This window comes from Leopardus geoffroyi, chromosome D1, assembly GCF_018350155.1.
Source record: "Leopardus geoffroyi isolate Oge1 chromosome D1, O.geoffroyi_Oge1_pat1.0, whole genome shotgun sequence".
Lineage (NCBI taxonomy): Eukaryota > Metazoa > Chordata > Mammalia > Carnivora > Felidae > Leopardus > Leopardus geoffroyi.
The window spans coordinates 95,748,233-95,820,321 of NC_059329.1; positions in this window are offsets into that span (position 1 = coordinate 95,748,233).

Sequence of the window (72,089 nt, forward strand, 5' to 3'; positions counted from 1 at the left end):
ATTAAGAAACACCTGCAGGCCTAAAGGGACAAGAAAGGAAGTAGTTACCTGGGCCCAAAAAAAGAGAGTCGCAGCAAGACGGACACTTTGAAAGGAGTTGCGGCCCGGCCAAAGGATGTAGTCAGCCCATAGTGACCCAGCGTAAAAGGTCCTCAGCAAAGGCAACCTCCCGCCTCCCCTCCTTTGATTTCTGGTCAGGGCTCCCCATCAGCAAAATCCAGCTGAAAGTCAAATGGCAAGGGGAACCACTGATGTGGTCCACACAGGTCTGCCTGCCCAGGCAGAGTGCAGGATGGAGAAGGGAGGGGGGAGTGAAACTGGAGGGGGAAAGAGCAGACATCACATGGTAAGAACACATCCACATCAAGACTGGAACCACAGCAGAAAAACCTGGAGCTGTTTCTGCTTCAGGGAGAATCTGCAAATGTCCTGCTAATAACAAAACAAAACCCTAGGTTGAGGGCTGCCTAGAGATAGAACATCCACAGATGAAAGAAGGAATTTATTTCTTCATTCCAACCCTTGGCCTCTTCCTTCTTCTCACTACAACTGTGGAATGCCATGGGGAGAGACAGGTATGATTTCGTTCATCTCCTCCAGATAGGAACCTTCCGTGAGTGCATTCTCCAGGCACTCCATGATATTTAAAAGCCTATTGTGTTCCAAGACATGCTGACCTCACCTCTGTTGCCAGGAAACCTGCTGCAGACTCTAGTGCCTGAGTACCCTTGTCACTGCTGTCCCCAGATGATGCAGGAAGAAGCAATCGACTGATGCTGATGCTTATGGTTGGAGCAGAGTGAACAGCACTCACCTGCCATTAAGAAAGCCAGATCTGCTCCAGCAGCTTAGATCCATGCCTGCAGGACACACCCACTGCAGGCTACTGAAGAAAAGTGAATAGTACTGTGCAATCATCAAGTGAGGGGTGCCTGGGTGGCCCAGTTGGTTAAGCATCTGACTTCAGCTCAGGTCATGATCTCACAGTTCGGGAGTTCGAGCCCTGCGTCAGGCTCTGTGCTGACAGCTCGGAGTCTGGAGCCTGCTTCAGATCCCGTGGTTCCTTCTTTCTCTGCCCCTCTCCCGCTCACTCTCTCGGTCTCTCAAAAATAAATAAATGTTAAAAAAAAATTTTTTTTAACTCATTAAGTGAGCCTACTCTGTGCTTCGTTCTGGGATGTGAGGCTGAAACACACAGAGCTCCTGCCCTTCAAGGATTAGCAAAATATTAAAAGGAGACAGAAATAAACCACTGATAATGATGCAGTGCATAAAATTAATCATAGAACTCTATGCCGGGCCTCTGCTGTGGATGAGGGAAGGCAGCAAGGGGCAGATCAGCCTAGACGATAGAGTAAAAGTTTTTTCTTGGGAGGAGGCAAAAACATCTTACCCTTTTTATGTAGAAAGTTCAGAAAGACATACAAGATATAAACAGATACACATTTCTGTGGAAATAAAATCTCTTAGGAAGTGAGACAATTAGGAGAGAAAAGACCTAAAAAGGATTCGTTAAGCAGGTGATAATGACAAAAAGGTTCAGAAACATTGAGCTCAGTGGATAGAACAGGTCCTTGCAGTGTCTGGGTGGCTCAGTAAGTTAAGCATCTGAATCTTGATTTCAGCTCAGGTCTTGATTTCAGCTCAGGTCATGATCCCAGGGTCATGGTGACAGGGTCAAGCTCTGTGATGACGGTGTAGAGCCTGTTTAGGATTTTCCCTTTTCCAATCTTTCTCTGCCCCTCCCCCGCTCGTGCGCGCGCGCACACACACAGTCTCTAAATAAATAAATAAATAAATAAATAAATAAATAAATAAATTTTTAAAAAGAACAGCTTGTTTTTTTTAAATATGAAATTATTGTCAAATTGGTTTCCACACAACACCCAGTACTCATCCCAACAGGTGCCCTCCTCAGTACCCATCACCCACCCCCATCAACCCTCAGTTTATTCTCACTTTTCAAGAGTCTCTTATGTTTTGGCTCCCTCCCTCTCTAACCTCTTTTTTTTTTCTCTCTTCCCCTTCCCCATGGTCTTCTGTTAAATTTCTCAGGATCCATATAAGAGTGAAAACATATGGCATCTGTCTTTCTCTGTATGACTTATTTCACTTAGCATAACACTCTCCAGTTCCATCCATGTTGCTACAAAAGGCCATATTTCATTCTTCCTCATTGCCACGTAGTACTCCATTGTGTATATAAACCACAATTTCTTTATCCATTCATCAGTTGATGGACATTTAGGCTCTTTCCATAATTTGGCTATTGTTGAAAGTGCTGCTATAAACATTGGGGTACAAGTGCCCCTATGCATCAGTCCTCCTCTACCCTTTGGGTAAATTCCCAGCAGTGCTATTGCTGGGTCATAGGGTAGATCTGTTTTTAATTTTTTGAGGAACCTCCACACTGTTTTCCAGAGAGGCTGTACCAGTTTGCATTCCCACCAACAGTGCAAGAGGGTTCCCATTTCTCCATACCCTCATCAGCATCTATAGTCTCCTGATTTGTTCATTTTAGCCACTCTGATTGGTGGGAGGTGATATCTGAGTGTGGTTTTGAATTGTATTTCCCTGATGAGGAGCGATGTTCAGCATCTTTTCATGCGCCTGTTGGCCATCTGGATGTGTTCTTTAGAAAAGTGTCTATTCATGTTTTCTGCCCATTTCTTCACTGGATTATTTGCTTTTCAGGTATGGAGTTTGGTGAGCTCTTTATAGATTTTGGATACTAGCCCTTTGTCCGATATGTCATTTGCAAATATCTTTTCCCATTCCATCAGTTGCCTTTTAGTTTTGTTGATTGTTTCCTTTGCAGTGCAGAAGCTTTTTCTCTTCATGAGGTACCAATAGTTCATTTTTGCTTTTAATTCCCTTGCCTTTGGGGATGTGTCAAATAAGAAATTGCTGCGGCTGAGGTCAGAGAGGTTTTTTCCCGCTTTCTCCTCTAGGGTTTTGATGGTTTCCTGTCTCACATTCAGGTCCTTCATCCATCTTGAGTTGTTTTTGTGAATGGTGTAACAAAGTGGTCTAGTTTCCTTCTTCTGCATGTTGCTGTCCAGTTCTCTCAGCACCATTTGTTAAAGAGACTGTCTTTTTTCCATTGGATATTCTTTCCTGCTTTGTCAAAGATTAGTTGGCCATACTTTTGTGGGTCTAGTTCTGGGGTTTCTATTCTATTCTATCCTATTCCATTGGTCTCTGTGTCTGTTTTTGTGTCAATACCATGCTGTCTTGATGATTACAGCTTTGTAGTAGAGGCTAAAGTCTGGGATTGTGATGCCTCCTGCTTTGGTCTTCTTCTTCAAAATTACTTTGGCTATTCGGGGTCTTTTGTGGTTCCATGCAAATTCTAGGATTGCTTGCTCTAGCTTCGAGAAGAATGCTGGTGCAATTTTGATTGGGATTGCATTGCATGTGTAAACTGCTTTGGGTAGTATTGACATTTTAACAGTATTTATTCTTCTAATCCATGAGCACGGAATGTTTTTCCATTTCTTTGTGTCTTCTTCAATTTCCTTCATGAGCTTTCTATAGTTTTCAGCATACAGATCTTTTACACCTTTGGTTGGGTTTATTCCTAGGTATTTTATGCTTCTTGGTGCAATTGTGAATGAGATCAGTTTCTTTATTTGTCTTTCTGTTGCTTCATTATTAGCGTATAAGAATGCAGCTGATTTCTGTACATTAATTTTGTATCCTGCGACTTTGCTGAATTCATGTATCAGTTCTAGCAGACTTTTGGTGGAGTCCATCAGGTTTTCCATGTATAGTATCATGCCATCTGTACAAAGTGAAAGCCAGACTTCATCTTTGCCAATTTTGATGCCTTTGATTTCCTTTTGTTGTCTGATTGCTGATGCTAGAACTTCCAGCACTATGTTAAACAACAGCGGTGAGAGTGGACATCCCTGTCATGTTCCTGATCTCAGGGGGAAAGCTCTCAGTTTTTCCCCATTGAGGATGATATTAGCTGTGGGCTTTTCATAAGTGGCTTTTATGATGTTTAAGTATGTTCCTTCTATCCTGACTTTCTTGAGGGTTTTTATTAAGAAAGGATGCTGAATTTTGTGAAATGCTTTTTCTGCATCGATTGACAGGATCATATGGTTCTTATCTTTTCTTTTGTTAATGTGATGTATCACGTTGATTGATTTGTGAATGTTGAACCAGCCCTGCAGCCCAGGAGTGAATCCTACTTGGTCTTGATGAATAATTCTTTTTATATGCTGTTGAATTCGATTTGCTAGTATCTTGTTGAGAATTTTTGCATCCATATTCATCAGGGATATTGGCCTATAGTTCTCTTTTTTTGTTGGGTCTCTGGTTTAGGAATCAAAGTAATGCTGGCTTCATACAATGAGTCTGGAAGTTTTCCTTCTTTTTCTGTTTTTTTGGAACAGCTTGAGAAGGATGGGTATTATCTCTATTTTGAATTTCTGGTAGAATTCCCCAGGAAAGCCGTCTGATCCTGGACTCCTGTTTGTTGGGAGATTTTTGGTAACTGATTCAATTTCTTCACCGGTTATGGGTCTGTTCAAATTTTCTATTTCTTCCTGTTTGAGTTTTGGAAGTGTGTGGGTGCTGAGAATTTGTCCATTTCTTCTAGGTTGTCCAGTTTGTTGGCAGATCATTTTTCATAGTATTCCCTGATAATTGCTTGTATTTCTGAGGGATTGGTTGTAATAATTCCATTTTCATTCATGATTTATCTATTTGGATCATCTCCGTTTTCTTTTTGAGAAGCCTGGCTAGAGATTTATCAATTTTGTTTATTTTTTCAAAAAACCAACTCTTGGTTTCATTGATCTGCTCTACAGTTTTTGTAGATTCTAAATTGTTTATTTCTGCTCTGATCTTTATTATTTCTCTTCTTCTGCTGGGTTTGGGGTGTCTTTGCTGTTCTGCTTCTATTTCCTTTAGGTGTGCTGTTAGATTTTGTATTTGGGATTTTTCTTGTTTCTTGAGATAGGCCTGGATTGCAATGTATTTTCCTCTCGGGACTGCCTTTGCTGCATCCCAAAGCGTTTGGATTGTTGTATTTTTATTTTCATTTGTTTCCATATATTTTTTAATTTCTTCTCTAATTGCCTGGTTGACCCATTCATTCTTTAGTAGGGTGTTCTTTAACCTCCATCCTTTTGGAGGCTTTCCAGACTTTTTCCTGTGGTTGATTTCAAGCTTCATAGCATTGTGGTCTCAAAGTATGCATGGTATGATCTCAATTCTTGTATACTTATGAAGGGCTGTTTTGTGACCCAGTATGTGATCTATCTTGGAGAATGTTCCACGTGTACTCAAGAAGAAAGTACATTCTGTTGCTTTGCAATGCAGAGTTCTAAATATATCTGTCAAGTCCATCTGATCCAATATATCATTCAGGGCCCTTGTTTCTTTATTGACCATGTGTCTAGATGATCTATCTATTGTTGTAAGTGGGGTACTAAAGTCCCCTGTAATTACCACAATCTTATCAATAAGGTGGCTTATGTTTGTGATTAATTGTTTTATATATTTGGGGGCTCCCATATTCGGCACATAGACATTTATAATTGTTAGCTCTTCCTGATGGATAGACCCTGTAATTATTATATAATGCCCTTCTTCATCTCTTGTTACAGCCTTTAATTTAAGTCTAGTTTGTCTGATATAAGTATGGCTACTCCAGCTTTCTTTTGACTTCCAGCAGCATGATAGATAGTTCTCCATTCCCTCACTTTCCATCTGAAGGTGTCCTCAGGTCTAAAATGAGTCTCTTGTAGACAGCAAATCGCTAGGTCTTGTTTTTTTATCCATTCTGATACCCTATGTCTTTTGGTTGGCGCATTTAGTCCATTTACAGTCAGTGTTATTATAGAAAGATATGGGTTTAGAGTCATTGTGATGCCTGTAGGTTTCATGCTTGTAGTATGTCTCTGGTACTTTGTGGTTTGTAACACTGCACTCACAAAACCCCCTTAGGATCTCTTGTAGGGCTGGTTTAGTGGTGATAACTACCTTCAGTTTTTGTTTGTTTGGGAAGACCTTTATCTCTCCTTCTTTTCTGAATGACAGACTTGCTGGATAAAGGATTCTCGGCTGCATATTTTTTCTGTTCATCACATTGAAGATTTCCTGCCATTCCTTTCTGGCCTGCCAAGTTTCAGTAGATAGGTCTGCTACTGCTGTTAAGAGTCTACCTTTGTATGTTAGGGCCTGTTTATTCATAGCTGCTTTCAGAATTTTCTCTTTATCCTTCTTTTTTGCCAGTTTCACTATGAAATGTTGTGCAGAAGATCGATTCAAGTTACGTCTGAAGGGAATTCTCTGTGCCTCTTGGATTTCAGTGCCTTCTGCCTTCCCCAGATCAGGGAAGTTCTCAGCTATGATTTGTTCAAGTACACCTTCAGCCCCTTTCTCTCTCTCTTCCTCTTCTGGAATTCTTATTATACAGATATTGTTGCATTTCATCGTATCACTTAGTTCTCTAATTCTCCCCTCATATTCCTGGATTTTTTTATCTTTCTTTTTCTCAGCTTCCTCTTTTTCCATAATTTTATCTTCTAATTCACCGATTTTCTCCTCTGCCTCTTCAATCCGAGCTGTGGTCGCCTCCATTTTATTTTGCACCTCATTTATAGCATTTTTAGCTCCTCATGACTGTTTCTTAGTCCCTTGATCCCTGTAGCAATAGATTCTCTGCTGTCCTCTATACTTTTTTCAAGCCTAGTGATTAATTTTATGACTATTATTTTAAATTCATGTTCCGTTATATTGGTTAAATCGTTTTTGATCAATTCGTTAGCTGTTGCCACTTCCTGGAGTTTCTTCTGAGGAGAATTCTTCCATTTCATCATTTCAGATAGTCCCTGGAGTGGTGCAGAACTGCAGGGCACTTCCCCTGTGCTGTCTGGAGTAACCTGTGTTGGTGAGCAGGGCTGCAGTGAGACCTGATGTCTGCCCCCAGCCCACCGCTGGGTCCACAGTCAGACTGGTGTGTACCTTATCTTCCCCTCTCCCAGAGGCAGGACTCACTGTGGAGTGGTGTGGCCCCTGTCTGGGCTACTTGCACACTGCCAGGCTTGTGGTGCTGCTTCTATGGGATCTGGTGTATTAGCCGGGGTGGATCCGCAAGGTGCACAGGGGTAGGGGGGGCAGGCTTAGCTTGTTTTGCCATGGGTGGTCCCCTGTGGAAAGGGCCCTGCAGCACCAGGAGGGAGGCAGGCAGACCCATCAGAGGGATGGATCCACAGAAGCACAGCACTGGGTGTTTGCACAGTGCAAGCAAGTTCTGTGATGGGAACTGGTTCCCTTTGGGATTTTGGCTGGGGTATGGGTGAGGGAGATGGCATTGGCCAGCACCTTTGTTCCCCACCAAGCTGAGCTCTGTCCTCCGGGGCTCAACAACTCTCCCTCCCGTTGTCCTCTATCCCTCCCACTCTCCGAGCAGAGCTATTGACTTATAACATTCCAGATGTTAAGTCCTGCTGGCTGTCAGAACACACTCCGTCTGGCCCCTCCGCTTCTGCAAGCGAGATTCAGGGGCTCTGCCTTGCCGGGTGGGCTGGCTGCCCCTCCACCGCCCCGGCTCCCTCCCTCCAGTCCGTGTAGCACACACCACCTCTCCGCCCTTCCTACCCTCTTCCATGGGCCTCTTGTCTATGCTTGGCTTCTGAGAATCCATTCTGCTAGTCTTCTGGCAGTTTTCTGGTTATTTAGGCAGATGTGGGTGGAATCTAAGTGATCAGCAGGACGCGGTGAGCCCAACGTCCTCCTACACCGCCATCTTCTCGATCCTCCAAGAACAGCTTGTTTCTTACACATATGTGAGTTTATAGTTAGGTTACTCAGCCTTTCTGTGCCTAAGTTTTGTCATCCACAAATTAAAGATAATAATTGTACCATCTCTTACATACTGTGATTAAATCAGATACTACATATAAAGTGTCTAATAGATATCTGACACATAATAAATGCCCAACAAATATATGCTACTGTCACTAATCCATTCAGCAAATAATGTTCATCTATCAATCCAAGAAAATGTAAAACCTTGCTGGCGTCCTTAAGGAGTGTTAAAAGAAGTGGCCTGGCACAAAAGATAAAAGCTTCAACTTTGCAGATAGACTGGAGTTTTAAGTCAGGATTCACACTGTGCCAGCAAATCGGTTAGCTTCACCCAACCTCAAGTTTGCTTCTGTAAAGTGGACAGCATAACACCCACAACACGGATTTAGTGCCTAGTGTGGGCCACAGAGGAAGGGCTGGGAACAGAAGAGTGAAGGAAACAGCCTCACTCCTTTTGGAGTTCCCCTCTGAACAGAGTAGACAGACAATAAACACATCAATGAGTAATTATGTCACAGAATGCCAGGGAGTGATCAGCATCAAAAAGAAAGATAAAGCAGACTAGGTTTTAGAATGAAGAGTGATAAAGAGTGCTATTAGAGTTTCCTGGGAAGTACCCTTGGGGAGGTGACATTTGAGCACAGACATGAATGAAGTGAAGGAGTGAACCCCGTAATTATCTGGGGAAATGGTGTTCCAGGAAAAGCGAACACTAAATGCAAATATCCTGAGACAGGAATATGTTAGGTGTTTTTGAGGCTAGACTTGCTGGAAAACAATGAACAAAGGGGCACATGGCGGGAGAAGAGGCCAGAAAGTGAGCCAAGGAGCAGGATTTTATTTTAAGTCTGGCCAAGGATAAGAACAGGAAAACAACATGATCTGATTTATGTTTTAGGAGGATGTCTCTGGCTGCTGTGGACAGAGCAGCAGGAAGGAGAGCAGAGCAAGTAGCTTGGACGCTACTGATATAGGTAAAGCAGTTAACACTTTGGCCAACACAACAAATATTCAATCAAAAGGACATTAGAAGAAAAAAAAACCACTTCAAGGCAAACAACATAAAGAATTTCCATATGCCTCCCCTGTCATTTCTTGGTGCTCTTGTCTGAGATGAATGTGGGGCCAAATAAAAGCACTGGTCTCATCCAATTAGGTGTCTCCTAAGGAACATTATACTCAATATTGAAAAGCGGTAAAAGTCCATCCATATCTGTATATTAAAATGGTATCAACTTAAAATGACTCTAGTAAATGAAGGAGTTCCTGAGTGGCTCAGTCAGTTGAGCAACCGACTTCGGCTCAAGTCATGATCTCACAGCTCGTGAGTTTGAGCCCCACGTCAGGCTCTGTACTGACAGCTCGGAGCCTGGAGCCTGCTTCAGATTCTGTGTCTCCCTCTCTCTCTGCCCCTAATCCACTTGCATTCTGTCTCTGTCTCTCTCAAAAATAAATAAACATTAAAAATTTTTTAATGAAAAAAATGACTCTAGTAAATGAAGAAAATATCTGAGAATTTCAAAAGTTGTGATTGTTACCAAATTTTAAGCATAAACCAGATTCATATCTCAGTGGCTGGAATACATGGTAGGTAATCAGCAATTATCTGTTGAAGAATGAATAAATTTAAAAAATCCCAAAGAAACTGCACTGTGGAGACAAGGAGTCTAAAGGAAGATATAAAAACCCCTCGGGGCTGTTTATCTTATAATTAGTATAAGTATAGAATCTCTTCTTTTTTTTTTTTTTTTTTTTTTTTTTTTCAGCCTTTATTTATTTTGGGGACAGAGAGAGACAGAGCATGAACGGGGGAGGGGCAGAGAGAGAGGGAGACACAGAATCGGAAACAGGCTCCAGGCTCTGAGCCATCAGCCCAGAGCCGGACGCGGGGCTCGAACTCACGGACCGCGAGATCGTGACCTGGCTGAAGTCGGACGCTTAACCGACTGCGCCACCCAGGCGCCCCTAGAATCTCTTCTTGATAGTTTATTTCTAGAATTCAGGAAATCCAAGTGACATAAGTGGGTATAAGACCAACACTTGGCTATACATCTTTAAAATGAATTTTGATCAGGGCATCTGGGTGGCTCAGTTGGTTAAGAGTCTGACTCTGGATTTTGGCTCAGGTCATGTTATCACAGTTGTGAGATCGAGCCCCATGTCTGACTCCACACTAGGATTCTCTCTCCCTCTCCTTCTGCTCCCCCCGCCCCCATGCATGTGGCGCTCTCTCTCTCTCTCTCTCTCTCTCTCAAATAAATAAATAAATAAATAAATAAATAAATAAATAAAATTATTTCTGATCAATCGTAGTTTCCTAGGTGGGTAAAATTATCCAGTAGGAATAGTACCTACAATAGGTACAATAATACCTACAAAAGGTCGATGTCTAGACTATATTAGGTGCCCAATAAATATTTTTGCAATTTAGTTGAAAAGCATATGAATAGAACTCTGTTTAAAAGGATGCTTACATCCTTTTCCTCAAGTTCCAATAAATTAAATTCCTTTCCAATTCCCTACATACAGAAAAGTCACTGACTTCTGCTTCACTTAAAACCATTTTAGGAATGTGATAGGAAAATAAAGCAAGGTTACTTATCCACCATGACCACACTTTGTTCATCAGGATTCAATTCCAAAAGGTTAATCTTGAGTATATCAGCAAGCCAAGAGATGCAACAATGCTCGATGGAAAAGCTTACAGGAGTCATACCTATTACTCTTAATTTCAACCATCTATTTCCATCACACAGGAAAGAACAAGGATTGATGAGAGAGTACTTCAGTGGAACTCTTATCCATAAAGTCACTGGCAAGAATGGAAGAGGTCTTTTTAGATACATCGGTCTTTGAAAGACACAGCATTTCACACCTTTTTCATCTGGAATCAGATTAATCCCCTGGGATTAGACAATTGAGGAACTTCTGGACATCAAGGCAGTTTCAATTTACATACCCTTCCTTGACCCCCTGGCTCTGCCCTCCACTGTCACCCATCTGAGGCAACGAACAGAATGCCTTCCCCAGTCCCCAACCAGTGGAAAATGAAAAAACATCTGACTTTCACCCCATATCATTTTCATCTTTCATCTTAATTATCACCACCAAAAGTACAGAAATCATTATCTTTACGATGATGAACGTCCAATTAGCATTTCCCATATAAATTTCATATTATAAAAGAGGTTGTAATGGATAATGCAAATTGCTAATGGCCTTTTTTTCCTGGACTGAAAAATTGAGGTGCTTAACAAAATGAAATTAAATCTGAGCTATTTTCAAACAAGTCAAGAACTTTAATTATTTGGATGGTAAAAAAGAAGGAGAGATAAACTAAATTTTTTAAATGGTCATATTTTTAAATAGTTTCTCTTTCCACTACACTGCTCAAGCTTTCTCTCTAGAAAGCTCAATGCTTGTCTTGTTGTACTCAGTAGGTTTTAAACTACTGTGAAAATTGTTCATTGTGATTTTTTCATTAGCAGTACTCTTTAGTAAGTTCGAAGTTTATTCCAAATAAACATTCTCTTTGCTCTATGGCATTTTAATTGGTTCCCATCCACCACAGCTCCTCACAAAGACAGATGTTGTTGGTGATACCATCTCCTCTCTAATTAGAACACGTTGATTTGAGCAACAACATTAGAGATTGTGATTTACTAAAGAAGAATCCTACAACTGTCCAGTCAGATCAAGCTATCTGAGGTGTTAGCCAGCATAATAGTGGCTGAACTATTATGTTCGGAAGTCACAACAGACCTAGGTTCAAAGCCACTTACCATCTCTGTCAGTTAATCTCCATGAAGTGTGATGAAGGCAACCTGTGAGAGTTATTGAGGATTAAATGATAGAATACAGAAAAGACGCCTAGAACAATGGCTGAAAAATAGTTAGTATTTGATACACAGTAGAGAAAAAAGTAACTTCAACTATGACTTTAAAACTTGTAAATGAATTATTATTTATTCAATAAATATGCATTGACCACTCAATATATACCAGACACTGTTCTACACATGGGATATATCAAAGAACACAGACTTCCCTGGAAAAAGAAACAATAAATAATAAATGTCATAAACAGGTATGTAGTAAGTGCCCCCCAAAGGTAAGAGAATAGAGCTGGATGCAGGAGATGGGAAAAGGGGATTGGGTGGAGACAGAGTTTGCTGGTTGCAATTTTAAGTAGGGTAACCAATATGGATTCTACATTTTGAAGGCAGAACCAAAAAGGTTTACTGCAGGACTGGATGTGGGACATGAGAGAAAGGAGAGGAATTCAGGTTGATTGCAAAGTTTCTGGCTTGAGTAACTGCAAGGATAGAATTGCCACCCAAAGAGATGGGAAAGACTGGAAGTGGTGCGAATTGTGTGGCGAATGCCTGTGCATGTATGGATATGGGATGTGAGTGAAAGGAAGGAGTTAAGGATGACTCCAAGCCTTTTGACAAGGATAGAGTTGCTGTCAGTTGGGTGTTGAGTGTCTGTGTGTGCTACACCACTTTCTATCCACCAGTGTCTAGACATGGTGATTGTCTTAATAAAATGTTAGGGAAACATCCAGATCTTTTATTTAGCTTGATGATGTTTCACTATATTACTTCAGTAGAAGTTCTGGTGTGATAAACCTCCCTTTCTCTATTTTATAACAGAGGAAGGTAAAATGACAGGGTGTGCATATGCATTAAAAAGTCAAATATACACAGCTGTTTATAGGTGCACATGTACCACTAACTGGTTATTGAAAGTAATAAGTACCCAATACACCTTCTTTTCATAAAAGAATGACCATATGACCTTAAGCAATTAACAAATTGTTAAGAAGGGCCATGAGTGGTGCTGTAAGGAGATAATTTGGCATAGCAAAAGTTATAGCCATGGGGAGTTAGGTTGACCAACCATCCTGGTTTACATGAGATGTTCTCACTGAAAGTCCTGTGACCCATAAAACTCCTCAGTCCCAGGCAACCTAGGACAGTTGGTCATCCCAACAGAGGATGTTGAGTTTAGAACATGTTAAGTTTGGAATGTCTATTTGACATCCAAGTGTAGATGTAAGGGAAAAGAGATGAATATATGCATCTGGAATTTAAGAGTCAACAGACATAAATTTGGTTGCCAGCATATATATGGTATTTAAGACAATGAGACTGTGTAACACTATGGGATTTTATATTCAGTAGGAAGTATTTACCAATAGAGATTTGTTCAGCACATACTGAATGCCAAGTCCTCAGAATTTAGGTAACAGCCACAGCACAACAGAAAAGACAGACAAATAACCAATTAAATACAGTACATTTTGTCATGTACAAGCTCAGTAGTGGTCCCCTCAAGGACAAGATGATTGCACAGGTATTTGAAGGATAAAGAGGAGCTTTCCAGGCAGATGAAGCAATAGAGTGAGAGGGAGTTCAGAGCAGAAAATACAGTATGTGTGATAACACAGGGAAGTTAAACAGCATGACAGGCTTCAGAAAATCTCAAGAAGTTTGCTGGTTCAGGCTCATGAAATGAAAGGATGGAAGTGATAATAAATGAAGAAAAAAAAACCCTGATTATCACCAATGGGCAGGCACTTGAATTCCAGCAAAAACAGAAACACAGGGCTTCTTGATCAAACACCATGGGTATATCAAAGGCCCACTATAAGGAACTGCAACATGGTGCTGCTGTTCAGGCTTCATAGCTCGTTAGAAATATAAATGTGGGAAAGTAGTCTTCTCTATTTTTAGTGCCTTCATCTAGTACTGGAAATAACAATAATCATGAAATATTTGGTCAATTTCCTTCATCAGTGTGACATACAAATGGGATAGTGAAGCCCATTTGTGCTAAGTAACATGATGGGTTTATAAGGATTGTTATTCTTTTGTAATTCTGTTGACTTTACCATTCCAAGCAATGGTAAAAATCAACCATGTCCAATACAAAAAAAAAAAAAAAAGTCATAAGACATATTTGTAGCAGAAAGGGCAGCTGGAGGCCCACATGTGTTTTGTCAACCACAGTGTGGGTCACATAAATCTGTAACATTTTAGAACTAAAAGAATTAAATTATGAGTTTGGTGTTTTATTAACTTATTTAGCAACAGAACTCTTTTGTCATACAGAATCCTGAATATAATCTTAATTTATAAATTTACTAAAAGTGTGATGGTCCTGTGTGAATCCTGGACTGGGGGAAGGGGAGACAGTTTTTCCTGTTCAACTTCCCTATGGCCATTCTTACTGGCCACTAAGACACATCCCAGAACACTAGAGTTCTACACAATAATTTTAAGATAACTGCTGTAGGGGGGTGCATGGGTGGTACGGTCAGTTAAGCATCCGACTCTTGACTTCAGCTCAGGTCATGATCTCACAGTTTGAGATCAAGCCCCATGTTGGCCTCTGTGCTGACAGTGTGGAGCCTGCTTGGGATTCTCTCTCTCCCTCCCTCTCTGCTCCTCTCCTGCTCTCTCTCTCTCTCTCTCTCTCTCTCTGAAAATAAACATTTTTTTTAAAAAATTTAACTGTTGTAAATAATGTAATCCAATATCTTCATTCTATAGGTGAGACCAAGGGCCAAAAGGAATGGCATTTACCCAAAATCAGAGTTAATCAGCTCCGCATGATATAATTTCCACTGTGAATACAACAGAATAGCACTATTCCTGGCCCTCTATTATATTCTGCTCATTGCTTAGTATCCTGTGATCATTTTTATACAATTTTTTAATAAGTGTATTGAGTACTTATTAGTTCTAATAACCAGTTAGCATTACATGTACACATAGACTTAGGCAAATCAGGATGGTTGGTTGCTACCTACGATAACACTCTCGAGGTCAAAAACACACAGGGCAGAAGATAGGTCATAACAAAACTAATCTAGCACTTACCTGAAAGCCTAGCTTCCAACCTTGAAGATATAATTTTGTTCATTTTAAAAAGAATACTGGGTGGTTCAGTCAGTTAAGTGTCTGACTCTTGATTTCTGCTCAGGTCACGATCTCATAGTTTGTTTTTTTTTGTTTTCTTGTTGTTGTTGTTGTCGTTTTATTTTAGTTTCTATGATTCCACTTCCTTTATTTTATTTATGTTTCTAATTTCCTTAAACTGAAGGTTAACTAGTTTCTTAAACAAAATATACAAAATATAAACAGAAGTAATAAAATAAAATTTATCTATAGCCTTACCACTATCCAAAGCCAATTATTGTTAAGATTCAGACATATTCTTTTCTGTGTTTTTATTTTATTTTTTTTTCTCCTTTGTTTATTTATTTATTTTTTTATTTTTTTTATTTTTTTAATGTATGAAATATATTGTCAAATTGGTTTCCATACAACACCCAGTGCTTATCCCAAAAGATACCCTCTTCAATACCCATCACCTACCCTTCCCTCCCTCCCACCCCCCATCAATTCTCAGTTTGTTCTGTTTTTAAGAGTCTCTTATGCTTTGGCCCTCTCCCACTCTAACCTCTTTTTTTTTTTTCTTCCCCTCCCCCATGATTTCTGTTAAGTTTCTCAGGATCCACATAGAGTGAAAACATATGATATCTGTCTTTCTCTGTATGGCTTATTTCACTTAGCATCATACTCTCCAGTTCCATCCACATTGCTACAAAAGGCCATATTTCATTCTTTCTCATTGCCACATAGTACTTCATTGTGTATATAAACCACAATTTCATTATCCATTCATCAGTTGATGGACATTTAGGCTCTTTCCACAATTTAGCTGTTGTTGAGAGTACAGCTATAAACGTTGGGGTACAAGTGCCCCTATGCATCAGTATGTATCCCTTGGGTAAATTCCTAGCAGTGCTACTGCTGGGTCATACGGTAGGTCTATTTTTAATTTTTTGAGGAAACTCTACACTGTTTTCCAGAGTGGCTGCACCAGTTTGCATTCCCACCAACAGTGCAAGAGAGTTCCCGTTTCTCCACATCCTCTCCAGCATCTATAGTCTCTTGATTTGTTCATTTTGGCCACTCTGACTGGCGTGAGGTGATATCTGAGTGTGGTTTTGATTTGTATTTCCCTGATAAGGAGCGACGTTGAGCATGTTTTCATATGCCTGTTGGCCATCTGGATGTCTTCTTTAGAGAAGTGTCTATTCATGTTTTCTGCCCATTTCTTCACTGGATTATTTGTTTTTCAGGTGTGGAGTTTGGCGAGCTCTTTATAGATTTTGCATACTAGCCCTTTGTCCGATATGTCATTTGCAAATATCTTTTCCCATTCCATTGGTTGCCTTTTAGTTTTGTTGATTGTTTCCTTTGCAGTGCAGAAGCTTTTTCTCTTTATGAGGTACCAACAGTTCATTTTTGCTTTTAATTCCCTTGCCTTTGGGGATGTGTCAAGTAAGAAATTGATGCGGCTGAGGTCAGAGAGGTTTTTTCCCGCTTTCTCCTCTAGGGTTTTGATGGTTTCCTGTCTCACATTCAAGACCTTTATCCATTTTGAGTTTATTTCTGTGAATAGTGTAAGAGAGTGGTCTAGTTTCCTTCTTCTGCATGTTGCTGTCCAGTTCTCCCAGCACCATTTGTTAAAGAGACTGTCTTTTTTTCCATTGGATATTCTTTCCTGCTTTGTCAAAGATTAGTTGGCCATACTTTTGTGGGTCTAGTTCTGGGGTTTCTATTCTATTCCATTGGTCTCTGTGTCTGTTTTTGTGCCAATACCATGCTGTCTTGATGATTACAGCTTTGTAGTAGAGGCTAAAGTCTGGGATTGTGATGCCTCCTGCTTTGGTCTTCTTCAAAATTACTTTGCCTATTCGGGGCCTTTTGTGGTTCCATATGAATTTTAGGATTGCTTGTTCTAGCTTCGAGAAGAATGCTGGTGCAATTTTGATTGGGATTGCATTGAATGTGTAGATAGCTTTGGGTAGTATTGATTTTTAACAATATTTATTCTTCCAACCCATGAGCACAGAATGTTTTTCTATTTCTTCATATCTTCTTCAATTTCCTTCATAAGCTTTCTATAGTTTTCAGCATACAGATTTTGTACATCTTTGATTAGATTTATTCCTAGGTATTTTATGCTACTTGGTGCAATTGTGAATGGGATCAGTTTCTTTGTCTTTCTGTTGCTTCATTGTTAGTGTATAAGAATGCAACTGATTTCTGTACATTGATTTTGTATCCTGCGACTTTGCTGAATTCATGTATCAGTTCTAGCAGACTTTTGGTGGAGTCTATCAGATTTTCCATGTATAATATCATGTCATCTGCAAAAAGTGAAAGCTTGACTTCATCTTTGCCAATTTTGATGCCTTTGATTTCCTTTTGTTGTCTGATTGCTGATGCTAGAACTTCCAACACTATGTTAAACAACAGCGGTGAGAGTGGACATCCCTGTCATGTTCCTGATCTCAGGGGGAAAGCTCTCAGTTTTTCCCCATTGAGGATGATATTAGCTGTGGGCTTTTCATAAATGGCTTTTATGATGTTTAAGTATGTTCCTTCTATCCTGACTTTCTTGAGGGTTTTTATTAAGAAAGGATGCTGAATTTTGTGAAATGCTTTTTCTGCATCGATTGACAGGATCATATGGTTCTTATCTTTTCTTTTGTTAATGTGATGTATCACGTTGATTGATTTGTGAATGTTGAACCAGCCCTGCAACCCAGGAATGAATCCCATTTGATCATGGTGAATAATTCTTTTTATATGCTGTTGAATTCAATTTGCTAGTATCTTGTTGAGAATTTTTGCATCCATATTCATCAGGGATATTGGCCGGTAGTTCTCTTTTTTTTACTGGGTCTCTGTCTGGTTTAGGAATCAAAGTAATGCTGGCTTCATAGAATGAGTCTGGAAGTTTTCCTTCCCTTTCTATTTTTTGGAATAGCTTGAAAAGGATAGGTATTATCTCTGCTTTAAATGTCTGGTAGAATTCACCAGGGAAGCCATCTGGTCCTGGACTCTTATTTGTTGGGAGATTTTTGATAACTGATCAATTTCTTCGCTGGTTATGGGTCTGTTCAAGCTTTCTGTTTCCTCCAGTTTGAGTTCTGGAAGTGTGGGTGTTTAGGAATTTGTCCATTTCTTCCAGGTTGTTCAGTTTGTTGGCAGATCATTTTTCATAGTATTCCCTGATAATTGCTTGTATTTCTGAGGGATTGGTTGTAATAATTCCATTTTCATTCATGATTTATCTATTTGGATCATCTCCGTTTTCTTTTTGAGAAGCCTGGCTAGAGATTTATCAATTTTGTTTATTTTTTCAAAAAACCAACTCTTGGTTTCATTGATCTGCTCTACAGTTTTTGTAGATTCTAAATTGTTTATTTCTGCTCTGATCTTTATTATTTCTCTTCTTCTGCTGGGTTTGGGGTGTCTTTGCTGTTCTGCTTCTATTTCCTTTAGGTGTGCTGTTAGATTTTGTATTTGGGATTTTTCTTGTTTCTTGAGATAGGCCTGGATTGCAATGTATTTTCCTCTCGGGACTGCCTTCGCTGCATCCCAAAGCGTTTGGATTGTTGTATTTTTATTTTCATTTGTTTCCATATATTTTTTAATTTCTTCTCTAATTGCCTGGTTGACCCATTCATTCTTTAGTAGGGTGTTCTTTAACCTCCATCCTTTTGGAGGCTTTCCAGACTTTTTCCTGTGGTTGATTTCAAGCTTCATAGCATTGTGGTCTCAAAGTATGCATGGTATGATCTCAATTCTTGTATACTTATGAAGGGCTGTTTTGTGACCCAGTATGTGATCTATCTTGGAGAATGTTCCATGTGTACTCAAGAAGAAAGTACATTCTGTTGCTTTGCAATGCAGAGTTCTAAATATATCTGTCAAGTCCATCTGATCCAATGTATCATTCAGGGCCCTTGTTTCTTTATTGACCATGTGTCTAGATGATCTATCTATTGTTGTAAATGGGGTATTAAAGTCCCCTGAAATTACCACATTCTTATCAATAAGGTTGCTTATGTTTGTGATTTGTTTATATATTTGGGGCTCCCGTATTTGGCAAATAGACATTTATAATTGTTAGCTCTTCCTGATGGATAGACCCTGTAATTATTATATAATGCCCTTCTTCATCTCTTGTTACAGCCTTTAATTTAAAGTCTAGTTTGTCTGATATAAGTATGGCTACTCCAGCTTTCTTTTGACTTCCAGCAGCATGATAGATAGTTCTCTATTCCCTCACTTTCCATCTGAAAGTGTCCTCAGGCCTAAAATGAGTCTCTTGTAGACAGCAAATAGCTGGGTCTTGTTTTTTTTATCCATTCTGATACCCTATGTCTTTTGGTTGGCACATTTAGTCCATTTACAGTCAGTGTTATTATAGAAAGATATGGGTTTAGAGTCATTGTGATGTCTGTAGGTTTCATGCCTGTAGTGATGTCTCTGGTATTTTGTCTCACTGGATCCCCCTTAGGATCTCTTGTAGGGCAGGTTTAGTGGTGATGAATTCCTTCAGTTTTTGTTTTTGGGAAGACCTTTATCTCTCCTTCTATTCTAAATGACAGATTTGCTGGATAGAGGATTCTTGGCTGCATATTTTTTCTGTTCATCACATTGCAGATTTCCTGCCATTCCTTTCTGGCCTGCCAAGTTTCACTAGAGAGATCCGTCACGAGTCTTATCAGTCTCCCTTTATATGTTAGAGCACATTTATCCCTAGTTGCTTTCAGAATTTTCTCTTTATCCTTGTATTTTGCCAGTTTCACTATGATATGTCGTGCAGAAGATCAATTCAAGTTACGTCTGAAGGGAGTTCTCTGCGCCTCTTGGATTTCAATGCCTTTTTCCTTCCCCAGATCAGGGAAGTTCTCAGCTATGACTTCTTCAAGTACACCTTCAGCACTTTTCCCTCTCTCTTCCTCCTCTGGAATACCAATTATCCATAGATTATTTCTCTTTAGTGCATCACTTAGTTCTCTAATTTTCCCCTCATACTCCTGGATTTTTTTCTCTTTTTCTCAGCTTCTTCTTTTTCCATAATTTTATCTTCTAGTTCACCTATTCTCTCCTCTGCCTCTTCAATCCGAGCTGTGGTCGTCTCCATTTTATTTTGCAGCTCATTAATAGCATTTTTTAGCTCCTCCTGGCTGTTCCTTAGTCCCTTGATCTCTGTGGCAAGAGATTCTCTGCTGTCCTTTATACTGTTTTCAAGCCCAGCAATTAATTTTATGACTATTATTCTAAATTTACTTTCTGTTATATTGTTTAAATCATTTTTGATCAGTTCGTTAGCTGTCATTATTTCCTGGAGGTTTTTTTGAGGGGAATTCTTCCGTTTCGTCATTGTGGATAGTTCCTGGAGTGTTGCGGAACTGCGGGGCACTTCCCCTGTGCTGCCTTGAATAACTTGCATTGGTGGGTGGGCTGCAGTCAGACCTGATGTCTGCCCCCAGCCCACTGCTGGGGCCACAGTCAGACTGGTGTGTGCCTTCTCTTCCCCTCTCCTAGGGGCGGGATTCACTGTGGGGTGGCTTGGCCCATCTGGGCTACTTGCACACTGCCAGGCTTGTGGTGCTGAGGATCTGGCGTATTAGCTGGGGTGGATCAGCAAGGTGCACAGAGGCGGGAGGGGCAGGCTCAGCTCACTTTTCCTTGGGTGATCCGCTTCAGGAGGGGCCCTGTGGCACCGGGAGGGAGTCAGTCCCGCCGCCAGAGGGATGGATCTGCAGAAGCACAGCATTGGGTGTTTGTGCGGTGCAAGCAAGTTCCCTGACAGGAACTGGTTCCCTTTGGGATTTTGGCTGGGGGATGGGTGAGGGAGATGGCGCTGGCGAGCACCTTTGTTCCCCGCCAATCTGTGCTCTGTTGTCCGGGGCTCAACAACTCTCCCTCCCGTTGTCCTCCAGCCGTACTGCTCTCCAAGCAGAGCTGTTAACTTATAACCTTCCAGATGTCAAGTCCCCCTTGCTGTCAGAACACACTCCGTCTGGCCCCTCCACTTTTGCAAGCCAGATTCGGGGCCTCTGCTTTGCCGGTGGGCTGCCCCTCCACCTCGGCTCCCTCCCGCTAGTCCGTGTAGCGCTCACCGCCTCTCCGCCCTTCCTACCCTCTTCCGTGGGCCTCTTGTCTATGCTTGGCTCTGGAGAATCCGTTCTGCTAGTCTTCTGGCAGTTTTCTGGGTTATTTAGGCAGGTGTGGGTAGAATCTAAGTGATCCGCAGGACGTAGTGAGCCCAGCCTCCTCCTATGCCGCCATCTTCTGCACCCCCCCCCCCACAATCTCATAGTTTGTGAGATCGAGCCCTGCATTGTTCCATCAGAGCACAGAGCCTACTTGGGATTCTCCTCTGCTCTCTCTCTTCCCCTCCCCCCACTCGTGCTCGCTCACTCTCTCTCTCTCTCAAAATAAACAGACATTTTAAAAGATAAAGAAAAATAAAAGAAACACTGGTATGAATTATAATTGATAGACAGTAGTCTCTTCTGATTGTTATTAACAATAGCTTCTGAGAACTTACCTTCTGCCATGCATAAAATAAGCACATTACAAGAATTTCTCATTGAATCCTCATGATAGCCATATGAGATAAGTTCTATTTTTATTTCCCAAAGTAGCCCGGCTTGGATTAGAACTTAGGTCTGCCATCCTCCAAAATCCTTCCTCTTCATCATTACACCATACTGTCTCATGCGTACTCTCTCTACCAAGCAGATATTCCAATCATCAATAAGTAAGACTTAAATATATTAAATATCCTCTCCCAAGTTTGAGAAATGTCTTTTGACAGACTCAAATACAGAATATAACTCCAGAGTATTATTCTCCAAGCTACCAAATCTAGGTCTAGATCAGCCAATATCAATTTAGCTTTGCTGTATAAAAGAATCGAAGCAGGGGTCTTTATAGCCTATAAATCCAATTCGTATTTGTTTTAAAAGCCCAAAAGATTATATGGGATCGCACCAAAGTTTTACTAACCACAGAGACAAATAACAGACTTTCTGGACATGGAACAAAAAAGCAAAAAGACAACTAAGAGTGTATGTAATGGATCATCCAATCTCACTCATTACGAGGTCTTAATGGTCACTAGCAAGTCTCTGCATTTATGGAGGCAAAAGGTAACCAAGGAGACCCCTTTTGAGTTTCTGACAGCCAAGGATCCAGTATCTAAAATGCAATCTGTATAGGAATCAATAAAATATAACCATCACAAAACTGAATAGAGACCATCTGCAGTGGCAGAAATCAACACCGAGCCTAGGGCTCAGTTGAAGCCCTCTGCTACTACCAGGGCTTTAGCTGCAGATAAATACACAGAGAAGACAACCATGATAAGCAATCAAAATAAATTCAAAAGGAAATTACGGAGAATCCATTCATGTAACAAATACACGGGAGCCCACATATTATGATACAAAAATACACAGACCTTGATACCAAACAGACCCAAGATCTCATCCTGGCCCTTCCAGTTAGTAATAATTATTACAATTGTTACTATGGCTAGCATTTACTGTTTAGTGTGTGCCAAGAAATATAATAAATATTTGACTGACATTCTCAAAAAGGACATGTAGGTAATAAGTGATTCGAATCCCAGTCTGTCTGACTTTAAAATCTATTCTTCATAACAAAAGTTCCTTGTTACAGAAGACTGGGATCTCCTGGCACTTCCAGAGAAACAGATTCCTTTCTCTCTACCCTTCACATACAGCCCTTTCTTCTCTCTGACGTACTTACTAAATGCGGGAATTCAGGGAATTGCTATGGAGCCTCAAGTGATTCATCTTCAGTGTATATAAAAGTCCTTGTCTCACTGGTTGCCTCATTGGGTTGTTGAGAGAATTACATGAAATCATGGTCCCATACAGGGATTATCTCATGGAAGGATTTTTAATAAGTGTTAATTCCCACTGTGTATAGTTACAGTAGGTAGTAATATTAAACTCAAGAATTATAAAGCCCAGCCTATGCCCTTAAAATGTTTACAATCAATTTCATTGCTCTTCATAATGGGGAGGAGAGTCTAACCTTACTAGCCATGCCTTGACATCCACATCAGGACAAAATTCTGGGATAAATGATGTACTGATTTGACCCACTGCAACATTTCATTTAGGTTTTTAGCTTATACAAAACCCTCCTTTGATGTGTTTCTAACCTCTGAAGAAAAAGACCTTCCAAAATGCTGCCCTAAGACTTAGTCTCAACCAGTGGAAATGTACCCATCTTTCTGGCAGCATCATCAATCCTGCCAAGCATCCTCCTGGAATAAAACGGATCTTGCTTGTGCTTTAAAATGCTTATAGCAAGAGTTCTGAAATGCAGTGTGTCCCCATTCTTGTGAACAGAGAATCACAACCCATTTGTTATGGGTGAAACGCCAAAATCATCAATATGTTTTTTTTCATGAATTTGAACATGACTGTAACAATTAAAATATTATCACTCTTTTTTTTAAATTTTTTTAATGTTTTATTTATTTCTGAGACAGAGAGAGACAGAGCATGAGCAGGAGAGGGGCAGAGAGAGAGGGAGACACAGGATCCAAAGCAGGCTCCAGGTTCTGAGCTGTCCGCACAGAGCCTGACTCAGGGCTCGAACTCACGAAACATGAGATCATGACCTGAGCTGTATCAGACGCTTAACCGACTGAGCCACCCAGATGCCCCAAATTATTATTACCCTTATTGCTAGCTTTCTGATATATTTTGCTGAGTGAGAAAATGGTGAAACTATGATCTTCCCACTAGAAATGTTTACATAAGGGTCATCCAATGTAAATTTCATGCCAGAAAATTAGATTGAGAATTACTGATCAACTATTGGGTCAGCAGCTTTGAGGGGGGTGGGGAGGGCAAGTAAAAGGTAAGGATTTTTACCCTGAACCAGGAAGGAAGGAAGGAAGGAAGGAAGGAAGGAAGGAAGGAAGGAAAGGAGGGAGGGAGGGAGGGAGGAAGGGAGGAAGGAGTTAGGAATGAGGGAGGGAAGGAAGGAAGATGAAAGAAAGAAAGAAAGAAAGAAAGAAAGAAAGAAAGAAAGAAAGAAAGAAAGAAAGAAAGAAAGAAAGAAAGAAAGGAAGGAAGGAAGATCTATCATTTTATCATTTGCTCTTCTAAAACATTAATTTAAATGATCACATAATTACTCAATTAGCTACATATCCAGGTTACAGATTCTCTGTTTCAAATACTCTCACATCATCTTTCCTCCTTTTTTTAAAATGTTTATTTATTAGGGGGGCGGGGGGGCGGGGAACGGAACGCAAGCAGAGGAGGGGCAGAGAGAGAGAGAGAGAGAGACACAGAATCTGAAACAGGCTCCAGGCTCCAAACTGTCAGCACAGAGCCCGAAGCCAGGCTTGAACCCAGGGACTGTGAGATTGTGACCTGAGCAGAAGTCAGACATTTAACTGAGCCCCAGGGGCTGTGGAGGTTAGGGCTGTCTGCGTGCTGTGGCAGGTGGTGGTTGGTAAGAGAGGAGCACATACACCATGCTGCCAAGTTCCAAGCAGAGAGGGACTTCTTCCAATTGAGGTTATCAAGGAAGGCCTTGTGGGGAACATGGCATGCCAGCTTGGCCTGGAAGGATGAGTAATTCGGACATATGGAGGAAGACCAGAAAAAGGACACCGCAGGCAAAAGAAACATCATGAATAAAAGCAAAGTAACAGGAATGCAAGACATACGTCTGGAAACACAAGGAATTCAATCTGCCTAAAGGACTGAGACAGAAATAAGGTTGGAAAGAAAGGTGCAAGTCAGATTGCGGAAAATTTTAACTTCAAACAAGCTAAGGGATTTAGATTTTAATTAGCATGGACACTCACAAGGAGCCTAGGAGTGCTTCTTAAGGGAAAGTAATCTTTGTGAGTAAGGCATAGGTCCCAGCACAGGGTGATAGTTTAACAAATTTCTATTACTATTATCACAGAAAAATCAATAACTCTACAGTGTACTCCATGCTGGAATCATGCCTGCTACCTATCAGCAGACCAAAGAGAAATGATTTCTGGCAACTAGAAATGTAAGTTTAGGGAAAAATGTGTTTATTGATGCTTAGTTTAATTTATTGCTGTTTCAAGGGCTTGACAAAAAGAGAAGGCAGGCTCAGAAGAAAATGGCAAGGGTGGTAATATGGCTCAGATCATTTTAAGGGAATACAGAAATGTGTTGTTCTCTCAAACTACCAAGGCACAACATCAAGTTACTACTGAAGAAGGCACCCACCCTCCCCCACCCCCCCCCACACACACACACCTTCAAGGATTTAGAAATTGAAAGGGATTCATGAAAATCAACCCGGAGGTCACCAAATCAAAGTTCCCCCATAAGCAGTTACTCCCTTTTTCACACTGCAGCTAGTTAAACAGAAATCCTCACACAGTAAAAACTGGAGAACTCCAAGATTTCATAAAACACTATAATTACATGTGACTCTCACTTTGGCTTCTGGTTAGATCAAACAGACCCCTTTCGACCGCAAATGACAGAAACTCAACTCAAATGGCTTACTACACAGAAAGCAATTAATTCACATGGCTTTCAAGCCTAGGACTTTAGATACTGACGTTTCCAGGTACTGAAACAGTATCATAAACAACTTTTGCCATCACTCAGCTCTCCTTTCCCTCAAGTTGCCTTCATTCTGTTCTTAAGGAGATAAGAATTACCACACAGTTCCAACTTATATTATCTTTATTACTTATGATTCCCCCAAATTAAAATACCCTAGCTCTCACCTTATCTGAGCATCCCCACCCTCCTTTGTAAAATAAAGGCATCATACTGAGTTTCATGCTTTAAACATGTGACCACTCCTTGACTCAATCTCTATGGTCAGTCAGAAAGAATCCAGCCTGCCCAGCTTTATTATTTTTTTAAATTTCTTCTAACATTTAGTTTATTTTTGAGAGAGAGAGAGCAGGGGAGGGGCAGAGAAAGAGGGAGGCAAAGAATCCAAAGCAGGCTCCAAGCCCTGAGCTGTCAGTACAGAGCCTGACGCGGGGTTCAAACTCACAAACCACAAGATCAGGAACTGAGCTGAAGTCGGAAGCTTAACCAACTCAGCCACCCAGGTTCCCCCCAGCTTTGTTATTAAAGGCAATGCCCTAGGAACAGGGTACCATACAAACCCTGCAATCTCAGAAACTTAGCATAAAAGAAGTTTACTTTGCGATCAAGCATGATTCAGAATGGATGTTCCTTGTTGGCAAAGGGGAGCTCAGCTCCGTGCAGTTATTCAAGGTCTGTGTATGTACTTCATACATATTAGGAAAGCAAAAAAGATTCTGAGCAGGGAAAGGAAATGGCATAGTTGATGTCTTTGTCTTTGTCTTTTACAAACAAGGAAAGGGCCATAAAGGTACAATGTAAGCCCACTACTATCTGGTTCAAAGGATCAGAGTTCTAGGCCCAGAATAGCAACTTGCTCACTATGTGAGCTGCAGTACCTCTCCACAGCTTATCTGAGAGTCGCCACACTCATTTGTAAAATTAAAGCCCTGTCACTCCCCTGCCCCAAGTCTTGACTTTTTAAAGATCTATACAGTGTATAGATATAAGGTGTCCCTTATAAAAATTAATTTCTCTCTCCAAAATACAGATGATTGAGACTCACTCTGACACAGCGGGATCAAGGCAGGTGAAAAGGCTGTGTCAGTCTGATCCCAGCCTCTGTGGATATCGAAAACAGAGATGATGCTATTCTCACAAGATAGAAATAATGTTCCCTCCGCCCACATCTTGACATATGGATGTGGATGGGTATGGTGTTTGGATGAGAGAGTGAGAAGTTATTGTAATTTTAAAGCTTATATAATCTTATGAAAGCCTTGTTCTCTGAGTCAAGCTTATAAGGAAATTATACCAGTAAGACCTCCTAAGATTCTATCTGCCAAAAAGTCTCTTATTTATCTCATGACTCAAATGGATTATAATTACTGGTAAGAAGAAGAAGGGCTCCTGGTGCTTGAAACACCTAGAATCTAAGCCAGTAGATTCCACTACCTAGCACAGATTAAGCATCAATAAATGTTCAAGGAAGGAAGGTGGGTGGGAGCAGGGAAGGGAGGAGTAAAATGGAAGGGGGGAGGGATAAGAAAGGAGTAGGGGAAAGAGAGGAAGGGAAAAGGAGAGAAAGGAAGGTAAGTTTGAGGTTTTATAATGGTTGGAAAGGCTTGTTTCAGTGCTTATCACACACAGACACTCACACACACAAAAACACACATACATGCACACCAATACTCAATTGCCCTTTGGTATAATCCTAAAACATTCCCTTGTGCCTGAGCAAACTGCTTTTAGCAACCTTCCCCATCAACTGCTTTCAACAACCTTCCCCATCCGGGATGAGAGGGCATTGTTGTAGGAAATAAAAAGGCCCATTAAATACAATCTTGTCTGCCAGCACCCATTCCAAGAGGACATTCCCATGTGTGTTTATCATGAAGACCAATCAGTAGGAAAACACTTTGTTTACAATAACCATCCCTGTTAACACTTAAATATCAGTCAAAGGAGGTTAAATGCCACAACAAACCACCCCAAAACTTTACAAAGAGGAATTCTATCATGTCCAGTATAGGTTAACTGTGGAGGAATAGGTCATTTGCTGACTACCTTGAACCCTTCCACCTTGAACCTGCACAGCCTCCTAGGTCCTCAGAATTTTTCCAAGGAAATCCTTCAGCTATAAATTGGGGACAAAGAATGGAGAATCACGTGCAAGAGGTGGATGAAACCTAGAACTGCCTACAATCTGCCCACATTCCACTGGAAGTACTCAGTCACATGACCCTACTTCACAGCAAGGAAGTCTGGGAATGGAATCTACCCCTGCTCCAGAGAAGGAAAATGATTTCACAAACAACGAGTCAGTCTCTAACACAAATTACACATTTCTCCCTACTTTTTCACCACCAATTCCTGATGTGTCAGCACTTCCAGGGCTAACAACATTTTTATAATCTTCATGCTGGCTAAAGTCACCCAAAGAAGATTTTACTGACTGGGAATAGAGGTTAAGGCAGCACCTCCATCATCCAGGTCCCAATTCAACAGAACTATTAGGAAAAACTGAAAGGAAAAGAAAATCTGGGGGTTGCCGAGGTGAGCATCCAATGCCGACCAACCAATACATCCTGATCTCGGATCCCTTCTCCAGCCACAGTCTGGGGGGCACTCCAGAAGGACGAGAAACCTCATACGAGCGGCTGAGAAAGAAAACCCATTCACAGACGAAATCGCCTTGAATTCTGCTGCACAAGTCATATTATATCTTTTCTGGTCAACCTGTTAAATCTCTTCTTTAGATTTAAGATAGTAAGGCCATGTTCATCAACTTTGTTTCTGGTAACTACAAATGCTGGTAACCTGCACCATCAGGAGTGGTGAGAAGCTCGTGCTCCTTAGGAACCTTAGCCTGGAAAGCAGAGCCTGAAGCAAAGGCTTATGTGATCCTACTGTATCTGGAGTTCAAACACATGCAACAGAGGTGAGGGATGAGGGAAGTGAAAACAAGGAAGGAGGGTAAAAGCTGACTGAAACTGGACATTGCTGAGTACAACTAATTGCTCTATCTTACAGAATAAACATTCAAAAAGCTGCATTATAAGCTGAGTCTCAAGACTCCCCATCCATAGGTGGAAAGGTGGCAGAGTTTACTCACTGGCTTCCTTCTCCCACTGGAAAAGATATGCCTGCTATACATTAACTTCCAGCACGCTTTCAGATTACACATGCATGTGAACTGATTAGGGCCACATGGCACCATATATCACGTTGCACCTCAACATCAACAGGGAAGCCCTGAGGTGGAAGGCAAGAGGTGTGTCATGTGGGCATGAGGAGAGGTGCTGCCCATGATGCTTGCATAAAGTCAGTCAGGGGTCACCTCACTGGTAGCTGCAGCATTGAGACCAAGAGGATCTGAAATGGTGTGTGACACAAGATTCCTCAAGAGACCCCACAGGCCAGAATGGGTCCTCCCAGGTAACATTCTGTAAGTCTAGTACTAACAATTAATAATCAGAATTCAGCTTACCGCAGGTTAAATATTCATGGAGCTCTTACCTGCATGGAGAAAGCAATGAAGGGAATGCTGAGTGAGCAAGAGTCAGAGCCAGGAAGACTCTCTGTCTATCTTTGGATGCATCTATGAGCCCCTGTGGAGATACGAGAGGACTATTTATTTCATCCTTCACAATGCTTAGCTGGCTCCTTCCTGACGTTTCTGCTTGGGCGTGAATCCAATTGTCCTACCTTTGCTACAACATCCAGTCCATTTTACTTGTAAGGGTTCTTTGTAGAAAACCTCAAGTTACAAAGGAAAAAACAAAAACACTCTTGAACTAGCTCAAGTCCAAGAGTAGTTTGAGGTAAATATTCACATCTCATGGGTACTCAAGAAAAGCTGAGCAAACGTATCTCAACAACAGCAGAAACTGAAGCAACTCCAGGGAGCTACTCTCCCTGTCATTCCCTTAGCTTCCTGCTTCCTTCCTTTTCTGGAATCGTCTCACTTTTCACTTTTGTCCCAACCACATTCCCTGAGTTCCAGTCTCTCAATGTTTGGTAGGTATATATCCCCGTAATGACTATCCCAACCCAAATATTATGTGACCTTTAAGTACAAATGCTACTAGTAAGTCTCCTCCGGTCCTAATTTCCAGGGAGGAAATCTTTATCATTTTAAAAGTCATTCCATAAATACCATGGGTCACTGGCTATGTTTTAGATCTCCTTAGTTTCCCCCAAGAGTTTCCCAGTCCTGGCTGTTTTGACTGTGTCTGTGGGGTGAGGCTCTGAAGCTTCATGTGCATTATTTGGGACTCCAGAGAACCAAATCACTCCCCTTTTCTAAGTTGTAACCATCTGAGGCAAGCACAAAGAATAAAATCATTATCAAATTAGATTGCCCACTTAACTACTGGTACAGGTAGGCTAGAAATCATGGCTGGGCTTCCCCCCTTCCACCTCTGCTCTGAACTTACCCACCCAATTACAGAAAGAGAGCCTAGAAGAGAGAAAGTAGAGGCCTAAGTAAATGAGGCTCCTACTGGCGAGTTACCAAATGTAGACCAGATTGGGAAGTTCTCCAAGAGAGAAGAAAAAGAGAGAGTCTACTTCTGGCACACTCTTGGGAGACCCACCATTAACTTGAAACAATATTATTAGCCATTTGTCCTCCCAAGGAGAAGGCCAAATGAGGAAATAAAGAAGGTGTAAAAAGATCCGTCTCCAACCCTTCAGGACAAGTAGAAATGCTGGCATACATTCCCTTTCCTACGAGAAGAGTCTGACATGGGGTTGAGAAAAGAGAAGGGATCCCCTCTACTGATTCACCAGGGACTATGGATCAGAGATCCCTGGCTTTGATTCCCATGAGCTTTCAGCACCCAGAAAGAAATAAAAGTCTTGCTTTCCAAAGAAACAGCAGGGCCAGACCCAGAGCAGGAGAGAGGCTGTCCAGTGATAGTTAAAACTGCTATATAATAAGAATCCTATTGTGTTTTCTTTTTGCTTCTAAATTGAAATCTGTAAAATGAGGTAGCTGGAATCCAAGTGAATTTCAACACCAAGAGGATATCAATCAGAAGACAGGTAAGCAATCAGCATGGCCAGCTGCGCGTTCCCGAGGAAGGTGTTCAGAGTTGCTGCCTCCCCTGAAGGACGGGCAGATTGAAAGCCATTTCTTTGGAGGGTCAGAAGAGAATCTGATCTCTTGCCTATGTGCCCTGCCTCTGGCATCCTGCAGGCTCTCAGCAAAAGAGCTCAATTCCCTAAACACCCCCCTGGAAAGAAAATTCCTTCTCTACTTATGGTTTGAATGATATGTCTCAGCATTTGCCCAAAGTGGTGATTTCACTAGTTCTAAGTAGGCTTTATGATGCACAGAGGGCTCTGCCTGAACAAATCATCCCATGTCCACAGGAAGGTAGGATAAGGAAGTGCACATAGGCAGGGCCAGTATTCTCCTCTCATGTTTTGGGGTGCACTCCAGCACACAAAGGGGCAATAAACACCACAAAATCATATGCTAAAAAGACCTACTGTGAGCCTCAGAAAGTGTGGGAAAGATGATGAAGTGATTCATTCATTCTTTTATTTGCTCTTCATTCAACTAATATTTATTACCTGTCTGCTATGTGCCTACAGTTATTACAAAAGTTATGTTAGTCCAAACACGTAGCAAAAATCATATATAGACTGAATAATACATTCATCTTGCATATATATGAAGGACTAATTTTTACAAAGTAGGTATACGGTGGAGAGAAAAGTCAATTCTCATCTCCCACACCTTCTAAACTGCAGTGCTCCAAACCTGAGATGCGTTCTCTAAACAGGCCCATTCCCTGGTATGTCACCCATTTTCATGGTTTTAAAGCCACTGCCAAATTTCTATCTCTAACTCAGACCTCCCCACTGAACTTGAGCCTAGAATATTCCATTCCCCATATGACATCTACATGCTTATGTCTATAGGCTACATATGCCCAAGGCGAAGCTTCTGATCTTCCTCCACCAAGCACGCACCTTGCATAGGCTTTCCTATTTAATGAATGATAACCACATCCTTCAAGGTGCTCATCCCCAAAGCCTGAGACATCTTTATCACTTCTCTCTTTTTTTTTTCAATATATGAAATTTATTGTCAGATTGGTTTCCATACAACACCCAGTGCTCATCTCAACAGGTGCCCTCCTCAATACCCATCACCCACCCTCCCTTCCCTCCCACCCCCCATCAACCCTCAGTTTGTTCTCAGTTTTTAAGAGTCCCTTATGCTTTGGCTCTCTCCCACTCTAACCTTTTTTTTTCCTTCCCCTCCCCCATGGGTTTCTGTTAAGTTTCTCAGGATCCACATAAGAGTGAAAACATATGGTATCTGTCTTTCTCTGTATGGCTTATTTCGCTTAGCATCACACTCTCCAGTTCCATCCACGTTGCTACAAAGGGCCATATTTTGTTCTTTCTCATTGCCATGTAGTACTCCATTGTGTATATAAACCACAATTTCTTTATCCATTCATCACTTGATGGGCATTTAGGCTCTTTCCATAATTTGGCTATTGTTGAGAGTGCTGCTATAAAGATTGGGGTATCACTTCTCTCTTAAGTAACCACGTGTAACCAGTCAGCAAATTCTGCCAGCATCACATTCATTCATTCAAAATATATAGAGAATCTAACAGCTTCTTAGCACTATCACCATCACCATGTCCCTGGACCAAGCCACCTTCAATTCTCATCTGGATTACTGTAACTCTCCCTGGTTCTGCCCTTTTCCTTTGCATCTGTTCTCAAGACTGCGACCAGAGGGATTATTAGCAACATAAATCAAATCAGCTCATTCCTCCATTCCAAACCTTCCAGTGGCTTCCTATTTCACTCAGAAGACAAAAGCTCCTTCCAATAACCCATTAGGTCTTCATGATATGAATTACATCCAGTCACACTCCCACCCAACTCCCACTCATTCACTTTGCTACAGCCACATTGGTCTCTTTGGTCTTCCCTGAAACAGCTAAGCAGACTTCAGGACCTTTGCACTTGATGTTTCCTCTCTCTGGAATACTCTTCTCTAAATTATCAATATGACTCACTTTCTCACTCCCTTCTGATGTGTCACTTTGTATATAAAAACATTCTATACAACTACTGTCCCTCAAGTCTCCTTACTCCCTTACCATGCTTTATTTTTTCTTTTGTGTTATTTTCACCATTTTATATACCAAGGTGCTCCTGTTTATTTTCCTTCATGAAAGCATAAATTTTGTTTCATTCTCTGGCATATTCCAAGAACCTAGCACAGTTCCTGGAATATAGTAATTCCTCAATGAGGAAGATTCACGCACTACTCAATACATGAGTAAATGGTCCTAAAAGCTGGCAACAGAATTTCTCTTCAGAAGACAACTGACTTTGTTGGCAAAATACCTCAATAAGTCTTTGGGATACAAGGTGAAGCCTCAAGTACATGGATGTAAGTAGGAACCAAGGGAAGAAAAACAAAACCATGAGATATTAAGAGGAATTTGTGGGGGTTTTTTTCTTGAGAGAAACAGAGAGGCAAAGGAAGGTACAGATAAGATAGATAAAGTAGCTATGGAAATAGTGTGGCTAAAAGGACCAACTGAGGCAAGTGAGAAAAAGCTCTTCATGGTGAAAAACAAAACCTATTATAAACAAAAGGTTTATATTCAATATTCTTTTTGAAGGTGTTCTGTTAAACTTCTCATGTTTCCTCAATGCATAAATCTTGTTAAACTTATTCATTGCTTTATATATGTCTTATGTATGCTGGGCAACATAAGTACTAGTACTTATGAGTACTTAAGAGTCTAGTACTCAGTACTAGACTCTTCCACCCTGGCAGATTGAGGGAACCAGGCAGAAGCTGCAACAATCACAATCTAAAGACCTGTATCTGATGTCATCACTTTTTAACTATAAATCCCTGGGTAAGGCTCCAAGCTTCTGTTTCCCCAACTGTACATAACAAACAGTTACACACACTAGTGATACAAATAGAGTCACATCACTTCTAGTAACTTTATTAGCAATAAAGCCAGTATCTCCCTCTGGAAGCTCATTTCCATGAATTATTCAAGAAACTCAAGGGATTTAGAGACCCATAAAAAGATTTTTTTTTTCTTATCCAAGGGTATGGAAAATAGAGTCTGAGCAGTCAACAGATGTGCTTATGCTTCCTTGCTGGAGCTGGTTCCTTACCAAAGTCGCTGTGGATCCACTGCTGTGATATTTCACTGCTCCAGATTCTAGCACAGTGATTCTTCAAGAGAGGCGAATCTCAGTTCCTTCAGAGCTATGCCCAGCCAACAAAGCCTCAAAGTTGGACTTCTGCTATAGATCTGATGACTAACACTATGGAGTTCTCCTAGACAGCCGCTTTCCAGGGAACCATTTAGCTCTAGAGTACTGGGTTACTCTTGGTTCTTGATCCTCTGCCTCTCAGATCCAAAACCACCTCTGCACCTTCTTTCCAAACTAGGGGAAACAGACTGCTTTTCTTTGATGACCTCAAAACTACAAAAGTCTAATCATAGCTTCTGCCTTCAGAATATGAGCCTACTTGCATACCCTTTTAAGAGTAGCTAGCCAGGGACTTGAGAAGGACATACTCGACCATTCAAAGAAAAGCTAGTCTCAGTGGCTCTAAACACATTTACCCTTCAAAGGGGATGTCATGTTAAGGTAACCACACCACTCTCCTGAATGAGGGGGATCTGCCTGAGATGATTCCAAGGTGATTTCCTGGCACCCATAGAAAAAATAATCTCACACTGCTGTTGTGTCCAACTTTGTAACTAGAAGGATCATATGTGATCATGTGAAAGTGCTCCCTTAAGCATAGTGCACTATACTGACGTTATTATAGTCATAAAGATGACTGAATTCTAGCAGTGTAAGAAACATACGCCACAAAGCAAAGCAGACTAGAAAAAGAATCCAGTTCTGCCACTTAATATCTGTGCAACTTTGGCAAGTCACTTAACCTCTCTGAGCATTCACTTGTAAGATGAGAAAATTATAATAATATTATAATATTAGTGATATTAATATGGTATATTAATAATACAATATCAATAATTATCTCTTGGAGCTATAAGGAATATTTATGAAATGCCAAACAGGCAAAATACCTACATTAGCTCCAGGCACAGAGTAGTAAGTGCTCAATAAATTGTAACTATCATCATTTTTATATATAGCTCTAAATCTAGCAAATGTTTATTGACTACAAAGTATAATGAAACACACATATGTATTATTTCATTTAACACTTACCTGTGTGGTCACTACTCTACTGCCCATTTTGCAGATAAGGCCATTAAGGCCTAAAGAGAATGGTATGTTGCCAGAATTATACTACTAGAAGCCAGCACAGGGAGTCTTTGCACCCATGTCCCTGCCAGCCACATAACGAATCACTCCCACCCTCGGTGACTTACAGCAACCAGCATTTATAGTCAGCTGTGATTCTGCTGATAAGCCACCTCAGCTGAGTGGCTTAGCTTCAGGCTGCACATTCTAAGTCTGCTCCATTGTCTTACTCCGGATCCCAGGCGGAAAGGACTGTGGCTACCAGGGCCATGACCTTCCTGTGAGGCATAACCAAAGCACAAAGGGGCAGGCCCAACCGCACAAGCACGTTCCGAGCCCATCGCGTCTGCTAACATTCCAAAGCAGGTCGCGTGGCTAAGCCCAACATCAGTGTAGAAGGGAAGTATACTACTCTACAGTGCAAAGGAGGGAGACTATCTTCAGAACAATAATTCAAACAATCACACCAGATCTCACCACCTCCAGAATCTGAGCTCTAACTCAGTCTCCCACAATGCCTCTCTACTGCTCTAAAACAGTACCTCTCTAACCAAAAAATCATTATTAAACCTCTTTTTCAGTATTAACCTGCATGGGATCTTAGGTCCCTTTTACTTATTGCCTATATCACCTGGATTGGCTCTTTAAAACAGCTGAAACAGCCCAGCTGGAGGGTAAATGAAAAGTTGATAGTCCGTCATTCGTCGCTCATAGCAAAATCCAGACTGTGCAGCCCAATAAGCAACCCGCTGGGTCTACAAATTTGCCATGCTTCGCTCTGTTAAAACTTTATTGGGCACAGTATGGTAACTCAATTAATAGTGAGAATGATACTGGCAAGTGTCACTGGCATTGTGACCAATTATTTTTTCCTTAATATCTTTTTTAAATCACAAGCTGACCAAATTCAACAAGAACCATGTTCTTCCACAGGGCGTATTTAGTCTGTCCCTGTCTTCCCCATTAGCTTCCATCACCAGAGTCCCACAACTCTGTCACCAGCTAAAAGCCTCGCTCTTCTTCCAACAACAGTGTACCTCCTCCCCAAAAGAGCTAACTGAAAACACAAATCAGGCTGTTTGGAAGGATTTTGTGTCACTGGTAGTTTTTTGTTTTGTTTCCTATAAATCAAAATTTGCTGACTTTATTCTTTTGGCTTACTCACAGTGGTTCTTTTTTAGAAAGCACAGACACAGAAACAAACTGCAAAGCCAACCTGAATTACCACCTAAAGAAATTCAAGAGGAGGGACTCAAAAACACGAGCATATTCCCTGAAAAACCCATAGGGACCTGGCCTTCCAAGGTGTCCTAGACTCCAGCTGTCCCACCGAACTTGTCATTTTCAGCCCAGAGATGGAACTTGACTGACTTACAGTAGCCAGCTGGGCTAAAAGTCAAAGGATGCCTAATTTTAATGCATAAGCAATTGGCTTGCCAACCTACCATCTTCAGAAAAGAAAAGCTCTACGATACCCAATGTTCAATCCAGAAAAGTCTCGTGATTGGGAGTTATTTCAAGTTATTTCAAGCTTAAGTCCAGATGGGCAGGGGATGGCCCTCTATATTTAACACATATTTATCAGGGTTGAAGAAACCCATGTCATCAGAAAACAGAGAATATATGTACTTAGAGTATCTCCCAGAAAGTAACTTTCCATCTTGTCTCTTGTGATTGGATTCTGAACATTACCAATAGAAGAAAAGCCACCTACATGGATGCTAGTATACTTGCTGAAGCACCGTAGGATCTCCCATCTCGGATCCTTGTATTTCTTTTCCCCACCAAACCAATACATACAGAAAAGGCTCTCCATTGTCTCTAGTCATAGCAGATTGATAATGTCTTCAGGCTAGATTTCCACGTCTTTATGGCTAGCTTTGGGGTTAATGCTGAAGTACACAATTTCTGGGCTCAGCCCAGTCCTAAACTGATGATACGTCAGCTAATAGGTCTCCATAAAAGCTTCAGTTAGCTCCATGTGTCCATCGGTCAGACTGTGGTGTGTACACAGAGCCAGGGTCACAAGCAAAAAAACACACTAAATGATGCATCTTGGGTCTGAATTTTCCATCCACAACTTCCCCCAGGAAACAGCTTGTTAGTCTCAGACTGCTGAAGCACATGCATTTTTTTTTATTCCTTCTATGGCTTCAACACAGTCTTGTAGTAACTGAATTTCTTTCTGCCTTGGATCCAGTGCTTCAGCAGAGCTCCAGCTCCAAGAGTGATGATCCACTGGAATGAAGAAGCCACTGTTGGTAGAAATGAACATGGGCACTAGCCCATCACTCTTTCCGAACAGGGAATGAATGTACTTGGTCACATCCACCACCGTTTCCTGAAATTTCTTATCTCCAGTGAGACAAGAGAGTATTATGAACTCAAATGGAACGCTCATCACTTTTGACACTATGCTGACATGTTAGGAGACCTCGCCAATGACTGTTTATATCAAAGTACGTATAGGAATTCACAGTCAGATGAGCAAGGAGGAAAAGAATTCAATACTGTGCTGGGAACTTCCCTTTCCCCATGCAATCCCCTTCTTCACCTGCACCCCTGCTTACTGAGAATCAACGCCACCTCAGTCATGTCCCAAAGCGGTGGCATCAGCTCTCAACATAAAACTTTTCCACTTACGCTTACGCTTCTAGATTTCCTGCCTCAGCCCTGGAGACACCACCCCCAGCCCCACAGAGCACTCACTGCTCCTGCATCTGTGGCTCTGGCCAATATTTAAACTGCCAGCCAATTTAGTTGCTAGTCTTATAGTCATCCAGCAAGTGCTAGCCCTGTGGTTTAATAGCACTGGATGACCCTTCTGAGAATGTTTTTACTGTGGGCTAATGAAAAATAGCACTTCATAGGAAGCGAGTAGCCTTCTTCTGAATGGTGATGTTTTAACTAAGCCAGAAAAGAACTCTCTCATGCAATGCTTCTCAAACTTTTGCATGCCTAAGAATTATCCGAGGGCTTATTAAAACAGGCTGCTTTGTCTCCATCCCCAGAGGTTCTGATTCAGTAATCTAAGGTAGAGTGGAGACTGCATTTCTAACGTGTTCCCAGGGATACTGATGCTGCTGGTTTACTGATTACACTCTCAGAACCACTGCTCCAATTCCTGGCAGTTGGGAAGAAACAGCGCTGGGGAGCCCAAGAGGGCAATCTTGGGACCACCCTCCATCTCCTCTACCAAAACAGGAACTCTCCATTTTACAGATCCGGCTTCATGATGAGCATTTGGGTTAAGGTATCTGCACTGAAAATGGTTGGAAAACCACTTCTCTAGGCAACGTCAACATTTGGGATAGTGCAAACTAAAGGCAAAGAAAGAGTATTTTACCCCAAGAAAATCAGAGGCAAGAAAGTGAAAACTTTATTTTCCTTCATTCAGAAAAGCCAAGGATTACTAAATGCTGAAAGGTTGTGCTTGCTTCTGGGGTGAAAGACAAGCCAGACACCTACTCAGGGGCCTCACATCTAGTATAACAAGATAACCATGCAAAAGAAATGAGTGCGGCTAATGCTACAAAGTTCCAATGACAGAGACCTCTTTATAGAAAACAAATAGTTCACATGTGTTTCACATACCATCCTCCCATCTCCCATTCCAGAAAAGACTTTACTAATTGATCAGAGTACTCCTCCCAGCAGGTCCCAGATTTGAATTCAGAATTCTTCTCAACATGTTACCCTATCACCAAGCCACAAGCAATTGATTGAAGTTAGTGTTCACGCTGAAATCTAAGAGCTATCACTCATTCAAGTTCTAATGGGAATATTGTCACAATTCTATCTATTTAAGTGCTGACAACTGAATTGTCCTCCCAAAATTCATATGTAGAAACCTAATGAGATGGTATTTGGATAAAGCCTTTGGGAGGTGATTAGGTTTTGAAGGGGGAGCCCTCATGAATGGAATTAGTACCCTTATACAAGAGACCCCAGAAAACTCCCTCACCCTTTCTGCCATGTGAGGTTACAACAAATCAGGAAGGTGTCTCACCAGGCACTCAATTAGCCAGCGCCTTGATCTTGGAATTCCCAGTCTCCAAGAAATCTATGAGAAATCTCTGAGCCTCTGGGAAATCTATGTTTGCTGTTTGTAAGACACCCAATCCATGTATTTTGTTAGAGTAGCCCAAATGGACTAAGCCTTTAGGTTTAGGAAATAATTCATAGAGGAGCTGGCGCTTGACAGGGTCTTGCAAGATGAATATAAGAAATCTAAGAGTTGAGGGGAGAAGAGAGGAGGTGGGGATAAGGTATTCTAGTAGCTGAAAAGGGATGAAACTCATTAAGAGGATTAAGAAGTGAAAGTAAGTGGAGCCAGTAATTGTAGACCTTGCGTTCATGGATCTTATATTGGAAAGAGGGAAAATAAAAGATTAGAGATGCCTACAAGTGCAGGCAGGATCAAGAAGCAAGTTTTTAAAACCTAACTGGATCATGTTTATGGATATGGATAACGACATTAGAAAGAGAAGTTTAAAAAAATTTACAAGAAAGGGAACAACATATTGAGCAAGTCCTCAGATGAAATCTATGATCAGTATTCCCTCCCAGCATTGCCTTGAGGTGGTCTGACCACCAACCCCCAACCCCCACTCTTTAATAGAAGGCTGTGATGGAAACGGGAGTGCACAGCCACAGGAGACACTGTGCCTGAGGGACACGAAGGCTGAATCACAGAAGCATGCCAAGAATGGCATGGGACAGGAGGCTAAGGGACTAGTGAAGTCAAGAATAAGAAGTATCTTTTCAGAGCTGGGAGAAAGGCAGTGGTCTGGAGAAATTCTAGAATAAAGACAGACAACATGTTCATTGGGACTTTCACTGGCCCCAAGAAAAGTCTATGTGGGAAGACCATAGAATTTTTAAGGAGCTAAGATGAAACAGAGAAGTACAAAGTCTATTTTAAGATTGTGACCAATCCTTAAAGAAATCATTTGCCCAATCATTGATTTAAGGGCAGGGTGGGGGCAATAATCTTTTTTCTATAGTGAGAAGTAATAATCAAAATGTACCAAGCAGTATACTAAAAACATTATTTCCAGGGACACCTGGATGGCTCAGTCAGTTGAGCATCCAACTTTTTTTTTTTTTAATGTTTATTTATTTTTGACAGAGAGTGAGAGTGAGCATGAGTGGGAGGAGGGGCAGAGAGAGGGAGTCAGGATGCAAAGTGGGCTCTGTGCTGAGAGCGGAGATCCCAGTATGGGACTCAAACACAAGAACTGTGAGATCATGACCTGAGCTGAAGTTGGACACTTAACTGACTGAGCCACCCAGGCATCCCCAAGCATCCAACTCTTGATGCTCAGGTCATAATCCTGCTGTCCTGAGCTCAAGCCCCACATCCCTCTGGCTCTGTGCTGACAGTGTGGAGCCTGCTTGGGATTTTCTCTCTCCCTCTCTCTCTGCCCCTCCTCTGCATGCACTCCATGCCCTCTCTTCTCTCTCTCAAAATAAATAAATAAATAAATAAATAAATAAATAAATAAATAAGCATTTAAAAAAAAAAAAGCATTCTTTCAGCATGTCCCTAACTTCATCCTTGTAATACCTACAAGGTAGGAACTATTGTTATTTTCATTTTACATATGAGGAAACTTAATATGTTAAAGCACTTGACAAGCCTGTATATGACCAAGCTGGGATTTTAACCCAGACATGTTAGGTCCCAGGGCCCAGGCTTCCATTCTGTCTACTCCTATACACTTTTTTCCAAATCACCTCTGGGTCCACAAAAACATGTTCCCTCTTTTAACTATAAGAGGGAGTGAGTCTACCTCTGCTATCAGCTTGAAGCAAAGCATAAAGGAAAGGCCAAGGGCTTTAAAGTTAGTGAAAACTTGTTCAAATTCCAGTTCTTCCTCTTATAAGCCATAGAAATTGGGCAAATTAATCTCTATGATTTTAATTTAGTTCATTGACAAAATCCAGGTAATTCAATAAGAAACTGTTGTGAAAATTTAAATGCAATAAGATTATGTCAAGACCTGACACACAGTGAATGCATACAATAGGCAGTGGAAATTGATATAACTATTTGTATAACTGCTAAGTGAATGAAAGGCCACTTTATCTTGACCCACCATTGGCTCAGTACTTCTGACAACGTGAGTTGGCAACATTTCCTTACTACATAAACTCTGAGGAAAGTATTTACCTTCCTCATTTAAGAAAAAAAAGTTTTACAAACATATTTATAAACAATAAGGTATTCCTTTAAATATGTTTCTAATAATCATCAAAATAGATCCAAAAAGACATTGACTTCCCAACAGTTAGTTTAATTTGAATGACTGTAAGACTTTAAACATAATAAAACTATAATTGCCTTCAAATGGCTGTCAAGTTCTTACTAAATTAGATTCCAACCGCTCTCCTCCAATTTATCTTAATGAGCAAAGTTTTATTGTATTTAAGCCTCAAGTGCAAGAGTAAAGTAAATAGGACACAGAAATCTCAAATCCAAATGTTGTTGGAGAATCATAGCCAAAGGTTTTTTCACATTAATGGTAGGGTAAAAAGGTTTCTAAAGGGGGCTGAAACAATTGTCTATCTACAGTAAATACATCTGAGGGTATATGTAGAGAAAGACTAGCCTTGTGATTAGACACTCTATATATAGCATAGATATTTTGAAATTTTTCATAACAAAACCTTTTTTTTTAAGTTTATTTATTTATTTTGAGAGGAGTAGGGAAACAGGGGCAGAGAGAGAAGGAGAGAGAAGGAGAGAGAATGAGAATCCCAAGCAGGCTCTGCACTGTCATTGCAGAACCTGATGCAGGGCTCAAACTCACAAGCCATGAGATCATGACCCGAGCCAAAATCAAGAGTCGGATGCTTAACCGAGACACCCAGGTGCCCCAACAAAATATTTTTTTAAAGCCAAAAATTGGAGTGCCTGGGTGGCTCAGTCAGTTAAGTGTCCAACTTCAGGTCAGGTCATGACCTCATGGTTTGTGGATTTGAGCCCCGGATCGGGCTCTGTGCTGACAGCTCAGAGCCTGGAGCCTGCTTTGGATTATGTGTCTCCCTCCTTCTCTGTCCCTCCCCTGCTCACACTGTCTCCCAAAAATGCATAAACATTAAAAAAAAATTTTAAGCCAAAAATATCATCATCATCACTATCATTATGTCATCACCATTTGTTAAACATACTCAGAGTTTGCTAGGTGCAACAGTCTCTTAACTCATAAAATTATTACTTCCTTTGTACTAAGCTGAAAGAGAGTACATACATTTCTCAAATTCACATTCCTCATAAGTGGCAGCTTCCAGGACCAAAGTTTTAACCAGTTCAAGATATCCAGGAGGAGGAAGGGGGTGGGCGATGAGGAATGCTATTCTCTAGAGAAAAGAAATAAGCTTCCTTCTTCTCTGTGAAAAGAACACAGAACTGAAAGCAAATGTGACAGTTGGAGACACTTATGTGGCCTGTGGGCTCCCAGGGAGTGGAACAGTGGAGCAGACCACAGCACTAGCTGGGGATAGAGCTAGCACCAGAGGAGACAGCACCTCCACTGGGACCTATCAGAAAGGTAGATGAATCAAAGAATTTGTTGAATCAGAAAATCCAGAATGCACTGTGTGCAAAAACTGGAGGAGGAATGAATAACCCCTGCCCTTGTAGAAATTCATCCAAACGTTTCTTTTCCAAGAAAAAGTGTGAAGTGAGTACTTTTGAGTTTCAAGAAATTCAGGCAGCATAATCAATCAAAGTCCTTATCCCAAAATCTCACAGGCAGAACAGAGCCTCCACGTCGGTGTAGGAAATAAGTGGGCTTTCAAAGGCCAGTGTCAACCAGGAATTCTCCATGGCAATATTAAATACACTTAGTGTTTTTTGTCAACACACAACAAATATTTACGGAGCACCCACTATGTTTGGCACTATGATGTAGGTTGTAATACAACAATGAAGAAGCCTGATCCAATCCTTACAGGTGAGAAGGGGAGACAGATAAAACTAGTCAAAATACAGTAAAACCTTGGATTATAACTTGTTCTGTGAGTGTTCCGCAAGATGAGCAAACATTTCTAATAAATTTTAACTTGATAAACAAGTGATATCTTGCAATATCATGCAATACATGACACTGAACATCACACAATCACGACTGAGCCAATGGTTCTTAAAATTCACTTTGATATACAAGTGCTTTAGATTACAAGCATATTTCTGGAACAAATTATGCTTGCAAACCAAGGTTTTACTGTAAAAACTTCTAAATGCCTCTGAATTCATTTTATGGGACGCCTTAACAAAATATTACAGACGGAGTAAATATAGAACAGAAATTTATATTCTCACAATTCTGAAGGATATAAGTTCAAGATCAAGGTGTCAACAAGTTTGGCTTCTTCTGAGGCCTCTGTCCTTGGCTTGCAGATGGCATTCTCACTGTGTCCTCTGTGTATTGTCTGTGTCCTAATCTCCTCTTCTTGTAAAAACACCCCCCATACAAGATTAGGGCCCACCCATATAACCTCATTTTACCTTAATTACCCCTTTAAAGACCCTATCTGGGGCGCCTGGGTGGCGCAGTCGGTTGAGCGTCTGACTTCAGCCAGGTCACGATCTCGCGGTCCGTGAGTTCGAGCCCCGCGTCAGGCTCTGGGCTGATGGCTCAGAGCCTGGAGCCTGTTTCCGATTCTGTGTCTCCCTCTCTCTCTGCCCCTCCCCCGTTCATGCTCTGTCTCTCTCTGTCCCCCAAAAAATAAATAAACGTTGAAAAAAAAATAAAATAAAATAAAAAATAAAGACCCTATCTCCAAACGCAGTCACATCCTGAGATCCTCAGGGTGAAGACTTCAACACATGAAAGGGGGAGTAGGGGTGAATCGAACACAATTCAACCAATAACAGCCATGAAGTTGAAAAACAGGATGCCTGTCTCACCTCTTCCTGGAAGTCCTGCCTATCTAATCTGACTAAATTAGACCTAATTCAATCTCATACCATGGGTACCTTTACAGTACTTCATGGTACCTTTACAGTTGAATTTTACATTTCCTTCTGTGATCATTTGCTTAAGGTCTTCCTCCCTTCTCGTCACAGTAACTCCAAGAAGGCAATTCCACTCTTGCCTAACACCTAGCACTTAATGGTGCTTGGCATATAGCAAGTGAGATGTTCATAAATGTGTTAAATAAAATGATGAATGAATAAATGAATGAGCATCAAGCCTGAAAACAATGTTGGAATGGGAGGTAACATCTCAAGTGAGAGCTGAAGGAGGAGATGAGGGGCTAGCCATGAAAGCAATAAATGGAAGAAAGACAACTCCAGCCAGAGAAGACTAAGTGCGGAAGGCTTGAGAAAAGTAAGAACCTGACATGCTATGAAATATATGTATTACACAGTGCCATATGTTAATTAAGCTTAACATGCATTGAGTAAGACTGTCTTGTGTTTCAAATATTCTTGGATATGCTGAGAAAGGGTTAGCAATATCTTATAAAGCTAATTTCTTTAGGGAATTCACATAAAAATGAACTCCTCAGGAAAGTAGGAATAGAAGGAACATACCTCAAGATCATAAAAGCCATATATGAAAAACCCACAACTAATATCATCTTCAATGGGGAAAAACTGAGAACTTTCCCCCTAAGGTCAGTAACATGACAAGGATGTTCATTCTCACCACTGTTATTCAACATAGTGTTGGAAGTCCTAGCCTCAGCAATCAGACAACACAAAGAAATAAAAGGCATCCATATTGGCAAGGAAGGAGTCAGACTCTCACACTTCACAGATGATACGATACTCTATCTAAAACCCAAAAGTCTATGGGGCGCCTGGGTGGCGCAGTCGGTTAAGCGTCCGACTTCAGCCAGGTCAAGATCTCGCGGTCCGGGAGTTCGAGCCCCGCGTCGGGCTCTGGGCTGATGGCTCAGAACCTGGAGCCTGTTTCCGATTCTGTGTCTCCCTCTCTCTCTGCCCCTACCCCGTTCATGCTCTGTCTCTCTCTGTCCCAAAAATAAATAAACATTGAAAAAAAAATTAAAAAAATAAAATAAAATAAAATAAAAAAAAAATAAAACCCAAAAGTCTCCACCAAAAAACTGCTAGAACTGATCCACGAATTCAGGAAAGTCGCAATATATAAAATCAAAGCACAGAAATCGGTTGCATATCTATACACTAATAATGAAGTAGCAGAAAGAGAAATCAAGGGATCAATCCCATTTACAATTGTACCAAAAAACATAAAATACCTAGGAATAAACCTAAGCAAAGAGATGAAAAATTTATACACTGAAAACTATAGGAAGCTTATGAAAGAAATTGAAGACACAAAGAAATGGAAAAAATTTCATGCTCATGCATTGGAAAAACAAATCCTGTTAAAATGTCGATACTACCCAAAGCAATCTACAGATCCAATGCAATCCCTATCAAAATAACACCAGTATTCTTCACAGAGCTAAAACAAATAATCCTAAAATTTGTACAGAACCACAAAAGACCCCAAATAGCCAAAGCAATCATGAAAAAGAAAACCAAAGCTGGAAGCATCACAACTCCAGACTTCAAGATGTATTACAAAGCAGTAATCACCAAGACAGTATGGTACTGGCACAAAAACAGACACATAGATCAATGGAACAGAATAGAGAACCCAGAAATGGACCCACAAACGTATGGCCAACTAATCTTTGACAAAGCAGGAAAGAATATCCAGTGGAATAAAGACAGTCTCTGCAGCAAATGGTGTTGAGAAACTTGGACAGTGACATGCAGAAGAATGAACTTGGACCACTTTCTTACACCATATACAAAAATAAACTCAAAATGGATTAAAGACCTAAATGTAAGACAGAAAGCTATCAAAATCCTAGAGGAGAAAGGAGGCAAAAACATCTTTGACCTTGGCCACAGCAACTTCTAACTCAACATGTCTTTGGAGACAAGGGAAACAAAAGCAAAAATGAAGATAAAAAGCTTCTGCACAGCAAAGGAAACAATCAACAAAACTATAAGACAACCTATGGAATGGGAGAAGATGTTTGCAAATGACATATCAGATAAAGGGTTAGTATCCAAAATCTATAAAGAACTTATCAAACTCAACACCCAAAAGACAAATGATCCAATAAGGAAATGGGCAGAAGACATGAACTTTTCCAAAGAAGACATCCAGATGGTGAACAGACACATGAAAAGATGCTCAACATCACTCATCATCAAGGAAATACAAATCAAAACCACAATGAGATACCACCTGACACCTGTTAGAATGGCTAACATTAACAACTCAGGCAACAATAGATGTTGGCAAGGATGCAGAGAAAGAGGATCTCTTTTGCACTGCTGGTGGGAATGCAAACTGGTGCAGCGACTCTGGAAAACAGTACGAAGGTTCCTCAAAAAATTAAAAATAGAACTACCCTATGACCCAGCAACTGCACTACTAGGTATTTATCCAAAGGATACAAGTGTGCTGTTTTGAATGGGCACATGCACCCCAATGTTTATAGCAGTGCTATCGACAATAGCCAAAGTATGGAAGGAGCCTAAATGTCCATTGACTGAAAAATGTATAAAGAAGATGTGGTATACACACACACACACACACACACACACACACACACACACACACACAAATGGAATATTACCCGGCAATCAAAAAGAATGAAATCTTGCCATTTGCAACAACGTGGATGGAAAGAGAATGTCTTATCCTAAGTGAAATTAGTCAGTCTGAGAAAGACAAATATCATATGACTTTACTCATATGAGGAATTTAAGATACAAAACAGATGAACATAAGGGAAAGGAAGCAAAAATAATATAAAACCAGGGAGGGAGACAAAACTTAAGAGACCCTTGAATATAGAGAACAAACTGAGGGTTGCTGGAAGGGTTTTGGGTGGAGGGATGGGCTAAATAGGCAAGGGGCATTGAGGAGGGCTCTTGTTGGGATGAGCACTTGGTGTTCTATGTAGGGGATGAATTACTGGGTTTCCGCTCCTGAAATCATTATCGCACTATATGCTAACTAACTTGGATGTATATTAAAATAAATAAATAAACACATACACAGATACAAATAAAAATGAACCAACAAGAAAATAGCAAGGACCAATAATCCCTCACTTTCCCCCAATCTCAAACTAAGAAAATATTTTCCTCAATCAGAAGCAAACCCTTCCAGATTGCAAAGAGTAGCAATCATCCATCTGTAGAAATTCAGCTACCATGATGAGAAGAGTTTATTGTGATTTTGTAGCTAAATTGTATATGGCCCTGGGTTCAATTGATTTTTACTATACATGCACTTTTTAGAACATTGAGTCCATGTCCTCAATTCAAAAGTCACTCCATTGGGGCGCCTGGGTGGCGCAGTCGGTTGAGCGTCTGACTTCAGCCAGGTCACGATCTTGCGGTCCGTGAGTTCGAGCCCCGCGTCAGGCTCTGGGCTGATGGCTCAGAGCCTGGAGCCTGTTTCCGATTCTGTGTCTCCCTCTCTCTCTGCCCCTCCCCCGTTCATGCTCTGTCTCTCTCTGTCCCCCAAAAAATAAATAAACGTTGAAAAAAAAAATTAAAAAAAAAACAAAAGTCACTCCATTGTTTCTGAAACTCCTCAGAGGAATAACTTTCCATGTGTGCATGTAACTTTGAAAACAGGGCTATGAGTCTTCATGGAGAGCTGCTACTAGTAAGATAGGCAATAAACATGTTTAAGTTTTTGCTCCTAAATTATACATTACTGTACATATACATAAATGTATACATCTTCTATGAAACATGCATGTGAGACACCACTCACTAATGAAAAAACAGTCTAATGATCAAAATATCCCCTATATGAGTCCTAACTTTGTCAGTAGCCAGATATGTGACCTTGACTACATCATCATGATATATTCATTCATGTGTGTGTTTATCTCCATCACTAGACTATAATTATTTAAGGGCAGAGACAATGTTTAATTTTCTTTTAAATCTTTACCAGCTCCTTTTATGACAAGCACTCATCAGATAAATGTTGGGAAGCTGGATGGAATAAATAAACAGTGCCTGTGAAAGATAAGTGTTATTCTGTTCACCAATAAGTTAAATGAAATTAAACATATATAAAACAATTATGAGGTGAAAGATATATCTAATCAAGGTGAAACTATATGGTATTAATAATGAATTCACTAGAGGGGAGAGAATAAGAAGACCAACTTATCTCCCAATTTAGCTCAGAATGTATTTGACTCACTTAAGAATACATCTAGCTCGGGGTGCATAAGTTGCCTGGTAAGGAGGCACAAAGGGTTAGTGGTACTGTATTGCCTGGGTTCTCTATGCTGATTCTCACTGAGTCCTTACTTCTTAGTCTTTTAGAATATATCCATACTTATATTCTGCTGTAAAAGGAAGTGATAGCTTCTCTTTTTTCGACTATTCTGTTTTTTTTTTTTTTTTGAATTTTTATTTATTTTTGAGAGACAGAGTGTGAACTGTGTACCTTCTCTTTCACTGCCCAAAAAGAATTTAGATGGGGGGCCTATACCAGGAAGAGAGCTATTACCAGAGATAAATTTTTACATAAGAAATACTTCTCTGCCTGGCATGGCAAACACTTATTTACCAAACATTTGCTTTCCTCACCTTCCTGTGAACTGTCATCCTCCCAGATGAAGTCCCAGACTCCTACACCTTCTCCTTAGCTCAGGATGGCACATAAGCCTCAATTGCTAAACTATCTTTGACCCTCTCATTGCTATATGTGGCTCCCATACATATGAAATTAAATTTACTTTCTCCCTATTAATCTGTTTTCTGGCAATTTGATTATTAGACTAACCAAGAACCTAGAAAGGAAGAGAGAAAAAAATTTCCTCCCCTACAGTGTTCTCTCTATTTTGGGGGAAAATTGTATTCCTCTGGTGTCTGCTTATTTTGTCTTATAACCTCATATTCCCCTAGGGTTATCAGCCAGCTTGTGTTCTCATGTACATTGAGAAAGGTCCAAATACTAGGACCTATCTTTGTCATTATCACAAAGATTAAGGAAAGGGGAGATGGTGAGTCCCAGGGCAGAGAACCTTGGCACTGAAACCACCATTCCTGTTTGCTGCCACTAGACCAGACAACTCCTCTGGCCAAGATTTCACCCTCAAGCCCCCCTTTAGCAAGACACGCATGAGGAAGAGGCATATCCCTACTTTCCAATTCTTGCCCTTAGGATCTGGGGGATGTGAAAGAGTTAAGGCCCCAAAACAGTCAGTCCACACCTCCAGCAACCTTTCATCCCAACAGGGCAGTCGCCAGCACTAGCAGCCAAGCACTAGAAGAATTAGGCATTGATTTGTGCTAAGGCAAGTGGGAAAAACAGTGAGAGCTGAACCCCTAAAGATGATCTTCCGCCTCTAGCTTCCCTGGGCCTCTTGCCACAGCTACCCACCTTCTACACTCACTATCCAAGATAGCTCCAGTCTGCCACGGCTTCTTAAATTTTGTTTGTTTGTTGCAAAATGCCGCCATTTTGGATCCTTCTTTCTATAGATTCTCTAAGGTTGATTTTGGAGTAGGTTGCCAAGAACTCATGCTAGTTTGCTTGCTTTTAGGGCCTTGAAGCCTATCCTCTCAATGGTTTCTTTAAACAGACTTTTTTGGCCTGCTTTCAGGTATAATGATACCTGAAACATGTAAATTGTGATACCATTTGAGAAGCAGTTTACCCATATGAATCAAAGCTTTCTGCTGTGCCTAGCAATTCCACGATCAGAAATATATCTCAAGGAGACAAGCTGATATGTATGCAGAAGTGACTAAGGTCATACACTGTAGTATTATTGCTAATAGAAGCAACATGGAAGCAGCTATAGTGCTCATCAACAGGGGATCGGATAAAGTCTGGTGTACAAATGCAACCCAATGCCACGTCATCATAAAACTGATAGAATCCATCTATAATTATTGGGTATAAAAGACAGACTCAGTGATATTTAAATTGAGTTTATCATATCATCCCATTTGTGTAAAATGAAACAGAAAGGGAAAAAGAGGTCTGGATGACATACAGCAAAATGCTACCAATGATGGTCTCTGGGTTTGGAATTTAGGATTATTGCTGCTTTCTTCATTCTAATTTTCTGTTTTGAGATACGAACATCCATCTCTATAATCTTTATGATCAGAAAGAAATATAAATCCACATTCATCTTTGAAAATCTAAATATAATAAACATCCCCAACATCATAAAGCCAGAGTTAAACTTCCCTGATGACTAAGTTCCATTCATATAGTGACAGAGACTTCAGAATAATCTGCCGTAGGCCTTCAGCAATAATTTGCTTGTGATATAACTTAATAACCCCTGCAACCCAAGGGCACAATAAAATAGGAGTGCTAATTCAGTGGAGCTGAAGGAAGAGTAATTATCCTGGGGAGAGGGCTTCCCCTGAGCTTAGTCACTTGTAACTCATGGTGAGACCACCAGGGGCAAAGAGGGTAGCTGCAAGCTGATGAATTATTCATGGCCTTAGCTTCTTGGAGGGGTTCACTGAAGCATTGTTCATGCTGCTAGTTCCTACAAGTCTAAGGTGGCCAATCAGCTTATGCTAGGTTGGGGGAAAGGGGCAGCAGTGAACATAAATTCTGTCAGGGTCAGGTATTGAAAGCAAGAATCAAGAATGGGTCAGATATCTTGCTGATGCTCTGTGGCCTTTTGACCTTGAGATTTTGGGCTTAGAGTCTGAAAACTTAATTCAAATGAGCTAATGGGTTCCCCTGGAGCAAAACTGGTGAGAAATGGAGAAACAGCCATAATTTCCTGAGGCATCAGGAAAGGATATACATGCGGGCTAAATACAGTGGTTGAAGCATCCCAGAGTAAGAGGAAAATTATTCCAGGTCAGCAAGATTTGGGGGCTGCTCAGAGTTTATTATTGAGATTAAAATATATTTATATTTATTAGAAATTTAAAGAAATCAGATCTTTCCCACTGACATTGAGAATAACAGACTAGTTATTTCACAATGTACCTCCACCTACTTTATAACAAGGTACAAAGAAGCAGTCACAGCTTGGCAGGTAGATTAAATGACCCAAGGAAAAATCATTATGCTGATGACTTCAGACTCAATTTAGTGACTACAAACTAAAAGGGAACTTATCTACTCTGTGCCACACACTATACTGGGCACTTTATATGCATAATCTAATTTATTTCTCACAAAACTGAATAAGATAGGGAAATTATCCCCAAGTTGCAGATAAGAAAAAATGGGGATCAAAAAGTAATAATCTCGGCCAAGCTTCAAAACCAATTAAGAGGTTCATAACCAGGTTCAAGAATCAGATCTGTTTGACTTCAGAAACAGAATAAACACTATACTCCCTCTCCAATTTGTATCCCAAATTCCTCTGTTGGCCCAAATGGTGTAAATCAAAAGTTCTTTAGTGTAACCTCTACAGTGAGTCTCAGGTTTCAAGTTCTAATAACTTGGCTGGGTTTGCTTGGTAGACACACCAAGGCATCTACTATGGACTGAAAATTTGCTGATTGTTGATCCAGTATCCATTCCCTTTTCCCTTCCCAATTATGCCTCCAAGCAGCCCATGTATGTCAGGAAAGTATGACTCCTTCCAGCTCCAGGGCTAAACCCTAATGTACTCAGGCCAATCAGCACATTACACTATCCTGGCCAGAATGATTAGATTAGGGAGAGAATGTGACCTAAACAAGCCTATGAAAGTGAATTTCAGGCTTCTTCGTTGGAATGTTAGCAGGGTAGTAGGGCCCAGTATGCAGATGCAAAGCCCAGAGCTGTTACAGCCTTTTTACCGCCATTTAGAAAACCCAGTATAGGATGAGGCTAAATATTTATTCTGACAATAAAGGGCAGAATGAAAAAAAAAAAAAAAGAAAGGACAGAAGGAAGGGAGGAAAGAAAGAAAAGAGAGGGGAGGGAGAGAGAAAGGAAGGAAGAAGATAAGGAGAGAGAAATAAACTAGGTTTTCATAGCAGCATTAAATTACTAGATATTCCACACTTGCGTTTGGATTTTCCTATTGTGAAGTCAGTAAATCTTCATTATCATTTAAGCAGTGTGAATTTTGACACTGTGTCCTAACTGATGCAGAATTTAGTTCCAAGAGAGGAGGAGTCAACATGGCAGAGAAGTAGGAAGACCCAAAGTTCTCTCATTCCTCAAACACAGCAGTATTGAGATCAGAAGACTTGGAATTCCAGGAATCAAGACTACAGAGTAACAGGAACATTTCCAGGGGCCCACGGAGACAGGTTGGTGGGACAGAGGTGTGTGCTTGCGAATTGGGAGAGGTAAAGCAGGTGGCATAGGCACAGACCAAAGGGGGAACCCCTTCCACAGAGAGACAAAAGGAAGATGGAAGCTGAGGAAGTGTGGGATTGTATTTGGACAAGAGAAAAACCTCTCCAGACCACAGACCAAGGAATAGAAAAAAGCTGAGTCAGTCTCTAACTTGCAAATAGCCTTAGGAGTGATGATCCAGGGTTGCGTGACTTTCTCTGGACTGGGGCCTGCCCTGTGCCTGTGCCTGTGCCTGGAGGGGAGGGAAGCCAGCCCTGGCAAGCTCAGAGGTGTCCTGGAAGAAAGCAGGCCCCTCCCCTTTGAGTGCTGTGCCAAGAAGGTATACTGACACTCCAAGGACAAAAGACCCTGCAGGCACCAGCCAGAGGCCCTTTGTCAGCCGGGCAGAGTGGCATTACCCCAGAACTGGGGCATGCAGAGCAGGATCCTTTAAGACACTGGGGTTTGAATTCCAGCCGAGCACATGGGAGGCATGGGAGATGTGGAGCAGGACAAAATGGCCAGCTCATGCGTGCGCAGCGCTGTGAGGACGACCTGAACAGTGTGGTTTTGGACACCCATCTGGGGAGGAGAGATTGGGGTGTCGACCTTTTTTTCCCTATCACCAACACAATAGGGCTTCAGGGAACAGAGCTGCGGGGTCCACAGTGGAGGCTGGTGGGGTTTACACCAAATCCCGCCCCTCTGTGCCTGGCAACTGTGAATCTATGGGAGTGAGATTGACACTGACCAAACCAGAGGGCCCCTCCTCCGGAGCAGCACAGCAAAAGGTTCCCAGGCACCATCAGATATCAGTCTGGCAGTTTTGCATTCTGTGATTTGATTCTTGTTCAATTCTTATTTTATATATATACTTTTTTCTTTTCTTCCTCTTTCTTCCCTTCTCTATTCTGGTTGTTGGTTTATTTAAGCAGGCATTTTTACTCTTTTTACACCTCTTCTGTACCTCGTTCTTTTTTAATTTCCTCTCTCTCTCTCTCTCTCTCTCTCTCTCTCTCTCTCTCCATTAAGCTGTATAGTTTCTCTGTAACTCTGCCTGGTCATGTTTTCTTTCTTTTCCCTGCTTCTGTCTTTTCTCTCTTTGTATGGGATAAGGCTTCGTCTACTACCATCACCCCTTTTTAAATTTTTCCAGGGTTACTTCAAAGAACAAATCAAAGCACACCCTGGGGAAGGTCCAAATCACCACTACGAGTAGGGAAATAAAGCAACCAGAGTTGCTTTATCAACAACAGAGAGCATGCAACACATTCCAAAAAGACCTCCTGAAGGGCCAGGCCATGGACAGTGTACGACCCCTTTTTAATGTAGTAGTACTCAAAGGTGCGGGACATATAACAAGCTATTAATACATGTAAAAGACATAAAACTAGCCAAAATGATGAAATGGAAGAATTCTCTTCAACAGAAATTACAGGAAGAAATGACAGAGAATTCAATTCTATTCAAAACAGATAAACAATATATCTGAACAAAAATGTAGAGTAAGTCATAAGACTAATAGCTGAGCTTAAAAAAAAAGCATAGAAGACAGCAGAGAATCTATTGCTTCAGAGATCAAGGACCTCAGAAATAGTCATGAAGAATTAATAAATGTTGTAAATGAGATACAAAACAAACTAGATTCAGCAACAGCAAGGAAGGAAGAAGCAGAGGGGATAATAAGTGAAATAGAAGATAAAATCATAGAAAATGATGAAGCCAAGAAAAAGAGAGATAAGAAAATACTAGACCATGAGAGGAGAATTAGAGACATAAGTTATTCCATGAAACACAATAATATCCACATCATAGAAGTTCCAGAAGAAGCAGAGAGAGATAAAGGGGAAAAGGTTTATTTGAACAAATTATAGCTGATAACTTCCCTAATCTGGGAAAGTAAGCAGACATGCAACTCCAGGAGGCACAGACAACTCCCATCAGATTCAACAAGAACAGACCATCACCACAGCATATCATAGTGAAAGTGGCAAAATACAAAAATAGAGAATTCTAAAAGTATGTAGGGACAAACGGGCCTTAACCTACAAGGTTTAAGGGTAATAGCAGACCTGTCCACTGAAACTTGGCAGGCCAGAAGGGAGTGGCAGGAAATATTCAATGTGCTGAAAAATTTGCAAATTTTTAGGGAAATTTGCAAATTTTCAGGAAAAATTTGCAGCCAAATTTTTATTCTGTCATTCAGAACAGGAGAGATAAATAGAAAGAGAGATAAATAGAAGGAGAAATAAACTTTTTTGCTTTTCCAGATAAACAAAAACTGAAGGAGTTCATGGCCACTAAACCAGCCTGGCAGGAGATCCTAAGGGGTACTCTGTGAGTGGAATTCTGCAAAGACTACAAAGGACCAGAGACATCACCACAAGCACAAAACCTACAGATAACATAATGACAGTAAATCCATATCTTTCAATAATCACTCTGAATGTAAATGGACTAAATGCCCCAATCAAAAGACATAGGGTATCAGAATGGATTAAAAAAGGGGTGAGTGGGTGGCTCAGTTGGTTGAGCATCTGACTTCGGCTCAGGTCATGGTCTTGTGGTTTGTGGGTTCGTGCCCCACATCGGGCTCTGTGCTGACAGCTCGAAGCCTGGAGCCTGCTTCAGATTCTGTGTCTCTCCCTCTCTCTGCCCCTCCCATGCTCATGCTCAATCTCTCACTGTCTCTCAATGATAAATAAATGTTTTAAAAAAAAAGAATGGATTAGAAAAAAAAACAAGACTCATTTATATGCTGTCTACAAGAGACTCCTTTTAGACCTGAGGACACCTGCAGATTGAAAGTGAGGGGGATGGAGAACCATCTATCATGCTACTGGAAGTCAAAAGAAAGCTGGAGTAGCCATACTTATACCAGACAAACTAGATTTTAAACTAAAGGCTGTAACAAGAGATGAAGAAGGGCATTATATCATAATTAAGGCATCTACCCATCAAGAAGAGCTAACAATTGTAAATGATTATGTCCCTAACTTGAAGAACCCCAAATATATAAATCAACTAATCACAAACATAAGCAACCTTGTCAATTCTTGTCAGAATACGGTATTTGTAGATGACTTTAATATTCCACTTACAACAATGGACAGAAAATCACTAAAGAAACAATGGCCCTGAATTATACACTGGATCAGATGGACTTGACAGATATATTCAGAACTTTTCATCCAAAAGCAGCAGAATACACATTCTCCTTTAGTGCACATAGAACATTCTCCAACATAGATCATATACTGGGTCACAAAATAGCACTCAATAAATATAAACGAATTGAGATCATACCATGCATATTTTCAGATCACAATGCTATGAAATTTGAAATCAACCACAAGAAAAAATTTGGAAAGCCTCCAAATGCATGGAGGTTGAAGAACATCCTACTAAAGAATGAATGGGTCAACCAGGAAATTAAAGAAGAAATTTAAAAATATATGGAAACAAATGAAAATGAAAACTTAACAGTCTAAATCCTTTGGGATGCAGCAAAGGCAGTCCTAAGAGGAAAATACATTGCAATCCTGACCTATCTCAAGAAACAAGAAAAATCCCAAATACAAAATCTAACAGCACACCTAAGGGAGCTAGAAGCAAACAACAAAGAAACTCCAAGGCCAGCAGAAAAAGAGAAATAATAAAGATCAGAGCAGAAATAAACAATATAGAATCCAAAACAAACAAACAGATCAATGAAACTAAGAGTTGGTTTTTTGAAAAACTAAACAAAATTGATAAACCCCTAGCCATACTTCTCAAAAAGAAAAAAGACCCAAATAGATAAAATCATGAATGAAAATGGACTTATCACAGCCAATCCCTCAGAAACAAGCAATTATTAGAGAATATTATGAAAAATTATATGCCAACAAACTGGACAACCTGGAAGAAATGGACAAATTCCTAGACACCCATACACTACCAAAATTCAAATGGGAAGAAATAGAAAATTTGAACAGATCCATAACCAGCGAAGAAATTGAATCAGTTATCAAAATTCTCCCAACAAATAAGAGTCCTATGCCAGATGCCTTCCCAGGGAAATTCTACCAGACATTTAAAGCAGAATTCATACCTATTCTTCTCAAGATGTTTCAAAAACTAGAAATGGAAGGAAAGCTTCCAGACTCATTCTATGAAGCCAGGATTACCTTGAGTCCCAAACCAGAAAAAGACCCCACTAAAAAGGAGAATTACAGACCAATATCCCTAATGAACATGGATGCAAAAATTCTCAACAAGATACTAGCAAATCTAATTCGACAGCACATTAAAAGAATCATTCACCATGATCAAGTGCGATTCATTCCTGGGCTGCAGGGCTGGTTCAATATTTGCAAATCAATCATTGTGATGCATCACAATAATAGAAAAAAATATAAGAACCATATGATCCTGTCAATTGATGCAGAAAAAGCATTTGACAAAATACAACATCCTTTCTTAATAAGAACCCTCAAGAAAGTCAGGATAGAAGGAACATACCTTAACATCATAAAAGCCATACAGGAAAGGCCCACAACTAATATCCTATTCAATGGGGAAAAACTGAGAGCTTTTCCCCTGAGATCAGGAACACATCAGACATGTCCACTCTCACCACTGTGGTTTAACATAGTGTTGGAAGTGCTAGCCTCAGAAATCAGATAACAAAATGAAATAAAAATCATCCAAATTGGCAAAGAAGAAGCCAAACTTTCACTTTTCACAGATGACATGATACTTCTCTACATGGAAAACCCAAAAGATTCCACCAAAAAACTGCTAGAAATGATCCATGAATTCAGCGAAGTCGCAGGATATACAATCAATGTACAGAAATTGGTTACATTTCTAAACACCAATAATGAAGCAACAGAAAGAGAGATCCAGGAATCAATCTCATTTCCAATTGCACCAAGAACCATAAAATACTAGGAATAAACCTAACCAAAGAAGGTAAAACATGTGTATGCTGAAAACTATAGATAACTTATGAAAGATACTGAAGACACAAAAAATGGAAAAACATTCCATACTCATGGATTGGAAGAAGAAATATTGTTAAAATGCCAATAGTACCCAAAGCGATCTACACATTCAATGCAATCCCAATCAAAATTGCACCAGCATTCTTCTCAGAGCTAGAACAAATAATCCTAAAATTTGTAGGGAACCACAGAAGATCCTGAATAGCCAAAGCAATCCTGAAAAAGAAAACCAAACATTGAGGCATCACAATTCCAGACTTCAAGCTGTATTACAAAGCTGTAATCATCAAGACAGGATGGTTCTGGCACAAAAACAGATACATTCACCAATGGAATAGAGTAGAGAACCCAGAATTGGATGCACAAATGTATGGCCAACTAATCTTTGACAAAGCAGGAAAGAGTATCCAATGAAAAAAAAAGTCTCTTCAAGTCTCCTCAGCAAAAGGTTTTGGGAAAACTGGACAGTGACATGCAGAAGAATGAAACTGGAGCTGTTTCTTACATGATACACAAAAATAAACTCAAAACAGATGAAAGACCTAATTGTGAGACAGGAAACCATCAAAATCCTGGAGGAGAAAACAAGTAACAATCTCTTTGACCTCAGCTACAGCAACTTCTTAATTGACATATCTCCAAAGGCAAGAGAAATAAAATTAAAAAATGAACTAATGGGACCTCATCAAGATAAAAAGCTTCTGCACAGAAAAGGAAACAATCAACAAAACTAAAAGGCAAATGACAGGATGAGAGAAGATATTTGCTAATGACGTATCCAAAATCTATAAAGAACTTACCAAACTCAACACCTGAAAAACAAATAATCCAGTGAAGAAATGGGCAGCAGACATGAATAGACACTTCTCCAAAGAAGACATCCAGATGGGCAACAGACACATGAAAAATGCTCAACATCACTCATCATTAGGGAAATACAAATCAAACCATATTAAGATACCAACTCATACCAGTCAGGGTGGCTAAAATTAACAACTCAGGAAACAACAGACATTAGCAAGGATGTGGCAAAAAGGGAACCCTCTTGCACTGTTGGTAGGAATGTAAACTGGTGTGGCCACTCTGGAAAAATGAGGTTCCTCAAAAAAATAAAAAGAGAACTACCCTACAACCCAGAAATAGCACTGCTAGGAATTTATCCAAAGGATACAGAAGTGCTGATTCATAGGGGCACATGTACCCCAATGATTATAGCAGTGCTTTCAACAATAGCCAAATTATGGAAAAAGCCCAAATGTCCATCAACTGATGAATGGACAAAGAAGATGTGGTTTATATATACAACAGAATACTACTTGGCAATGAGAAAGAATGAAATCCTGCCATTTGCAGCAACATGGATGGAACTGGAGGGTATTATGCTAAGTGAAATAAGTCAGTCAGAGAAAGACAGATATCATATGTTTTCACTCATATGTGGAACTTGAGAAACAACAGAAGACCATGGGCGAAGGGAAGGGGAAAAATTAATTTTAAACAGTGAGGGAGGCAAACCATAACATACTCTTAATTCAGAGAACAAACTGAGGGTGGATGGTGGAGTGTGGAAGGTGAGGGAAATGGGGGTTGGGCATTAAGGAGGATATTCGTTGGGATGAGCACTGGGTGTTATATGTAAGCGATGAATCATCGGAATCTACTCCCAAAGCCAAGAGCAGACTGTATACACTGTATGCTAGCTAACTTGACAATAAATTATACTAAAAAAAAAAAGAATTTGGTTCCAAAACTGGAGCGATGGAAGTAATAAACCTATAAACGTGCAATTGCCTGGATAGAAAAGGTAAAGAGAAAAGCAGTGAGAACCCACTGATCTCAAACTGAGAATATGATGGTCTTTTTTTCTGATTATGAAATGGCTGGTTATACTACAGCCTATTAATAAAACAAATTATATTTTCCAAAGTAGAACACATTTGAGAATGAAATAAGATGCAATTAATAAGTATGTCAGGATGGGGCACCTGGGTGGCTCAGTCCTTTAAACGACTGACTCTTGGTTTGGGCTCAGGTTATGATCTCATGGTTTGTGAGTTTAAGCCTTGTGTTGGGCCCTGAGTTGACAGCAGAGCCTGATTATAATTCTCTCTCTCCCCCTCTCTCTCTCCTCCTCCCCTGCTCACTCACTCTCTCTCTCTCTCTCTCAAAAAAAATAATAATTATGTGAAAACAAACATTCACTGTTCATATTTCAACCCACTTTTTTTTCCCAACCCTTAGAGCCCAGAATTATGTTTACAATATACATTTGTTGTAATTTATCTAAGATCTTTTGTATTTTAGGTAGCCCCTCCCCCAGAGTCTGCAATATCTCTTTGCATAACCAGTTCATTCTGGTTGCACTAACCAGTTCATTCTGGGCCTAACCAGTTCATTCTGGTTGCACTTGCATGTGTGAGAGAGGCAAGCCAGGAGAATAGAAAATGAGCCACAAACAAATCACAAAAACCTTTTTTACTGAGCTAAGGAGGCAGACTTTATCATGAAGGTAATAGGAAACCACTACAAGAGTTTAAGAAAAGTAGCAACTTATCCATCTTGCATTAAAAAAAAAAAAAATACTTTTTTATATGGTGCCTGGGTGGCTCAGTCAGTTGAGCATTTGACTTCAGGTCAGGTCATGATCTCACAGTTCATGAGTTCAAGCCCCCTGTGGGGCTCTGTGCTGACAGTTCGGAGCCTGGAGCTTGCTTCAGATTCTGTGTCTCCTTCTCTCCCTGCCCCTCCCCCGCTCTCTGTCTCTCTCAAAAATAAATAAACATTAAAAAAATTTTTTTTCAAAAAAATTTACTCTTTTATAACAAGGAAAATAGATAAGGGGTAAGGAAGTCACCCAGACCACTGCTCTAAGAACAGTGAACATTTTTACATGGATTATGGCAACATGGATTGAGAAAAGAAGACAAATTTGAGAGAATGAGAAGCAAGAGGGAAGACCAATGTGCCTGAAGTCAATTTTCTTAATGATATGCTGGCCTAAATTCTTAATAACAAACTAGCATTTCAAACCCAGTGTAAGAGTTTCAGCCTATTTACATGTTCTTTAGAATCCTTTTTCTTCTTCCGCATTGTTCAAGGACCTTTTTTACCAATGTATCTGAGGGCATTTTCACATGTAGATCATAGGGCTCCTAAGTGTTTAATGGATGCAAAGCATTTTGTATACAAAGCATTTGGGATATTCCCTTTCGTGTATTTTTTTTTTTCATTCTTTCAGCTGCCTCTTCCAGGCCTACTACCGAGCTTTTCAAGGACTTTTGTTCAGTTAGTCTAAGGGCACATCTGTGTACATTTTGTCTAAGTTTTTATCACATTTGTAGAATTCCACATGATTCTCCTAATTTATTCCTTTTGAGGATATTTGCTTCTTTCTTACTGGATTGTGTGTGTGTGTGTGTGTGTGTGTGTGTGTGTGTGTGTGTGTGTGTGTTGCACCTTCTGAGCCCTGAATGGATTAAGAAAATTCGGTCATATTAAATATCTCCCATGTTTAGCTAAGTATGACCTTTTATACAGAGCAATCAAAAGATACAATGGTGTAAAAAAGTATCTTCCCCAAATTTCATTTGTTTTATGAGAGAGGGAGAGAGCACAAATGTGTGTGTGTGAGCGTGTAAGGGGCAGAAGGAAAGAATCTTCATGCTGGGCATGAAGCCCAGTGCAGGACTCTATCTCATGACTGTGAGATCAAGATCCGAGCTGAAATCAACAGTTGGACAGTTAAGCAAATGAGCCACCCACGTGCTCCAAAATTTCATTTTATACAAACAAATCCTGATTCATAAATCCCTGAAAAAAAAAAAAAAAAAGAAAACCAAACCCCCCATCAATATCCCATGATATTAGGAATTCCATACTGGTAATTGGAAGTATCTACATGGTGTAAGTACAATGATATGCCGCGGCTAACTTAATGAGTCTAGGACTTGAGGACAAACAGACATGAACATGAATATCAGCCATGACTCTTCTAAGCTGTGTGACCAAGACTAAGTTATTTGAATTTTCTGTGCCCCAAATTCCCTCATCTCTATGGTGTAAGATTTATTTCATGGGGTTGTTACAAAGATTACATAAAATAATATACAAAGCACTTGGTACATACATGCATAGGAAGCCCTGTAAAAATAGCAGCTATTGTCATAGAGTTTATGCCAGACTCCTCTGTCCATAGTGAATTGGACAGAAACCCAGTAGTATGACTGATGAAAAGCTTGTGTCAATTTTCATATCTGGAAAATGAGATAATAGCATTACCTCCCTTGTGGGGCTATAGTGAGAATTAAAAGACATAATGTATGGAAAACATCTGGCCTTGTGACTGGTACATACTGGGCACTCATATTTAGCCATTATTGTTATTGTTTTTATTTTGATTAAATGTAAATCAAGTAATTATTTTATTCAAATACTCACCATGAGTTAACAGTTCTCAGGAACTTGTATCTCAACCAAGCAGCAACTGGGATTTAATGAACAACATAACCAGTGGACTATATATGATATTGAAAGGACCTCTTACCTATTTCAAATGTATCTCTTGTGACATCTCAGAATTTGCTATCGATAGGAATAGGACATTGTTAATGGAAAGTTGATAACCCACACCTGAGAGCCAGGACTACAATTTGTATGATACCACCAGAACTTCCCTTTTCACATTTGAGCCTGACAAAAGGGTAGATTTGGGGAGTCTGAAGGTCCAGCAGCCTGATTAGTAGACTCAACAATGGAGTTGCAACTTCGTATAACAACAATACTTTATCAACCCACTGAAATGGCCCATGGAAACTGTGGCATACATTAAATGCATCTACCACTATGGGGATCCTGGAGGTGAGATCGCTTGGAACCCATCTGAAAGGACCTTTTCTAAAACTTTACTTGAGATCCAAAATAGGCACAGGTCACTCATTACTGCAGCCTGTTAAAACAATGAGTGCAGAGAGGACTGTTTCAGTCAAAGTGTGGGTTCAGTTGCTAAAGAGCTGTCAGTCTCAGGACCCAAGTTCTTTCTATGTTTTTGCTCTGCATTCCCAAGAATATTACTTTAAGTTCCAAAACGGCACACCATAATGGTACCTCATTCCAGCAAAAGTGTTCACAGAGAAGGAGCACACACTCTTCTCCTTCTAAGGCATGACCCAGAATTTATACACATCACTTCTACTCATATCCAACTTAGCCACATGTACACCTACCTGAAAAGGAGGCTGGGAATGTCTCTTTATTTTGGGTGACAATTGGCCCAGCTACATCTTGGGTTTCTGTTACTGTGCAAATTGAGAACAGATAATAAGAAACAACTAGCAACCTCTACCAAAAAAGGCAGTTTTTTTTTTAATTTGAGAGAGATGGAGGGTAGAGAGAGAGAGAATCTTAAACAGGCTCCATGCTCCGCATAGAGCCTGACGTGGGGGTCATTCCCATGATCCAGAGATCATGATCTGAGTCCAAATCAAGAGTTGGATGCTCAACCAACTGAGCCACTCAGATGCCCCCAAAAAGGCTGTTTAAAGTAGTTAAGGACATAGGCTTTGAAGGCTAAGAACATGGATTTGAGTCATGAAATTACAATCAAGTAGCTGGATTAACTAGCAATTCACCGGGTGACCTTTCACTGACTGAGCTGAAGTTTCCTCATACCATAGTATCTATTTCATTAGATTATTGAAAGAATCAAAAGCTCTAATCCAGGTAAGTTTCTCAGCATAATTCTTGGCACTTGGTAAGTACTCAATAATGTAAAAGTCATTAGGAACATCAGTTCCTCATTAGAGCATCTTTCCAGGAAGGATATAACCTTAAGGACAAGGACGGTGTCTTGGAGTATTTCGTGGAGAAAGGGTGAGTACATTTTGTATGCAGAATGTGTAGGTGCAGGACAAAGTGTTTTTACACATATGCCTTTATAAATAGTCACTTTAAGTGATGTCAATATTTCCATGTGTTGAGTGTTAAAGGAAATGTGCCGAGCTTTCTAGGGTAAGTAATGATTCCCACATGCTGCTCTGGGCACTGGCTGCTTTCAAATCATCTCTTAATAAAATTTATGGGGAGCCAACATGGTGGAGAAGTAGGGGGAATCAATACTTCCCATGTATCTCAAACAAAGAAGTGTAGAAGCCAAAGGACTTTGAACATGAGAGCCTGGGAGGAAAAGAGACTGAATCAACTAGGAAGAAAATGGGAAAGCTGGAAAAAAAGGTAGATGGGTAACTGTGAACTAGGGGAGATAAAGGCCACGTGGGCACAGAGGGGAGGGACCTCCTTCTGCAGAGAGACAAAGGGAAGAGAAAGAGTGGCTAGGGAAGTGCAGGACCATATCTGGACAGGAGAAATACCTCAGACTGACTGAGTGGGATCTGATCTCTAACTGCAGGGCTTTCTTCAGAATGGAGCCGGCTCCCTGTTCACACAGCTGGGGAGGAGGGGAGCTAGCCTGGGTTAGGTGGTAGGTCAGGGTCTCAGTCTGCAGCTGGAGAAAGTGGTTTCCTCCCTGGAGGGCTGTGCAATAGCACAAAACCTGCCTATGTCCACCACCCCCCAGTGCAGTGGCTGGGCCGAGGGCTCAGTCTGCAGGAGGATAAGGCCACCGTTTCCCAGGAATGCTGTGGAAAAAGACACAGGCTATCTGTGTCTGTCACCCTGGGGCTCGCGCTGGCGAGGGCAGCTGCTCTCAGTCCACAGGAGGAGAAGGTGATTCTCCCTGAAGTGCTGTGGCACAGACAAAGCCAACTGGGACCACATACCAATGCACTGAGAGGCGCTTCCCCAGTGCCAGAGCGCACGGAGCAGGACTTTGAATCCTAGCCAAGTGCAGGGTCAGGGGAGTTGGTGGAGTGAGAAGGACCATCCTGTCTGCGCCCGTGGCACAGTGAGGACAACTCAAACTGAGTCCACTGGGTCCGGCTCCATGGAGAAGAGACTGGGGGATCACCATTGCCCTCCCCCGCCACCACCACCACCAAGGCGGGGCCTCAGGGATCACTCCCAAGCCCATAGTGGAGGTGGGTCCAGATAATGCCAAACCATGCCCCTTTGAACTGGATAACTGCATATCCACCAGACTGGCAAAGACCCTGCGGACAGCTCCTCCTGACAAGCGATGCAGCATTGCCTGGATTAACTCTAGGTCAATTCTGGATAAATAGATATATTCTCTCCCCCCCCCCAATTTCTCCTCCTTATCTCTTCCCTCCCCTAGGCTGATTACTGTGGTTATTGGTCTGTCTAAACAGACATATTTAATCTGCTGTCTTATACATGTTCTACACCTCCTTCTTTACACTCCTTTCTCTCTCTCTGGAATAATCTAGCCATATAGTTTCTCTGTGTGGGTAATTTTATCTTCGTTTCGTTTTCCCTGCCTCCTTTTTTATTTTCCTTTCTCTCTCTCTGGATTAAGCCTTTTAGTCTCACTGCCTAATCAATGTTTATTTCCCCCAACCCCACCCCTGCTCCTGCCATTTCTCTCTTTGTATGTGCTCTTCCATCAGCACTGTCTCCACCCTCTTCTTTCCTGGTAGTCAGAGTTTTGGGGTTGTTTTTAGACTTAAGGTTTGGTTTTTGTTTATTTGTTTGTGTGTTTGCATGGTTTTGTCTCCTGTTTGTCTATCTGTTTTCCTTTACGGGGCTACTCCAAGGAACAAATCAAAGCACACCTGGTGGAGGGTCCAAAATATCACTATGGGTAGAGTAATAAAATAACCAAAGTCACAACAACAGAGAGCAAGTAACAATCCCCGAAAAAACACCCCCTGAAGGGCCAGGCCCTGGACAATGTATGACCCTCCTTTAATATAGCAGTGCATTCAGGTGCAGAGCACACAAGCTGTTAAAACACATAAGGGACAGAAAACTAGCCGAAATGATGAAACAGAAGAATTCTCCTCAAAAGAAATTCCAGGAAGTAGTGACAGCTAACGAATTGATCAAAACCAATTTAAGCAAAATAATGGAACAAGAATTTAGAATAATGGTCATAAAACTAATCACTGGGCTTGAAAAAAAGCATAGAGGACAGCAGAGAATCTATTGCTACAGAGATCAAGGAACTAAAAAATAGTCATGATGAATTTAAAAATGCTATAAATGAGGTGCAAAATAAAATGAAGGAGGCCACAGCACGGACTGAAGAGGCAGAGGAGAGAATAGGTGAACTAGAAGGTAAAATTATGGAAAAAAAGGAAGCTGAGAAAAAGACAGAGAAAAATATCCAGGAGTACAAGGGGGGAATTAGAGAACTAAGTGATGCAATCAAATGGAACAATAACCATGTCGTAGGAATTCCAGAAGAAGAGAGACAGGAAGGGGCTGAAGGTGTACTTGAAGAAATGATAGCTGAGAACTTCCCTGATCTGGGGAAGGAAACAGGCATTGAAATCCAAGAGGCACAGAGAACTCCCTTCAGACGTAACCTGAATCGATCTTCTGCATGACATATCATAGTGAAACTGGCAAAATACAAGGATAAAGAGAAAATTCTGAAAATAGTTAGGGATAAACAGGACTTAACATATAAAGGTAGACAACAAGGGTAGCAGCAGACCTATCTAATGAAACTTGGCAGGCCAGAAAGGAATGACAGGAAATCTTCAATATGATGAACAGAAAAAATATGCAGCCAAGAATCCTTTACCCAGCAAGTCTGTCATTCAGAAAATAAGGAGAGATAAAGGTCTTCCCAAACAAACAAAAACTGAAGGAATTCATCACCACTAAACCAGCCCTACAAGAGATCCTAAGGAAGACTCTGTGAATGAAATGTTGCAAGGACCACAAAGTACCAGAGACATCACTACAAGCATGAAATCTACAGACATCACAATGACTCTAAACACATATCGTTCTATAATAACACTGACTCTAAATGGACTAAATGCTCCAACCAAAAGACATAGGGTATCAGAATGGATAAAAAAGAAGACCCATCTATTTGCTGTCTATAAGAGACTCATTTTAGACCTGAGGACACCTTCAGATTGAAAGTAGGGGATGGAGAAAAATCTATCATGCTACTGGAAGTCAAAAGAAAGCTGGAGTAGCCATACTTATATCAGACAAACTAGACTTTAAATTAAAGTCTGTAACAAGAGATGAAGAAGGGCATTATATAATAATTATAGGGTCTATCCAACAGGAAGCGCTAACAATTATAAATGTCTATGCACCGAATACAGAAGCCCCCAAATATATAAAACAATTAATCACAAACATAAGCAACCTTATTGATGAGAATGTGGTAATTGCAGGAGACTTTAATAATCCACTTACAACAATGGATCTAGACAGAGAATAAATAAAGAAACAAGGGCCCTGAATGATATATTGGATCAGATGGACTTGACAGATATATTTAGAACTCTGTATCACAAAGCGACAGAATATACTTTCTTCTCGAGTGCACATGGAACATTCTCCAAGATAGCTCACATACCGGGCCACAAAACAGTGCTTAATAAGAATATAAGAACTGAGATCATATCATGCACACTTTCAGACCACAATGCTATGAAACTTGAAATCAACCACAGGAAAAAGTCTGGAAAGCCTCCAAAAGCATGAGGTTAAAGAACACCCTACTAAAGAATGAATGGGTCAACCAGGAAATTAGAAAAGAAATTTAAAAATATATGGAAACAAATGAAAATGAAAATACAATTCAAATGCTTTGGGATGCAGCAAAGGCAGTCCAGAGAGGAAAATACTTTGCAATCCTGGCCTATCTGGAAAAAAACGAAAAATACCAAATACAAAATCTAACACACCTAAAGGAAATAGAAGCAGAACAGCAAAGACACCCCAAACCCAGCAGAAGAAGAGAAATAATAAAGATCAGAGCAGAAATAAACAATTTAGAATCTACAAAAACTGTAGAGCAGATCAATGAAACCAAGAGCTGGTTTTTTTGAAAAAATAAACAAAATTGATAAACCTCTAGCCAGGCTTCTCAAAAAGAAAAGGGAGAGGACCCAAATAGATAAAATCATGAATGAAAATGGAATTATTACAACCAATCCCTCAGAAATACAAGCAGTTATCAGGGAATACTATGAAAAATCAAATGCCAACAAATTGGACAACCTGGAAGAAATGGACAAATTCCTCAGCACCCACACACTGCCAAAACTCAAACAGGAAGAAATAGAAAATTTGAACAGACCCATAACCTGTGAAGAAATTGAATCACTTATCAAAAGTCTCCCAACAAAGAAGAGTCCAGGACCAGATGGCTTTCCGGGGGAATTCTACCAGACATTTAAAGTAGAGATAATACCCATCCTTCTCAAGCTGTTCCAAAAAAACAGAAAGGGAAGGAAAACTTCCAGACTCATTCTATGAAGCCAGTATTACTTTGATTCCTAAACCAGACAGAGACCCAACAAAAAAGAGAACGACAGGCCAATATCCCTGATGAATATGGATGCAAAAATTCTCAACAAGATACTAGCAAATTGAATTCAACAGCATATAAAAATAATTCACCATGATCAAGTGGGATTCATTCCTGGGATGCAGGGCTGGTTCAACATTCACAAATCAATCAACGTGATACATCACATTAACAAAAGAAAAGATAAGAACCATATGATCCTGTCAATCGATGCAGAAAAAGCATTTCACAAAATTCAGCATCCTTTCTTAATAAAAACCCTCAAGAAAGTCGCGATAGAAGGAACATACTTAAACATCATAAAAGCCACTTATGAAAAGCCCACAGCTAATATCATCCTCAATGGGGAAAAACAGAGCTTTCTCCCTGAGATCAAGAACAAGACAGGGATGTCCACTCTCACTGCTGTTGTTTAACATAGTGTTGGAAGTTCTAGCATCAGCAATCAGACAACAAAAGGAAATCAAAGGCATCAAAATTGGCAAAGATGAAGTCAGGCTTTCACTTTGTGCAGATGGCATGATACTATACATGGAAAACCCAATGGACTCCACCAAAAGTCTGCTAGAACTGATGTATGAATTCAGCAAAGTTGCAGGATACAAAATTAATGTACAGAAATCAGCTGCATTCTTATACACTAATAATGAAGCAACAGAAAGACAAATAAAGAAACTGATCCCATTCACAATTGCACCAAGAAGCATAAAATACCTAGGAATAAACCTAACCAAAGATGTACAAGATCTGTATGCTGAAAACTATAGAAAGCTCATGAAGGAAATTGAAGAAGATACAAAGAAATGGAAAAACATTTCGTGCTCATGGATTGGAAGAATAAATATTGTTAAAATGTCAATACCACCCAAAGCAATCTACACATTCAATGCAATATCAATCAAAATTGCACCAGCATTCTTCTCGAAGCTAGAACAAGCAATCCTAGAATTTGCATGGAACCACAAAAGACCCCAAATAGCCAAAGTAATATTGAAGAAGAAGACCAAAGCAGGAGGCATCACAATCCCAGACTTTAGCCTCTACTACAAAGCTGTAATCATCAAGACAGCATGGTATTGGCAAAAAACGGACACAGAGACCAATGGAATACAATAGAGAGTCCAGAATTGGACCCACAAAAGTATGGCCAACTAATCTTTGACAAAGCAGGAAAAAATATCCAATGGAAAAAAGACAGTCTCTTTAACAAATGGTGCTGGGAGAACTGGACAGCAACATGCAGAAGAAGGAAACTAGACCACTTTCTTACACCATTCATAAAAATAAACTCAGGATGGATGAAGGACCTGAATGTGAGACAGGAAACCATCAAAACCCTAGAGGAGAAAGCAGGAAAAAACCTCTCTGACCTCAGCCGCACCAATTTCTTACTTGACACATCTCTGAAGGCAAGAGAATTAAAAGCAAAAATGAACTATGGGGACCTCATCAAAATAAAAATCTTCTGCACTGCAAAGGAAACAATCAGGAAAACTAAAAGGCAACCGATGGAATGGGAAAAGATATTTGCAAATGACATATCAGATAAAGGGCTAGTATCCAAAATCTATAAAGAACTCACCAAACTCCACACCCGAAAAACAAATAATCCAGTGAAGAAATGGGCAGAAAACATGAACAGACACTTCTCTAAAGAAGACATCCGGATGGCCAACAGGCACATAAAAAGATGCTCAACGTCACTCCTCATCAGGGAAATACAAATCAAAACCACACTGAGATATCACCTCACACCAGTCAGAGTGCCTAAAATAAACAATCAGGAGACTATAGATGCTGGCGAGGATGTGGAGAAACAGGAACCCTCTTGCACTGTTGGTGGGAATGCAAACTGGTGCAGCCACTCTGGAAAACAGTGTGGAGGTTCCTCAAAAAATTAAAAATAGATCTACCCTATGACCCAGCAATAGCACTGCTAGGAATTTACCCAAGGGATACAGGAGTTCTGATGCATAGGGGCACTTGTTTATAGCAGTACTTTTAACAATAGCCAAATTATGGACAGAGCCTAAATGTCCATTAACTGATGAATGGATAAAGAAGATGTGGTTTATATATACAATGGAATACTACTTGGCAATGAGAAAGAATGAAATCTGGCCTTTTGCGGCCACATGGATGGAACTGGAGAGTGTTACGCTAAGTGAAATAAGTCGGGCAGAGAAAGACAGATATCATATGTTTTCACTCATATGTGGATCCTGAGAAACTTAACAGAAGACCATGGGGGAGGGGAAGGGGGAAAAAAAGTTAGTGAGGGAGGAGGCAAACCATAAGAGACTCTTAAATATTGAGAACAAACTGAGGGTTGATGGGGGGTGGGGGTGGGGAAAGTGGATGATGGGCATTGAGGAAGGCACCTGTTGGGATGAGCACTGGGTATTGTATGGAAATCAATTTGACAATAAATCATTAAATAATTAATTAATTAATTAAATTTATGGATTCTTGGGCATCCCATAATCAGAATCTCCAGGTATATGGCAATATAAGATAATGCAGGGAAGCTGTTAGGTTTTAGAACCATTGCTGAGTAATAGTACCACTAGTAATAAGAGTTTTTGTTGTTATTAATAATTACAGCGATATTTACTTAGCCTTAGAGTGTGGATGACACGCGTGTAAGCACTTATACACATTAACTCATATGATCTTAACAACAACGTTATGAATTGTTACTTTCATTATCTTCACTGTACCAGTTGAGAAATTAAAACACAAAATGCTTATGCAATTTAACCCCATCACTAAGTAGTTGAGCCAGGATTTGGATCCAGTCTTAGTCAGAGTTCACATTCTTAACCACATGATTCTGCCTCCATTTATAGTGGAAGGGAAGCAGTGACAAGTGGAACAAGTGGAACTGTGACAGGTGGAACTGGAGCCAGCCAGTCAGGGCTCTGTCATAGCCTGAAGCCTCAAGCAGCTCCCATTGTGTGTCCACCCACTCTTTCTCACTTACAGAAACATCAAAGACACTGCATAACAAGCTGGAATAAACTACCTTTTAAAGACCATGACTTTATAAGAGATATTATTCCAAATGTGACAGAAGACAGCTGAGCAGAATTTGGGATTGTCAAATACCCAAAGTAAATAGAAATCACATTGAGCCATGCTTGGCACTTTCTGGCCATAAAGATAATTTTGAGTTTCCAGAAACAGATGCTCAGCTGAGCTTCCAGCTGTGCTAGGTTCCTCAGCAGGAGGGTGTGGGGCAATGTTACAGGGGTGATACCAAGTCTACTCAGAAAAAGATGAAGGACTTAAAGGGCTTCAAGGGTTAGGTCACTGTGGCTGTGACACCTCTGCTGACTGAACCAGCCCACTGCTCAATCAGTTCAGGACTTGTGCTGGCTCTTTTCTCAAGGAATTCTTATACACTTAAGGGAACGCCCAAACTCTGTGCTGCCCAGAGCATTTTAGAAGCCAGTGAAATAGGCAGCCTCCATATTTATAAGCAGTTCTCAAAATGACCTGTCACTTATTTGTTTGCATATCTCTCTACCTCACCAGACTGAGTGCCCTAGGAGAAAATAAGAAATTGCCTATCAGTACCTCCAATACCACCAAGAGCTGGAGACTAATTCTCCATCCCTGAATCTGAACTGGCTATGTGACTTGCTTGAGCCAACAGGACACTGGCTAACAGGGAAGGAAGAAGGGGACAAGCAAACACCTGAAAAGTGATAGTGCATTGGACTTGTTCTCCTGCTGTGCTCAGAACCCTGGACTACCATGGGAAAAAGCCCAGAACAGCTGCTGAAGGATAACAGGACAGGGAAGGGAGAACCAGGGTGCTTCGGCCAATGGTCAATCAAGCGCAGACATGTAACTGAGGCCATTCTAGATAATTCAGTTTCCAATGACTGATTACCTGACCACAGACACATGAGGGGGTGCACTAGCGATCTGTTGATATGGCTAAGACCAGAAAAACCTGCCAGCTTATGCAAAAATCATAAGCCAAATAAACCACTTACTGTTTTAAACCTCTAAATATTGGAATGGTTTGTTACCCAGCAAATGCTAAATTCATACAAGAAGATAAATTATTAAAGGGAGAGGCTTTGAAATAGATAATGCCTATATTCAAATCCTAGCTTTTCCTCTTATTAGGTGTGTGGGTCTGGACAACTAATTGAATTTCTCTGTTTCTTCATCTCAGTATTTTCTAAAAAATAAATAAAAAATTAAACACAGCAGAGCACCTGGGTGGCTCAGTCAATTGAGCATCTGACTTCATCTCAGGTCATGATCTCATGGTTCATGAGTTCGAGCCCCACATAGGGATTACTGCTATCAGTACAGAGCCCACTTCAGATCCTCTATCCTACCCCCTCTCTCTTCCCCTGCTTAAGCATGTGTGCACATTCTCTCTCTCTCTCTCTCTCTCTCTCTCTCTCTCTCTCTCTCTCTCTCTCTCTCACACACACACACACACACACACACACACACACACACACACACATAAACATTAAAACATTTGGGGGAAGGGAGGGCTCCTGGGTGGTTCATTCAGTTAAGTGTCTGACTTCAGCTCAGGACATGATCCACAGTTTGTGAGCTGGGAGTCCTGCATCAGCCTCTGTGCTAACAGCTCAGAGCCTGTAGCCTGCTTCAGATTCTGTCTCTCTCTGTCTGTCTCTGTCTCTCTCTGACCCTCCCCCACTTGTGCTCTGTCTCTCTGCTCTCTCTCAGGATAAATAAACTTAAAAATTTTTTTTAATTTTTTTAAAGAAAATAAACATACCAATTTGATAGGTTTTTCT